Source organism: Lampris incognitus, chromosome 14, assembly GCF_029633865.1.
Source record: "Lampris incognitus isolate fLamInc1 chromosome 14, fLamInc1.hap2, whole genome shotgun sequence".
In the NCBI taxonomy this organism is placed as follows: domain Eukaryota; kingdom Metazoa; phylum Chordata; class Actinopteri; order Lampriformes; family Lampridae; genus Lampris; species Lampris incognitus.
In genome coordinates this window covers 47,522,071-47,594,159 of record NC_079224.1, presented here as the reverse complement: position 1 = coordinate 47,594,159, position 72,089 = coordinate 47,522,071, and the positions used below count along the sequence as shown (strand labels likewise).

Sequence of the window (72,089 nt, the reverse complement as noted above, 5' to 3'; positions counted from 1 at the left end):
ATGGTGTAGACTGTGGTGTCCTGGCCTGTAGATGGTGTAGTCTGTGGTGTCCTGGTCTGTAGATGGTGTAGACTGTGGAGTCCTGGTCTGTAGATGGTGTAGACTGTGGAGTCCTGGCCTGTAGATGGTGTAGACTGTGGAGTCCTGGTCTGTAGATGGTGTAGACTGTGGTGTCCTGGCCTGATGTGTTGGCTCTTCTGTGTTGTGCCACCCTCTTGGCCTAGAGAATGGCACAAGAGTATATGCAGAAAGCATCGGCTTTGTGTCGATGCAGTTGCCCACTGGGGACCAGGGGTTCGCGCCCCGGTTTCGTCAGATCCGACTATGGCCGGACTCGATGAAGCAGCAATAATTGGCAACGCTGTCTTCAGGAGGGGGGCGGAGTCGGCTTGTGTTCGTCACATGAATGCATCTCGATGTGTGTCGGAAAAAGCAGTGGTTTGGCCTGGATTCACCTTGTTACGAAAGTGGCGAGGCGTCTCCTTCGAGACTGCCGGCTGGAGAGAAGCAGTTGGCGAACGCATGTATGAGGTTGGGTCTTTGAATTAAAATAGGGGGATCGATTGGCCACTAAATTGGGAGAAAAGGAGAAAAATCAGAATAAAAAAAAAAAGAGTATGTGCAAGAGTATATGCAATTTGGGAATGTCCTCTGTGAATAGCACACAAGGCCAGTGTAACTCCAGTTAATGGTCACACCCATATTTACATATGAAACTGGTCGTTGGTTTCAGTCGTTACACCACTGTATTGTTTATACGGGTGGGGGTACCTGCAGTCAGTTGAGACCGAAGAGGTCACGTAGATGAGTGATGAACCGTTTCTCTCAATAAACGTTGTGTCCAGATGAACTGATTCACCTTTCTGTGATTTTCTTACCTGGCTTATTGAGCATCAAGATACACTGATGGAGAAGTATAGAGGAGGCCAGAAGGACTTACACTGTGTGTTTGTGGATTTAGAGAAAGCATACAACAGGGTGCCGAGAGAGGAGGTGTGGTATTGTATGAGGAAGTCGGAGTTACAGAGAAGTATGTAGGAGTGGTGCAGGATATGTATGAGGGCAGTGTGACAGTGGTGAGGGGTGCGGTTGGAATGACAGATGGGTTCAAGGTGGAGGTGGGATTACATCAAGGATCGGCTCTGAGCCCTTTCTTGTTTGCAATGGTGATGGACAGGTTGACGGACGAGATCAGGCAGGAGTCTCCATGGACTATGATGTTTGTGGATGACATTGTGATCTGTAGTGAGAGTAGGGTGGAGGTTGAGGAGAGCCTGGAGAGGTGGAGGTATGCACTGGAGAGAAGAGGAATGAAAGTCAGGAGGAGCAGATGGAATACCTAAGCGTGAATGAGAGGGAGGACAGTGGAATGGTGAGGATGCAAGGAGTGGAGGTGACGAAGGAGTATGAGTTTAAATACTTGGGGTCAACTGTCCAAAGTAACGGGGAGTGCAGAAGAGAGGTGAAGAAGAGAGTGCAGGCAGGGTGGAGTGGGTGGAGAAGAGTGTCAGGAGTGATGTGTGACAGAAGGGTACCAGCAAGAGTTAAAGGGGAGATTTACAAGATGGTTGTGAGACCAGCTATGTTGTATGGTCTGGAGACAGTGGCACTGATGAAAAGACAGGAGGTGGAGCTGGAGGTGGCAGAGATGAAGATGATAAGATTTTCATTGGGAGTGACGAAGAAGGACAGGATTAGGAACGATTATATTAGAGGGACCGCTCAGGTTGGACGGTTTGGAGACAAAGCAAGAGTGGCAAGATTGAGATGGTTTGGACATGTGTGGAGGAGAGATGCTGGGTATACTGGGAGAAGGATGCTGAATATGGAGCTGCCAGGGAAGAGGAGAAGAGGAAGGCCAAAGAGGAGGTTTATGGATGTTACAATGTTACAGTTTCATTTAGCAGACGCTTTTATCCAAAGTGATGCACATCTGAGAGTTAAGACAACACAAACAAGGATCTCGTCAGGAGGCGACAACGTATAAGTAAGTGTCAAAAAACAAGGTTAACACAGATAGGACATAGGTGTCAACAGTCAGTGCACAAAGGCAATGCATAGGGTGCATAGAAGTGTTTTTTTGCTATTTTTATTAACACCATCAGGTGTGGAGGTGTTGGAGAAATGGTTGGGTCTTTAGCGTCTTCTTAAAGATGGAGAGGGACTCAGCGGATCGAATGGAGTTTGGTAACTCGTTCCACCACCGGGGAACTACAGAAGAGAAGAGTCTGGCTAGTGACTTAGGGTCCTGTTGTGGAGGAAGTACCAGGCGCCTTTCATTGGCAGAGCGTAGTGAGCGGGACTGAGTTCAGGTAGGTGGGAGTCGTTTTAGTTGTTTTGTAAGCGAGTACTAAGGTTTTGAATTTGATTTGGATGTGGTGAGGGAGGACATGCGGGTGGCTAGTGTGACAGAGGAAGGTGCAGAGGACAGGAAGAGATGCAAACGGATGATCCGCTGTGGCGAGCCCTAACGGGAGCAGCCGAAAGTAGTAGTAGCATGTATGTATATGTATGTATATGTACTAATAAAATCTCCCTCTCACCCTTTTTCGGGTGGTGTGTGTCTTCCTCTACCAGAGGCCTGGGAGTTTGAGGGTTCTGTGCAGTATCTTAGCTGTTCCTAGGACCTCACTCTTCTTGACAGAGACCTCAGATGTTGTTCCTGGAATCCACTCTCCCAGTTTGGGGGTCACACCGCTAATGCTCCTATTACCACAGGGAATACTGTGGATTTCACCTTCCACATGTGATCTAGTTCTTCCCTAAGCCCTTGAGTGAGTGCAAGTGAAGTAGAGGAGGTATCATGGAAGATTGAGCCCCTCCATGGGATGTACCATTGACAGATAGAAGACGTAGCTGGCATTGAGAAATCCTACCAGTGGCTAGAAAAGGCTGGATTGAAGGACAGCACAGATGCTCTGATCATAGCAGCACAAGAACAGGCACTTGGGACCAGATCGGTTGAGGCAGGGGTCTACCACAGCATACAAGACCCAAGATGCAGGCTGTGCAAAGACGCCCCTGAGACAGTCCAGCACTTAGTAGCAGGGTGTAAGATGCTAGCTAGGAAAGTGTACACTGAAAGGCACAACCAAGTGGCTGGGATAGTGCACAGCAACATCTTTACTGAATACAGACTGGAAGTCCCCAAGTCCAAATGGGAGACACCACCAAATGTGGTTGAAAATGGCAGAACTAAGATCCTGTGGGACTTCAAGTCCCACACTGACAAGCAGGCGCTGGCTAACCAACCAGACATTGTGGTGGTCGACAAGGAACTGAAGACATCAGTAGTGACTGATGAAGCAATGCTGAGTGATGGCAACATCAGGAAGAAAGAGCATGAGAAGCTAGAGAGATACCAAGGGTTGAAGGATATATATATATTTTTTCTTTTTCTTCTTCATTCAATATTTCATTTAAAATGTTACCTTGATAAAAGATTCTATTTAGTTTATACTTCACAAAAGAGAAAACGTATCTCAGTATTTCCTGTTTGGCTCAATTCTCTACTGGCATATTAGGAGTAGCTTGATATGACACCAGAACATAATTGTATTGACCTCCTTTTAAAAGTACAACAAACAATATGCATAATAACTCAATACACCAATGGAAAATCTAAAGGTTCTGGTCATGTACTGCCACCATAGTAGATCAGCAATGCTGCCATGGTGTTTGCTTGGTGGAAAACCTGAAGACGGCTCACCTTCATCAGGTCACGATGGTGCTCAAGGACGCTGCAAGTGGTCTGCCACGTGTCCTGGTAACACTCCCATGGATCCACTCTGAGGACACCAACCACAAAAACTCATCAGGCCTCCCATATCGCAACAAAATTTCCTCCGTTATACAAAAATAAATAATATATAATTATAAAAAATAATAACATATGGCAACCCCTTATATACTTTACATAAAATATGTTATGTATATTTTATATATTATATATAATATATATTAAAAAAAATTTTTACATTTTTTTTATGCGAAGAAAACGACACGGCATGTAATTAAAGTTATTGTCTATGGGTGATAGCTGCTAGAATATCTCCAACTTCCCCACTCACTCTATTTTAACAACCGAGCAGAAATCTAATGTGAAAAGAATCTCTTACTAATTACTTTGCAGCGAAAGGATTCAAGTCTACCAGTGTAACAAATGTATACAAACCCCAACCTGTCTTAAAATAACAGAGACCCTAGGTAGAATATATAATGAGGAGATAAAGTTTAGTACATTTATGGTCTTTTTAATATATTTTACCTGATCCAGTCGGAGCACTGGACGGCCAGCTGACACATGTTGAGGCGGTGTCTGCTGGACACCAGGCCCTGCAGCCAACACAGGAACCAGTCTTTCAGGCAAACATTAACAGTCATACATTTCATATACCGACACCTACATGATGCCCAGTACAGCCAGTCTGCTATTGTTTTCCAGTAAGCAGCTTCACTCGGGCTCCTGTGGGCTGACTCCTATCATGGTTTTTTATTTCAAACTCATTCAAATCATTCATTCAAAATCAAAACCCAACCTGCTTTCCTTAAAGGTTTGTAGATTCAAACTACCATCTGATGTAAACCTGCTACTTCTCTTTTGATTACTACAGACGTGTTAATAGAGAGCCCAATGGCAAAGCTGCTCTTTTCCAGCCGTCCACTTCACTGGACGGCACGGTGGCCCAGTGGTCAGCACTGTGGCCTCACAGCAAGAAGGTCCTGGGATCGAACCCCAGGCCATCCCAGGTCCTTTCTGTGTGGAGTTTGCATGTTCGCCCCGTGTCTGCCTGGCTTTCCTCTTAGGTGCTCCGGTTTCCTCCCACCATCAAAAAGACATGCATGTTAGGGTTAATACTCCTGCCCGTGCCCCTGAGCAAGGCAATGGAAAGAAGAACTGGAGTTGGTCCCCGGGTGCTGCAGCTGCCCACTGCTCCTATACAATAGGATGGTTACATGCAGAGGAGGAATCTCCCCACGGGGATTAATGAAGTACATCTTCTTCTTCGGCAGCACGGTGGTGCAGTGGTTAGCGTGGTTGCCTCACAGCAAGAAGGTCCTGGGTTCGAGCCCCGGGGTAGTCCAACCTTGGGGATCGTCCCGGGTCGTCCTCTGTGTGGAGTTTTCGTGTTCTGCATGGGTTTCCTCCCTGTGCTCTGGTTTCCTCCCACAGTCCAAAAACATGTAGGTCAGGTGAGTCGGCCATACTAAATTGTCCCTCGGTGTGAATGTGTGTGTGTGGGTCAGCTCTGTGATGGACTGGGGGCCTGTCCAGGGTGTCTCCCCGCCTGCCGCCCAATGACTGCTGGGATAGGCTCCAGCATCCCGCGACCCCCGGCTGGGATAAGTGGCTTGGATAATGGAAGGAATGGATGGATGGATCTTCTTCTTCAAGCCAGTAGCAAGTTCTTACTGGGTGGACTGTGTGCTCAGTATGGCGGGCTGCTGAACAGGGAGCACAGCTGATATGAAGGGAAGAATTAATCTTTACATCCTGCAAATGAAACGATCCATCATCTGGGCTGTTCTGCTGGATGCAGCCAATGCATTTTCTCAGGCAAATTTAACAGCCTAACACTAGGAACAAACCCTGCTGGTTCAGGATCTGTCTAAAATAGCATTTCCCCGGCATCTATTATTTATGCTTGCTGTGTTCCCTATAGAGGCACAGAAAAACTAGGACAGGAGCTTCATTAATTCCAGGAGGCAGCAGTGAGGAATACGGCAGCAGAAAATGGTTTACAGAATATTAAAGGAGAACAGAAGCACAGGAGAGCAGATATGGTTATTAATAATGAACTGTGCCTGTATACAGTAGGTTTATGTTTGTATGTGCATATCCGGATGTATATTTGTGTGAATTCAGGGATGTTCAGGTGCGCCACACATGACAAAATCATTTCTTAAATACCATATTTTCATTTGGAACAGAAATTTTTTTCATTCAGAATCACGCCCAAATGTTTCTACCAAGTCATTTTGACTACAGGCAGGAAAACCCTTTTGTGTCACACACCAAGGGATCCTCACAGCTCTTCACATCTCTAGCATCGCTGCAGAGCAAAAGCGAGTTCAAACTCCAACAGTGTCTTTGGTGATGAAAAAGCAACGTCGTCTCGACTCATCTAGAAATACGACATCCACCTGTTCGAAAAACCTCAAGTCAGACCACAACAGAGGCTCCACATCTACTTACAGGTTTCCCATAGGAGTCGTGTACAGGTGAGATGATTCCTCCAATCACGATGAAGCGGCCCGTCTTGTGCAGGTGTTCTCTGGCTTTCTCTACAAACAAACAAAAAGACAACAGAGAAAAGAAAAAGGGACGGTCGGTTGAGGGATTGGGTTCACGGTTTTATCATATCTTATATTTTTCACATACAATTCTGCTAAAATAACCGAGGAACTGCCCAACAGAACAATCACTTCCTACTCCTGGTCACTGGGAGCTGACCAGTACCACTTAATTCTTAGTGTGATTTATGGACATTTGCGGAAGTGAACTCGTTTCATTTTGGAGTCAAGAATCAGGAACAATTTATTGTCATTTCTTACATGCACTTGCACACACAAAGAAATGAAACTTCGTTTCCCCCCAGCCCACAGCACTGCAACACAAAAAACACATATCCAAAATTTCCCAAAAACGACACCACCGAAAACATACAAAAACAGAGAGAACACAGCAAAAAAAAAAAAACAAACACAAACCACAAACAGTTAACAACACAGTCCGCCCAACGCCGTCCAAAACATTCCTCTGTGCAGAGAACGAAGGCCCGGCAGGATGACTGTCGGAACCGCCGGCCTGCATGGGCTAGCAGTTAGCTTAGCCTGCCCCGCTTCCGCGTCCTGCCAGACCGCCCTTGGTGTCTTCTCCCCAGGTGCAGCTCCAGGCAGGGGCCTTGGTCCCTGGGCCCATCGGATGAAGCAGACCAGGCTCTCTCAGCCAATCCAACGCCAGCTCTCCCAGCCACACCTCCCCCGCACGACAACGCAGACGCAAACAAGAACACTGCACGCTCAACGCTAGGCGAGGCCGCCTCCACACCACCTCAGTGTTTCCCCGGGCGAATCCTGATTCCTGATTACTGATTTATGGATGTTAACCCGTTTTATTTTGGAGTCTAGCACCCTTTTTGCATGTTATCGTACTGAGGTCAAACTGAAACCGCTGCACACCATGTCATGCTTATCGCTGGTGTTTCCATTAGCATTGGTGCTGAAATCAGCACCGGGAAGTCCAGCAGAAAAACTACAATGACAACAACAACAAATGATGCCACGATACAACGGCATCCGTCTGTGTATTGCACATGTGACGTGTCTCCTCCGGTGACCACGACATGGATTCAGACATCTTAGTGAAGTTTAGTGGTCCGATGGAAAAAGACAAGCAGCTGCTGGTTGTGATTTCAGTTTGCGCTGTAGGATCAGTACACGATGAAATAATGACGGCGTAGTTTATCAACGCCATATCCGTTGTGATGTCACCGGATGGGACGTCAGGGTAAAACCAGTCATTGAGCACTTATGTCATTAAGCCCCACCCACTGCCACCAAAAACACAGAAATGAGCAAGGTTTAGCTCTGTTGTTCACAAAACTGTTTGCTAATGCAAATGCCATTGTAATGGTTTCTTTCCATGGTCAGAACTGTTCAGCCCTGCTGTGGAGAAACACCTCCCGTTTTTTTGCAGCCCAACAGAGAAACAGCTGAAACTGAATAGGTTGTGAGCGTCAGAGCCACTATCCAGGATGAAACAAGGAACATGCATGAGTACATCAGAGAGAGGGTCCCCCAGGATGAACTGCTGAGTGAGTACCTCAGGCAGCAGAAGACAGAGAGTACATAGGAAGAAGTAGAGGAGGTATCATGGAAGACCAAGCCCCTCCATGGATGTACCATTGATAGATAGAAGACGTAGCTGATATTGAGAAATCCTACCAGTGGCTAGAAAAGGCTGGACTGAAGGACAGCACAGAGGCTCTGATCATAGCAGCACAAGAATAGGAACTCACCACCAGATCAGTTGAGGCAGCGGTCTACCACACCAGACAAGACCCAAGATGCAGGCTTTGCAAAGACGCCCCTGAGACAGTCCAGCACTTAGTAGCAGGGTGTAAAATGCTAGCTAGGAAAGCGTACACTGACGGGCAAAACCAAGTGGCTGGCATAGTGCACAGCAACATCTGTACTGAATACAGACTGGAAGTCCCCAAGTCCATATGGGAGACACCACCAAAGGTGGTTGAGATTGGCAGAGCTAAGATCCTGTGGGACTTCAAGTCCCACACTGACAAGCAGGTGCTGGCTAACCAACCAGACATTGTGGTGGTCGACAAGGAACAGAAGACATCAGCAGTGACCGATGTAGCAACCCTGAGCGACGGCAACATCAGGAAGAAAGAGCACGAGAAGCTAGAGAGATACTAAGGGCTGAGGGAAAAACTAGATCCAATGTGGAAGGTGAAATCCACACTATTCCCAGTGGTAATAGGAGCAGTAGTGGGTTCGACCCCCTAACTGGGAGACTGGCTCCAGCAGATTCCAGGAACATCAACTGAGGTCTCTGTCCAGAAGAGTGTGGTTCTAGGAACAGCTGAGATACTGCACAGAACCCTCAAACTCCCGGGTTTCCGGTAGAGGACCGGAGCTTGAAGAAGACACACACCACCCGAAAAAGGGTGAGAGGGAGTTTTTTTTATATATGGAATGAAATTGGACATTGACATAACAATACTGTTTTTGGACTGTCTCGCTGGATGAGATTAAATGTCAGCCACAGAGATCAGAATAAGCTGCGTTTGGCTGGCGGTCATTTCCTTCATAAATTCTCCTCATGAACTATGCAGGGTTTCACCTCTGAACCCAGGAATCCATTAACCAGTTTGTGATGGGGAAACAGAGGCCACAGTGTCTCTTACATGGGCTTTCAACTGGGAATTTGATTGATGAGGAGCTCTTGTTTTGACCTGTGTTCCGTTTTGTTGTTGCTTGTAAAAATGTTTGAAACAGACAAACTGTTGATGCAGTCATGGACATTTGAAAGGGGCAAGGAGCTACCGGCTGCTGAGACTGAGCAGAAGCGGCAGAGTCACAAAAAAATACTGTAACGCCCACAGAGGAGTAGACTCGCTAGCCCTGGGCGAACGGGTAGGACCTTTTAGTAGACTAGTTAGCGCAGTCCCCCGTGGTGCGGACGACCCGGGTTCGCGTCCCGGCTGCGGCGTGTTCCCGTCTGCCGCCGAATTTGCTACACTGCTGTCAGAAGTGGGATGGTGAGACCACGAGGCCACCGGAAGCACGTGAGAGAGCTGGTATGCGGGACCACGGGGACGCGCTTCCCGAAGCAGGGTGGTAGTGTAGCGACCACGGATGAGTAGTCCCGCTGGACCTTGGCCAATGGGTCGGACCCTTTAGTCCAGTGTTTCTCAACCGGGGGTCCGCGGACCCCTAGTGGTCCGTGGTGTAATTGCAAGGGGTCCGTGAAAATAAAATATCTTAAAAAAAAGATCCTACGACATTTATAGAAATAGGATTATTTTACTCAAATGTGACTGAGACCTTTATCTACCTAAACTATAAAGGGTAACATGACTTTTTTCTCTAATTACATCTGTTTCACAAGTGTAATTTATTGTTTTTAATAAGAGATCTCGCTCCCGTTTGCATTGTTAAAAGTTACTGCATAGAAATTCTGTGTTGTTACATATATCTGAAAGTTACTGAATACATATTCTGTTTTGTTAATATATCTGAAAGTTACTGAATACATATTCTGTTTTGTTACATACATCTGAAAGTTACTGAATACATATTCTGTTTTGTTACATATATCTGAAAGTTACTGCATACATATTCTGTTTTGTTACATATATCTGAAAGTTACTGAATACATATTCTGTTTTGTTACATATATCTGAAAGTTACTGCATACATATTCTGTTTTGTTACATATATCTGAAAGTTACTGCATAAGAATTCTGTTTTGTTAACTATATCTAAGTTACAACTGAAAGCTCTTATTTTTGCCCCAAAGAGTGAATAAATGCTATAATGCAATTTAAAATGCAGTTTCTACTGTTTCTATCAAATTGCAACCCCCCTCCCCCAAGATCAGGTGGAGGGGTCCTCAGGGTAGATCAAAAATACGTAGGGGGTCCAGGACCCCAAAAAGGTTGAGAACCACTGCTTTAGTCGACTGGTTAGCGCAGTCGCCCGTGGTGCGGGCAACCCCGGTTCGCATCCCGGCCCCGGCGGTTCCTGGCTACCCCCCCTGAATTGGCTACTATATGTTGAAATACGGGGAGTGCAGATCTATCTATCTCCTTTAATCCTCGCCTTGTGGAAAATCCTCCAAAGAATTATTTAACAAATAACTAGATCATCTCATCAAACACATGCCCCCGGTGCATTATGGGGATTATGGGTTTGGTCGCGCGCGCGCCTGTCCGCGTCTAATCTCGTAAACTACTGGACCTGGATCAACCTAACGTTTTTCTGCATATTTTTTGGCTCGACGACGGTGCACTTCTCGTGGACGCGGTGATGAAAAACCTTTTAAAAATCGTTGTTGTCGCTACGACCGCTCCCTCTCTCCGTCCTCTCTCCAGCTCGCTCGACCAGCGCGTCTCCGCTGCTGCCTGATTAGCCTCAACCGCGCGCATGCGCAAAACCGTATTAACGCAAGGGCTTACCGGGGCTCGAGCCCCGGGGTCCGACGACGTGAGGGGCCCACGAGGCTCGGGGTCCTCTGTGTCTGTACTCCCGACTGACGTAAAATGCAACTTGATTGATTGATTGATTGATTGATTGATTGATTGATTGATTGATGTGTGTGTGTGTGTGTGTGTGTCTGTGTGTGTGTGTGTGTGTGTGTGTGTGTGTGTGAGAACCGCTATGAGAGGGAGAATAGGTGGAATTAGTAGAGGGAGAAGACGGCTGCTTCTCTCTCTCTCATACCAGCAGTTGGCAGTGGGTTAACATGTGTATCAGATATTGTGATATATTGCCTCAGATGTTGTGATATATTGCCTCAGATATTGTGATATGTTGCCTCAGATGTTGTGATATGTTGCCTCAGATGTTGTGTTATGTTGCCTCAGATGTTGTGATGTATTGCATCAGATGTTGTGATATGTTGCCTCAGATGTTGTGATATGTTGCCTCAGATGTTGTGATATGTTGCCTCAGATGTTGTGATATGAGACTAGATATATTGCCTCAGATATTGTGATATATTGCCTCAGATGTTGTGATATATTGCCTCAGATATTGTGATATGTTGCCTCAGATGTTGTGTTATGTTGCCTCAGATGTTGTGATGTATTGCATCAGATGTTGTGATATGTTGCCTCAGATGTTGTGATATGAGACTAGATATATTGCCTCAGATATTGTGATATATTGCCTCAGATGTTGTGATATATTGCCTCAGATATTGTGATATGTTGCCTCAGATGTTGTGATATGAGACTAGATATGTTGCCTCAGATATTGTGATATGAGACTTGATGTGTTGCCTCAGATGTTGTGATATATTGCCTCAGATATTGTGATATGTTGCCTCAGATGTTGTGATATGAGACTAGATATGTTGCCTCAGATATTGTGATATGAGACTAGATGTGTTGCCTCAGATATTGTGATATATTGCCTCAGATGTTGTGATATGTTGCCTCAGATGTTGTGATATGAGACTAGATATGTTGCCTCAGATATTGTGATATGAGACTAGATGTGTTGCCTCAGATGTTGTGATATATTGCCTCAGATATTGTGATATATTGCCTCAGATGTTGTGATATGAGACTAGATATGTTGCCTCAGATATTGTGATATGAGACTAGATGTGTTGCCTCAGATGTTGTGATATATTGCCTCAGATATTGTGATATGTTGCCTCAGATGTTGTGATATGAGACTAGATATGTTGCCTCAGATATTGTGATATGAGACTAGATGTGTTGCCTCAGATATTGTGATATATTGCCTCAGATGTTGTGATATGTTGCCTCAGATGTTGTGATATGAGACTAGATATGTTGCCTCAGATATTGTGATATGAGACTAGATGTGTTGCCTCAGATGTTGTGATATATTGCCTCAGATATTGTGATATATTGCCTCAGATGTTGTGATATGAGACTAGATATGTTGCCTCAGATATTGTGATATGAGACTAGATGTGTTGCCTCAGATGTTGTGATATATTGCCTCAGATGTTGTGATATGTTGCCTCAGATGTTGTGATATGAGACTAGATGTGTTGCCTCAGATGTTGTGATATGAGACTAGATGTGTTGCCTCAGATGTTGTGATATGTTGCCTCAGATGTTGTGATATGAGACTAGATATATTGCCTCAGATATTGTGATATATTGCCTCAGATGTTGTGATATATTGCCTCAGATGTTGTGATATGAGACTAGATGTGTTGCCTCAGATGTTGTGATGCGGCATAAGTGTTATCTTTTCCTGCTTTTAAACGCTGCATTACAGGAAAGTGGAGTAATCTTCTGAATTCACCAGACTGTTCTATTATTTGCCTTTACTCACTTAGGCATCATATCCATCATCATTGTGTCATAAAATAAAACCACAATCTTAAGTGATGGTTGATGGGGGGGGGAAGGGGGGGGCCTTGAAAAACTCATAGCCCCGGGGCCCGTGTTACTCTGATCCGGCCTTGCGCATGCGTGACTCGCCGCCACACGTTAGAAAATTGAGAACAATTTATTTAATCTTTACGTTATTATATTTAATATGTTTGTGATGGTTTCACATGACCGGAAGACTCGACCTAGCTGATGAATACACAGACACTTGACTTTGACTGACCACAAGCCGAATCACCCACGGAGTTACTCCGCCTCCACCTTGTCAGCTTCCGTATTAGTATCAGTGCGCGGCACTATACACCACACTGTTGGTATGTGAAGCGCCATCGTCTCCAGTGCTAAAACTCCGCTATAACAATACAACGTCTAGAGTAGGACTGAGTAGTCCGAGCTGGAAAGAATCTCAGTAGCTAAATAAAACAGCCGCCATGGCCGAGCCGTTTCCCTCCCGGTCCTCTGAGTAAAGGTCCATCAGCAGAGCAGACGTTCACCTTCCCTCGCTCTACACGACGAACTGAGCGCCGGTGGAATACACGAGGAGTCTTTTCATAAGGGTTGGCCATCATGACAGTCGCCTGGTCTGCATCATCTCACCATCACCACCACCATCATCACCACCACCATCATCACCACCATCACCACCATCATCACCACCATCATCACCATCATCATCATCATCATCATCATTACCTTTATATCGCATGTCAGACCTGGTTGCTTTCGTGCGAGGGTCCACGCTGGGAGGCTGCACATCCACAGTCTGACAGGCAAAACATCTGTTTAGCTTGACTGCTGCATATTAACCCCCCCCCCCCGCATACTTCCCGTTCAACTGACTTAGATAGATAGATAGATAGACAGACAGACAGACAGACAGACAGACAGACAGACAGACAGACAGACAGACAGACAGACAGACAGACAGACAGACAGACAGCTAGATAGATAGATAGATAGATAGATAGATAGATAGATAGATAGATAGATAGACAGACAGACAGACAGACAGACAGACAGACAGACAGACAGACAGACAGACAGACAGAGACAGATAGATAGAGAGAGAGAGACAGCTAGAGATAGACAGAGGTGTTGGTTGGTAAAATAGGTCACACAGACAAGGCCTGTTAGTGGTGTTGCATCACTGCTGTTTGCTTCTCACAAGTGTGAAAGGCCTGGTGGAGACCCGCTTCCACATGCAGGACAGAACCTGGTGGAGACCCGCTTCCACATGCAGGACAGAACCTGGTGGAGACCCGCTTCCACATGCAGGACAGAACCAGGTGGAGACCCGCTTCCACATGCAGGACAGAACCTGGTGGAGACCCGCTTCCACATGCAGGACACCGCCTGGTGGAGACCCGCTTCCACATGCAGGACAGAACCTGGTGGAGACCCGCTTCCACATGCAGGACACAACCTGGTGGAGACCCGCTTCCACATGCAGGACACAACCTGGTGGAGACCCGCTTCCACATGCAGGACACAACCTGGTGGAGACCCGCTTCCACATGCAGGACACCGCCTGGTGGAGACCCGCTTCCACATGCAGGACACCGCCTGGTAGAGACCCGCTTCCACATGCAGGACACAACCTGGTGGAGACCCGCTTCCACATGCAGGACAGAACCTGGTGGAGACCCGCTTCCACAGGCAGGACACAACCTGGTGGAGACCCGCTTCCACATGCAGGACACCGCCTGGTGGAGACCCGCTTCCACATGCAGGACACTGCCTGGTGGAGACCCGCTTCCACATGCAGGACACCGCCTGGTGGAGACCCGCTTCCACATGCAGGACACAACCTGGTGGAGACCCGCTTCCCCATGCAGGACACAGCCTGGTGGAGACCCGCTTCCACATGCAGGACACCGCCTGGTGGAGACCCGCTTCCACATGCAGGACACAACCTGGTGGAGACCCGCTTCCCCATGCAGGACACAGCCTGGTGGAGACCCGCTTCCCCATGCAGGACACAACCTGGTGGAGACCCGCTTCCACATGCAGGACAGAACCTGGTGAAGACCCGCTTCCACATGCAGGACACAACCTGGTGAAGACCCGCTTCCACATGCAGGACACAACCTGGTGGAGACCCGCTTCCACATGCAGGACACCGCCTGGTGGAGACCCGCTTCCACATGCAGGACACAACCTGGTGGAGACCCGCTTCCACATGCAGGACAGCGCCTGGTGGAGACCCGCTTCCACATGCAGGACACCGCCTGGTGGAGACCCGCTTCCACATGCAGGACAGCGCCTGGTGGAGACCCGCTTCCACCTGCAGGACACCGCCTGGTGGAGACCTGCTTCCACCTGCAGGACACCGCCTGGTGGAGACCCGCTTCCACATGCAGGACACAGCCTGGCAGAGGGAGCGTGAGCATTTAACGCTGTTCCCATGACAACGCCTCGCATTAAGGTTGTAATGAATACCACAAAGTCCGTCAGTGGACGGGCCTGCTGCTCGATAGGTGTCGGTGTCGGTACCAGCCTCCCATATGTTGTACTATATTATGTCCAGTTGTGCTGCAGATTTACTGAATGGACAGTGTTGTTGACTCTGTGTGTGTGTGTGTGGTTGGCTTTGTCCTCTGGTTGTGTGTTTCTGGGGTGGTGTCGTTTGTGTTGCTCCGCTGTGGGCTGAGAGAAACGTCTCTTTGTGCACGCCACTACATGGATGAGAGGACAATAGATGGTCGGCGATTCCTGATATACCCTTCTCCCCCCCTTCTTGCCCCCTCCCCGTCAATCCACGTGCGTCGTTGTCGGTGTTTACCCCCCCCACCCCCACCCCCCATAACGAGTGACGCAGGAGCCGTGGTGAGAACAGACGCGTGTCCTCCACGCAGGGGGTCTGTCTGTGCTGCAACCCAGTCTCCTTCTGTTGCAGCACAGACAGACCCCCCGCACCGCCCTCCATCCATCCATCCATCCCTCCATCCATCCCTCCATCCATCCATCCATCCCTCCATCGTCGTTTCTCCGACGATCGTCCGGCCTACGCACGCGCACAGGCCCGCGGACAGCCTGTCCGATTCCCATCAGCCCAACCGACCGGCGCACGCTGCCGCTCGTGTCCAACTACGGACAGGCGCGTCATACAACAGACCCGTGCCGAGCCCCGCGGGGACGATCGAAGCGGCCCCCCGTCAATCTGGACACGGCCACGCCTCCGTCCACCGAGCCGCCGCCGCCGCCGTGTCCCCCCCCCCCTCTGGCCGGACACGTCTGCGTGTAACCGGACGAGGGCCCGAACCCCCGGAACGCGTACGGTACGCTATGGAGGACGCGTCCTCCCTGCTCCGCACAACCCCCCGCGGGGGAGCGCCTCAGAGACCGGGACCGGGACGAGCTCACCGAACATGTGGATGTGGCCCTTGGTGACGGGGTTGAAGCTCCCGCAGGACAGCAGAATAACGTGGGTTTTGGTGGCTTCCGTCATCCCGGCGTCCGGATCCGTGTCGCGTCCTCTCGTCCCGCTTGGGTTTTGCCGGAGCCGCAGAGAGGCGAGGTTCATGCGCAGCGCCCGGTCCTGACGGCGGAGCCCGAGCGGCACAGCGCCCCTGCAGGCCGCCGACGGAATTTCGGCTTCATACCGCGATAACATAGGCGCCAATGTGAACCCTCTTTTACTTGACGTGCAAGTAATTTGACAATACGAAAACACGTCCTTCACCAGCTGATGTCACGTGTTAGCCATCCAGTAGCCTCAGTATGGGTCTGGCCTTAACCCCCCCCCCCCGCATTGAAACGACGGGCTCTGCTAATTTCCCCACATCATAGTAGATTTGAAGTGGCCAATCAGGGTGTCCTGGGAGGGGGGTGGCTGCGAATTCAGGGGCGCATGGGGGTGGTTTCTGTCAGTCAAAGCGACCATTGACTGACTGAGTGAACAGCCAATTTAATTTGATAATATTATAATTTCATGCGTGTGTGTGTGGGGGGGGGGGGGCCCTGTGACGGCCTGGCAGCCTGTCCAGGGTGTCTCCCCGCCTCCCGCCCAATGACTGCCGGGATAGGCTCCAGCATCCCTGACAGCAGGATAAGTGGTTTGGATAATGATGGATGGATGGATGGATCCACTTTGTACCTCGACTCTCCTCTTCACCGCCTCTTGATGATGAAGACCCTGAGTTTATTTATTTATTTACTTTATTACTTTATTGATCCCCGTGGGGAAATTCTTCCTCTGCATTTAACCCATCCTAGCTGTGTGGCTAGGAGCAGTGGGCAGCCGCCCTGCAGCACCCGGGGACCACCTCCGGTGGGTCTTGCCAGGCCTCGGTCAGGGGCACAGACAGGAGTATCAAGCCTACCATGCATGACTTTATGATGGTGGGGGAAACACAGGGAGAACATGCAAACTCCACACAGAAAAGACCTGGAATGACCCCCCCCCCCTCAAAGGCTGGACAACCCCGGGGTTCGAACCCAGGACCTTCTTGCTGTGAGGCGACAGCGTTAACCACTACGCCACCATGTCACCCAACCCACGAGAATGTACTCAACATCACATCTACTCTAGGCTATAGATTACTATGTAGCAAATACTACTACTACTCCTACTTCATATAGTACTACAACAGTAGCACTATTATACACTTTTGTATACAATAACAATATTGTTTAATATTAATAATGATAATGGTATTGCATATGTAGCCCTTGGTTCTGCAGGCCGGCTCCCTAGCCCTGTATGTGTGCCTCCTCCTATCCTCCCTGGCTCCCTCTGCGTTGGGCTATTTGGTTGGTGTGGTTGGAGTCAGGAGAAAAGGGGCAGGAGTCGGCGTTCTTTGGTCCGAGCAGTGCAGAAGTTACTTTCTCTCTTGGCTGTCTTTCGTTACCTTTAACGTCTCAAAAACGTTGTGACCTAAAATGGCCACCACGACCAACGACGGCAGCCCAAACAGCTGTTCAACAGGCATATCAGCAAACTGAGCGCCCCCAGTGGCTACTCCCAGATTAGCTTGTAAATTGAACCAGGAATGACACATCCCAAAAATAAACATTACAGCACAAATGACGCGTCACCTTCACCATCTTACACATACTACTGTATACTTCTACTACTTCGTATCGTACTACTTTGATGATTACTATGTAGCAAATATACTACTACTTAATATGGTACTACTATTAGGATTACAACTTCATATCGTACTATGATGATTATTACGCAGCAAATGTACTATTACTATGACTATTATATGTTTACTGTTAAGCAAATTTGCTACTACTATACTTTATGTACAACTATGATATGTTGCTGATTACCATGTAGCAAATGTGCTACTGTTACTGATATTACTACTAACAATACGAGTAATATTTCATACAATACTATGATATGAGTACTACAAAGCAAATGTACTACTAGCTCTACTTCCATGACTAATGCTTCTACTAATACTTTTTATAGCACTTCTATGATGTGATTACTATGTAGCCAGTTGGTAACACTTGAATGTATCTGTTATTTTCTGACTTTCTTGAAAGTCACTTTAGATAGAGGTGTCTGCTAAGTGTGTAAATGTTAACATTCATTCATTCATTCATTCATTCATCATCAGCTGCTTCTCCGGGGTCGGGTCACGGAGGCAGCAAGCTAAGTAGGACACTCCAGACGTCCCTCTCCCCAGCAACGCCCTCCAGCTCCCCCTGGGGGATCCCAAGGCGTTCCCAGGCCAGATTGGACATGTAGTCCCTCCAGCGAGTTCTGTGTCTACCCCGGGGTCTCCTCCCAGTTGGCCTCCAAAGGAAGGCGCCCAGGAGGCATCCTATCAGATGCCTGAACCACCTCAACTGGCTCCTTTCAACGTGAAGGAGCAGCGGCTCTACTCCGAGCTCCCTCCGGATGTCTGAGCTCCTCACCCTATCTCTAAGGCGGAGCCCAGAGACCCTACAGAGGAAACTCATCTCAGCCACTTGTATCCACGATCTCACCCTTTCGGTCACCACCCAAAGCTCATGACCGTAGGTGAGGGTTGGAAGGAAGACTGACTGGTAAATTGAGAGCTTTGTCTTCCGGCTCAGCTCCCTCTTCACCACAACGGTCCGGTACAACATCTGCATTACTGCTGATGCTGCACCAATCCACCTGTCAATCACCCGCTCCATCCTACCCTCACTCCTGAACAAGACCCCGAGATACTTGAACTCCTTCACTTGAGACCACAACTCATCCCCAACCCTTGGGGAGCAATCCACCATTTTCTGGTAGAGGACCATGGCCTCAGACCTGGAGGTGCTGACTCTCATCCCGACCATTTCACTCCCAGCTGCAAACCGCCCCAGTGCAGAGCTGGAGGTCACGTTCTGATGAAGCCAACAAAACCACTTCATCTGAGAAGAGCAGAGATGCAGTCCTGTCCACAAGTTTCGTCCACAATTACTCGCCCTCTTAATTGTGGACGTAACTTGATATGCACTGTGGTGACACGAGTTGATACTGTAAACTACTAATAAGACACGTTAGCCCCTAGCTAGCTAACGGGTCTGACCCTTTAGCCGAGTGGTTAGTGACGTCGCCTTGTGGTGCAGTACACCCCGTATCGAATCCCGCACCGGGCAAGAAAATAACCGGTTACAATACTAATACTTGGATACTAAGTGGATACTAACACTAATACGGATACTAATACCAATACTTACCACCTGAGGGCAGTAGCCACAAACTTAATAGTCTGTGGAATTCCGGCAGAAGAAGAAACCATACGATACTTGATGCACATGTTAGCTGAGTTGGGACAGTACTTTAATAAATAGTTGTTGAACCCAACTTTCTTCATTTATAATAAAAAAAAACATTACGTGTATAAACTACTAATAAGACACGTTAGCCCCTAGCTAACGGGTCTGATGTCGCCGTGTGGTGCAGTACACTTCGTGTCGAATCCCGCACCGGGCAAGAACATAACCGGTTACACATGGTACCATGAGTGGTCCAGAGACAGCCATCATGGAAAGTTTGAAGTCGCCCGACGCTGTGAATTGGACTGGAAATGTGGACTACGAGTGGCGGACGTTCAAACAGCGATTCATGCTGCACCTGCAAGCCCTCGGAAGGCTGGATGACAAACCGGACGCACGGAAGACTGCGCTGCTGCTTACCGTCGCGGGACCTCAAGCATTGGAGGTACACAACACGTGTGTTTATGTGACACTCACAATTGTGTTGTCACCATTTAAGTTATTGTATTTGATATATTGTTAGTAGGAGCCAGATTTATTTCATTGTTATGTAGACTAAGTATTTCTAATGTATTGCAGATGCAATACGTCTCCACGCCACAAGGGGACGCGCTGGTCTGGCAGAGTATTGGGTTTCTATAAGTGTGTTGCAGTGGGCTCGTGCCTTCAGACGTCACCAGCCTGCTCAACAAGTCAACCACGTCTCCTGTTTTATGCTTTCTTTCTGTTTAAAACAGGTATGTACTGTCACCAAGCATGATTGAAAGATATAGGAACCAAACGTATACATGTTTGACTTACAAACTACGAAGTTCTGGGTCTTTATGTCCAGTAAAAAGTTTATTTTGTCGAACTAGAAACGTTCGCTAGCTACTTAGCTAGCCAGTTAGCTGCGTGCCGGCTTGTGTTGAGGAATAAGATTGGGATTCTTGCCATTATTGAGTGTTGTTTTGTTTAGTTTTTGGCTCCTGGGCTCATTTGGTTTCTTTTGTGGTTTAACTGAATGTAGAAACATGTACAAACGTCTTGATATTGTCTTTAATGAACGGTTTTATGAGCCACGGTGAGAACAAGAGTAGCCAAGGTTACCATGGTAACATGTGGTCAGTTCATGAGCCAGTTAAGGTGGCTTCTGTGTAACGTTAGTTGTACACAGGTTATTCTAAGTCTTATTTGTGTTTTTTATATAAAGATGTAATTTGTTTGTTGACATATAGGCTGATCTATCTTTTTGGAATATATGTAGAATACAGATAATCTGTAAAGCAGCAATAAAACTATTGAACTGTATCAGAAACAGTATTATTGTAACATCTAGTGTTACCAGGGGACCTATAGCATACTGTAGCTATTGTAGCTTCTGTTGGTCAATTCAGTTAGTTGATTTATTGCATTAGTGCAAGTGGAATGTTTGTGTCACAATGTGTGTATATGTCAGATAATTGAGATATTGATGTAAGAGATTATTGTTGATATAAAAAAGAAAAGAAATAAGAAGATGACATGAATAAAGAAAAGATTAGTTTATCATTTTTTGAGTAAATCGAGACGTCACCAGCCTGCTCAACAAGTCAACCACGTCTCCTGTTTTATACTTTCTTTCTGTTTAAAACAGACCCACTTTCCTGTTACTGGCCCCGCCCCTTACCTGGGACCTGTAACATTTACACCGACGCAGCTGATGAGGACACGTTCGTCCAAGTTGTCAAGAGGTTTGATGAACACTGTTCACCAAAGAAAAACGAGACATTCGAGCGCTACGTGTTGCGCATGGGCACGCAGCAACATGGTGACAGCGTTGACATTTTTCTGACGGACTTGAAATTGAAAGCTAACACGTGCAATTTTGGAGAGCCGCATGATTCAATGATCCAGGATCAATTAGTGTTTGGCATTAATGACAAGAAAGTGAGAGAGAGAGATTATTACGAGAAACGGACCTTACCTTATCTGGAGCTGTGAGGATAGGCCCTGCTAGTGAGGTAGCCCTGCAACATGCTTGAACGGTCGATGGTGGCGCGAAGGAAAGTGAAAAAGGCATCGCAGCGATGGCCTCTGTGCCTGCCTGCACGGGCACAGAAACAGAGAACACCATGGCAGCCGAAACAGCAAGAGGGCTTAGAGACTTTTAATTGTAAAAAGATGTGGCACTCGACTCGATATGCACCAAAACAATGCCCAGCTTATGGCAAAGTCTGCAATAAATGTAAAGGACAGAATCACTATGCGAAACGATGCTTTTCCAAGGGGCGACAAAGCCGAGGTGGACGTGTGCATGCAGTGGAAGAAACTGATCTCTGTCTCTGTGATTCATTCTTCGTGGGAATGGGAGCGCAGGAAGATGTCACGCCTAAAGGGGCTGAACAGTCAAGTGTGAACAGAGTTGAGCAGGACAAGTGGACTGTTCCATTGCATATAAACGGAGCTGTCATTCCTCTCAAGCTGGACACAGGAGCAAAGGCTAAATTGATGAATGAGCTCGACGTCAAAGCCATGAAGGTAAAGCCACGCATTCGTCCAAATTCTATTCCACCCAAAGCCTACAATGGACAGCTCATCAACACCAAAGGCACATGCAGACTCAAGTTGAGAGTTAAAGGAAAAAAAACCAAACAACCTCATGTTTGTAGTAGTTCCAGAGGGACACGACTCACTGCTAGGTGACCAGGCATGTAGAAATCTAGACTTAGTCAAGAGGGTATACCGCGTCAATGTCAGTGCACAGAACACCATAGAGTCAATAGTGGATCAGTATCCAGACAGCTTCGAAGGGTTTGGTGTCTTACCATTCACCTATAAGATACAGCTAAAAGACGATGCACAGTCAGTCGTCAATGCTCCTAGGCAGGTTCCAGCGCCTCTACGAGACAAGCTGAAACAAGAACTCAACCGAATGACGTCACTGGGAGTCATAAAAAAGGCAGAGGAGCCCACAGAGTGGGTGAATTCGATGGTGTGTGTCAAGAAACAGAACGGTGACCTATGTGTGTGCATGGATCCGAAAGACCTGAATGCCAACATAAAGAGGGAACATTACCAAATTCCAGCCAGAGAGGAAATAACAAGTGAGATGGCTGGTGCAAAGTTCTTCAGCAAGCTGGATGCACCCCAGGGCTTTTGGCAGATAAAACTACACGAGGATAGCACAAAGTACTGTACATTCAATACACCATTTGGCCGCTACTCTTTCCAAAGGCTGCCTTTTGGAATCTCCTCTGCTCCCGAAGTGTTCCACAGGACCATGGAGCACATCATAGAAGGTATTGACGGGGTACGTGTGTATGTGGATGACATCGTGCTATGGGGATCCATACTGGAGCAGCACAATGAGAGGCTCATCAAAGTGCTACAAAGCATCTAGAAGTATGGACTAAAGCTGAACAGAGCAAAATGTCAGTTTGGTGTGAACGAAATCACCTTTCTGGGAGGCAAGCTGTCAGAAACAGGTGTGGAGCCAGACAACAGCAAGGTGACAGCGATACTGGAGATGTCCAGGCCCGAGGATAAAAAAGGTGTGTTGAGAGTGCTGGGAATGTTCAATTTCATCTGCAAATTCATACAAAACCTGTCCTCAAAAACTGTGCACCTGAGGGAGCTGTTGCACGACAGAACTGAAAGCCACTCTCACAACAGAACCAGTGCTGATGTTCTTCGACCCATCCAAAAAGATAAAGATATCCACTGATGCATCGAAAAATGGGATTGGAGTGGTGTTACTACAGGCTGATGGGAGAACAATGGAGGCCAGTCACCTACGTGTCAAGAACAATGTCCAAGGCTGAATGTCGCTATGCACAAATTGAAAAGGAGTGTTTGGGACTGGTATATGGGTTTGAAAAATTCCACAGTTATGTCTATGGCTTACCAACGTCCATGGCAGAGACAGACCACAAGCTGTTAATAGCCATCATCAAGAAAAACCTCAGTGAGATGTCACCACGAATTCAAAGACTGATGATAAAACTACAACACTATGATTTCGAGCTGATCTACACACCGGGTAAGCAAATTGTGCTCGCTGATGCTCTGTCCAGGGTGACAACGCAGAGTGAAGCACGCAGTGGGCGCTCCACAGAGACGGATGTGACTCTCCACGTGAATCTGATTACTGTATCACTACCCGTGTCTGACATGAAATCCAAGCAGATTGCAGCTGAAACAGAAAAGGACACAGGCCTACAGAAAGTCATCAAGAATCTGAATGAGGGTTGGCCTAGAGGTGAATGTCAACAGTACTACAACATCAGAGCTGGGCTGAGCGTCGTCAATGCGCTTCTACTCAGAAAAAACAGAATTGTCATTCCTCAGTCACTGAGACCAGAGATGCTGAAAGGGCTGCATGAGGGGCACCTCGGTATGGAAAAATGCAAGAGAAGGGCCAGAACAGCCGTTTATTGGCCAGAAACCAATGCAGACATCGATAGGCTGGTCTCAAGCTGTGAGACCTGTCTGATGTATCACGCAAAACAGCCAAAAGAGCCAATGGCAATCACAGACCTACCAGATGAGCCATGGCAGAACGTTGGGACTGACCTGTTCCACCTGGATGGGAAGAATTACCTGCTGGTGATCGAATACCTGTCAAATTATCCAGGGATGGCGCTGCTTCCCAGCATATCTGCTACTTGTGTGGTTAGACACATGAAGTCAATATTTGCAAGACATGGAATCCCACAGATCGTCTACAGTGACAATGACCCATGCTACAGCAGCAAAGAATTCCAGGACTTCGCCAAAGAGTATGACTTTCGACATGTGACCCCAAGCCCCCTGTATGCCCAGTCAAATGGTAAAGCAGAAAAAGGAGTTCACATAGTCAAACAGCTGCTCAAGAAAGCACAAGACAGCTGCTCAGATCCATACCTAGCTCTGTTGAGTTACCGAGCTTCGCCGCTTGAACATGGCAAGGCTCCTGCTGAGATTCTGATGGGACGTAGGCTATGCACCACGCTTCCCTGCACTGAAGAGCAAAAGAAGCACAAAGAAGTGAAACAGAAACAAAAGTATCTGCAAAAGAGACAAAAAGCAAACTATGACAAGTCATCGAGAAGCATAGTGCCACTGGCAAGACATGACACAGTGAGACTCGAAGATTCCAACAGCTGAAATAAGAAAGCCACTGTTCTGGAGGAAGTAAGTCCAAGATCCTACACAGTCAGAACAGAGGATGGTCAAATCCTGAGGAGGAATCAAAGGAGCTGAAAACACAAGAGACACTGCAAGAACAAACAAATGAAGAAGATCCAATCTGCACCACATCTGCTGAGCCGCCAGCTGAGCAGAGACACACATCACCTGCACACTCACCTGAACACTCACCTGAACACTCTCCTGTGCTGAGAAGATTCCCACACAAGGTCAAAGCACTTGACGGTTAAATCTGTAGTTGTTGTAAAGGAAAAAAAAACTGAGTTGTATCCTTGTGAGTTGTCTTGAAAGAAAGACTGAAATCAAACATCAACACTTAGTAAAAAGGACCCGTTATGCTGTTGAAAATAGATATATATGTTTGTTATGCTGTTGGAAAAAATGTTGGCCATGCTTGTGGGTGACAAGAATGTTTTTATTACAGTTTAAGTTGCTACGAAGGCTAGATGAATAGTTTGTGTATAGCTACATCTAAAGGAAAGGGGATGTGGTGATAGGAGTTAATACTAATATGTATACCAATACTTACCACCTGAGGGCAGTAGCCACAAACTTAGTAGTCTGTAGGATTCCAGCAGAAGAAGACGCCACAAGATACTTGATGCACATGTTAGGTGAGTTGTCGCAGTACTTTAATAAATAGTTGTAATTGTTGAACCCAAGTTTCTTCATTTATAATAAGAAACATTACATGCACAACTTGAAACTCTTCCCCCGTGTGCTGGTAGGTGCAGGTGAAAGGTTGTCGACAGTTGTGTGCATGTGGTTGACATTATCCATGGTAAATCTCGCAGGCATCGCGAAAAATATGCCATTGTCAATAGTACGCGCAAACAAACAGGAAACTGATATGACCGCTGCAGTAGAAACCGGAAGTCAGTGGACTACATTTATGCACAGAGTCCATTACAATAAAGAATCAAACTTACTTTATAAAACCAATTTGCTCATTGAAATGCAATGCAATGCGCTTAACGTAAAGAGCAAGTGCACAGAGGGCAAAAGAAGGAAAGATAAACTAAAAAAAGATAAATGTTAACCAAACTTATTTAAAAGAACAATAAATAAGAAAGACACAAATAAAAATAAATCAAAGTTAAAACAGAAAACAGTAATATTGTATTTTTGAGGGGCGGCATCACTTAGGAGGTGGAGCGGGTCATCTAGTAATCAGAAGGTCATTGATTCGATCCCCGGCTCCTGCAGAGTGCGTGTCGAAGTGTCCTTGAGCAAGACACGGAACCCCTAACTGCTCCTGATGAGCAGGTTTGCACCTTGCATGGCAGCCTCCTCCATCAGTGTGTGAATGTGTGTGAATGGGTGAATGTGAGGTGTACACTGTAGAGCACTTTGAGTGGTAGACTAGAAAGGCCTGTATAAGTGCTGTCCATTTAGCATTTGACAGAAGTTGCTGCAGACATCTAGTATGTATCTATAGATAGATAGATACCAAAACAAAACCCATCCATCCATTATCCGAACCACTTACCCTGCCACCCTGAGAGCACTCAGGGTCGCTGGAGCCTATCCCTGCAGTCATTGGCCGGCAGGCGGGCGGGGAGACACCCTGGACAGGCCGCCAGGTCATCACACACACACACACACACACACACACACACACACACACACACACACACACACACACACCTAGGGACAATTTAGTACGGCCGAGTCACCTGACCTACATGTCTTTGGACTGTGGGAGGAAACCGGAGCCCCCGGAGGAAACCCACGCAGACACGGGGAGAACATGCAAACTCCACACAGAGGACCACCCGGGACGACCCACCAAGGTTGGACGACCCCGGGGCTCAAACCCAGAACCTTCTTGCTGTGAGGCAACCGCGCTAACCACTGCGCCACCGTGCCGCCCCAAAACAAAATTTAAAAAAAATCAAAAAGATAAAGGAAAGGATTGTAGATTGTCTATGATGTTAAGAAGAATAATGAAAAGATTAGATTAGATTAGATTAGATTGTTTTATTAGCCACACAACCAAGGCCAGTGGAATTTGTATTTGGTACACATTAAACTCTGCAGCGCAACACATACATAGATAACAACACATATTATCACAGAGAACACAGTTACACAATAACAGAAATAAACATATCTTAGGTGAATTGTGGTGTTTATGCCAGTGGTGTGTGAGGAGGGACTATAGGAAGGAATTCAGAGTCCTGGTATCTAGGGGAAAAAACAGTTTGTGAAGCATTTAGTCTTAGTGGACAGTGACCTGTAGCGCCTCCCTGAGGGAAGGAGCAGGAAGAGGTGATGAGCAGGATGTGAGGGGTCGGAGATGATCTGCTTTGCTCGCTTTACAGTCCGGTTAGTATGTAGAGATTCAACTGAGGGGAGTGGGTTGCCTATGAGTCTGGATGCCTTGTTGACAATCCGGAGCAGTTTTATCCATGTTTGACTGTTCTTGCTGCCCTACCATACTGTAATAGAAGATGTTGTGATGGACTGGATAATGGCTGAGTAGAACATACTGTAATAGAAGATGTTATGATGGACTGGATGATGGCTGAGTAGAACATACTGTAATAGAAGATGTTATGATGGACTGGATAATGGCTGAGTAGAACACACTGTAATAGAAGATGTTATGATGGTCTGGATAATGGCTGAGTAGAACATACTGTAATAGAAGATGTTATGATGGACTGGATAATGGCTGAGTAGAACATACTGTAATAGAAGATGTTATGATGGACTCCATAATGGCTCAGTAGAACATACTGTAATAGAAGATGTTATGATGGACTCCATAATGGCTCAGTAGAACATACTGTAATAGAAGATGTTATGATGGACTGGATAATGGCTGAGTAGAACACACTGTAATAGAAGATGTTATGATGGTCTGGATAATGGCTGAGTAGAACATACTGTAATAGAAGATGTTATGATGGACTGGATAATGGCTGAGTAGAACATACTGTAATAGAAGATGTTATGATGGTCTGGATAATGGCTGAGTAGACAATACTGTAATAGAAGATGTTATGATGGACTCCATAATGGCTCAGTAGAACATACTGTAATAGAAGATGTTATGATGGTCTGGATAATGGCTGAGTAGAACATACTGTAATAGAAGATGATATGATGGACTGGATAATGGCTGAGTAGAACATACTGTAATAGAAGATGTTATGATGGACTGGATAATGGCTGAGTAGAACATACTGTAATAGAAGATGTTATGATGGACTGGATAATGGCTGAGTAGAACATACTGTAATAGAAGATGTTATGATGGACTGAATAATGGCTGAGTAGAACATACTGTAATAGAAGATGTTATGATGGACTGGATAATGGCTGAGTAGAACATACTGTAATAGAAGATGTTATGATGGTCTGGATAATGGCTGAGTAGAACATACTGTGATAGAAGATGTTATGATGGACTGGATAATGACTGAGTAGAACATACTGTAATAGAAGATGTTATGATGGACTGGATAATGGCTGAGTAGAACATACTGTAATAGAAGATGTTATGATGGACTGGATAATGGCTGAGTAGAACATACTGTAATAGAAGATGTTATGATGGACTGGATAATGGCTGAGTAGAACATACTGTAATAGAAGATGTTATGATGGACTGGATAATGGCTGAGTAGAACATACTGTAATAGAAGATGTTATGATGGACTCCATAATGGCTCAGTAGAACATACTGTAATAGAAGATGTTATGATGGACTCCATGATGGCTGAGTAGAACATACTGTAATAGAAGATGTTATGATGGACTGGATAATGGCTGAGTAGAACAACCTGTAATAGAAGATGTTATGATGGACTGGATAATGGCTGAGTAGAACATACTGTAATAGAAGATGTTATGATGGACTGGATAATGGCTGAGTAGAACATACTGTAATAGAAGATGTTATGATGGACTGGATAATGGCTGAGTAGAACATACTGTAATAGAAGATATTATGATGGACTGGATAATGGCTGAGTAGAACATACTGTAACAGAAGATGTTATGATGGACTGGATAATGGCTGAGTATAACATACTGTAATAGAAGATGTTATGATGGACTGAATAATGGCTGAGTAGAACATACTGTAATAGAAGATGTTATGATGGTCTGGATAATGGCTGAGTAGAACATACTGTAATAGAAGATGATATGATGGACTGGATAATGGCTGAATAGAACATACTGTAATAGAAGATGTTATGATGGACTGGATAATGGCTGAGTAGAACATACTGTAATAGAAGTTGTTATGATGGACTGGATAATGGCTGAGTAGAACATACTGTAATAGAAGATGTTATGATGGATTGGATAATGGCTGAGTAGAACATACTGTAATAGAAGATGTTATGATGGACTGGATAATGGCTGAGTAGAACATACTGTAATAGAAGATGTTATGATGGACTGGATAATGGCTGAGTAGAACATACTGTAATAGAAGATGTTATGATGGACTGGATAATGGCTGAGTAGAACATACTGTAATAGAAGATGTTATGATGGACTCCATAATGGCTCAGTAGAACATACTGTAATAGAAGATGTTATGATGGACTCCATAATGGCTGAGTAGAACATACTGTAATAGAAGATGTTATGATGGACTGGATAATGGCTCAGTAGAACATACTGTAACAGAAGATGTTATGATGGACTGGACAATGGCTGAGTAGAACATACTGTAACAGAAGATGTTATGATGGACTCCATCATAACATGAGTAAAGCTGAGTAAAACAGAACGAGATGCTGGTGCTTGATGCGGTGGTTTCACTGTGAAAGACGTGGTTACATGAAGAATTGTTTTATTGTGACGCCAACAAAGCAGGACGGGGGTCAGCGTCTCTGCCTGGGGGTTAATCGACCCCGAGGCTTCAAAACTAAACTCGGACTGGAATGCTGCCCGTCCTCTCTGTCGTTTGGGGTTACGTGGTGTTTTGAAGCCTCAGTTGTTCCACCCCGGGCTGACAGGGATGCTGCTGGGCAGGAGCTGGAATCTGACCCCTCACGGCGCTGCTGACCTTCCTGACCTCTCTGAGAAAGACCCTGTTGAGGAGCAGGGCGGGACAAGCGGGACAGACCGGGTGAAGCCCCGCCAGCCTCCTGGAAGAAGACTGTCAACATGACGCTAAGCCCCCCCTCCCCCGTTTGACTCCAGGACACACGCCAGACAGTCAGACAACCAGACAGACAACCAGACAGACAACCAGACAGACAACCAGTCAGACAACCAGACAGACAACCAGTCAGACAACCAGACAGACAACCAGACAGGCAGCCAGTCAGACAGCCAGACAGACAACCAGTCAGACAACCAGACAGACAACCAGTCAGACAGACAACCAGACAGACAGCCAGTCAGACAACCAGACAGACAACCAGACAGACAGCCAGTCAGACAGACAACCAGACAGACAGCCAGTCAGACAACCAGACAGACAGACAGTCAGACAACCAGACAGACAGACAGTCAGACAACCAGACAGACAGCCAGTCAGACAACCAGACAGACAACCAGTCAGACAGCTACTGCAAACTGGGAGTGAGACACGGTCAGGCGGTAAGACAGACCACCGGCCAGTCAAACAGAGTCAAACGACAGTGTTACCGGCAGTCCCGCAGACGAGCCGACAGAGCGAAAGACAGACAATCAGAGAGACAGCCGGGCAGCCGCTCAGACCGGAACAACATGGCGCCGGGAGTAGCGTTAGCTGCTGGACCAGTCGTTGTCTGAGAGACCGGCGATCCGGCAGGATGAACCTCTGCGCCCAGTACTTACGGTAAAATCCGGCGGAAGGCGTGTGTGCCGCATTTTACCTGCCGAGCGTGACAGCAGACCAGCGGTTTGCTTGTTTGGCGGCTAACTAGCCGCGGACCAGCCCCCTTGTGTCTTGACGCTAGCTGTTAGCATCGCAGCATAACAACAGAACCACGGACGCCGTGGCGCGGCGTAGAGCGTTTTGGTAAAGTGCTACGTGATATTCGTTGCGATCTGCTTTGGTCGCTGTTGGGTTTTGGATATGTAGGATGACGGGAGTCGTCAGAATGGGTCCGACTGTGTGGTAACCCGAACGTGCTGGGACGCGCTAGCTAGCTAGCTAGCGCGGTGTTGCTAAGCTAGCGTTAGCATCTCCGCTTATGTCAGCGGGTTGAGTTTGTTGACTAATGTGTTGAATGCGGTCTCTTCACCCGCAGTTTACTGTCCCAATTCACCGCCGCGTATGTCCGAAAGCGGACTTAAAAAAAAAAAAAAAAGAAGCCCGTCACAAGGTCAGTATTCCGGTTTTCCCGTCACTGGCCTAGTAACGAGTAACGTAAGGAAGTAACGCTAAGGAACGTAAGGAAGCCGACGGGCTCTGGGAGTACTCCGTTCCATGTTGACACCTGCAGTCTGCCCTCTGACATTATAATCACGGACGAGCCACGTCTGATGGACACACTAATACACACGCAGTGTGGCTGTGTGTGTGGGTTGCACAGAGCTGGCTTCAAGTCCCAGACGAGACACATCTGGCCTTTAGAACATCTGTATGTCCAGATGTTTTCATTGTGTCTGTTTTCTCCTTTTTATCTGTGGACTTTCACTCCCATTCCATCCAAACTTAATGACCTAAACATGCCTTTAGAAATAGTTTGATTGGTAACAGCAACAGGGGCAGGGCAATTATTCCATATGATCGTTTGTCCTTCTGTGGTATTGTATTGGGATGGAAGTTGATTATCGTCATATTGGGGCACACGACTTTGTTGCCTGAAATAACGACAGCGAGAATCTGTTGCGTATAATTTCTCACGAAATTAGGTCTGAAATATTTGAGGGGGTATCATCGAAAGCCTAGTTTTAGTTCAGTATACTTTACATTACCAAACAGTTCAATGTGGTGGACCTCAGTTGGATTCTTATAGCAGATGTTGTGATCTATATCGATATCTTGTGACATTCCCTATGATTGTTGTGGTAATGATAATCTCCATATTGCCCAGCATGTGTAGCAACAACTGTGTAGCTGCTTTAGGAAGAGCTTAACAAGGTGGTCCTTGTGAATAAAGCTAGCACACCAGATAGCTATGGATTCTTAATAATGAAGACATTTTGATTCCACATATAGTGACCATGGTGGCGCAGTGGTTAGCGCAGTCACTTCTCAGCAAGAAGGTCCTGGGTTCAAGCCCCAGGGTAATCCAACCTTGGGGGTCGTCCCGGGTCGTCCTTTGTGTGGAGTTTGCATGTTCTCCCCGTGTCTGTGTGGGTTTCCTCTGGGTGCTCCGGTTTCCTCCCACAGTCCAAAGACATGTAGGTCAGGTGACTCGGCCGTATTGAATTGCCCGTAGGTATGAATGTGTGTGTGTGTGTGTGTGTGTGTGTGTGTGTGTGTGTGTGTGTGTGTGTGTGTGTGTGTGTGTGTGTGTGTATGTGATGGCCTGGCGGCCTGTCCAGGGTGTCTTCCCTGCCTGCCGCCCAATGGCTGCTGGGATGGCTCCAGCATCCCTGCGACCCTGAGAGCAGGATAAGCGGTTCGGATGGTGGATGGATGGATATAGAGACCACTCTTAATCAATTTTTTGAATGTGTTGTTTTTTGCTGTATTTTGTGGATCGTTCTTAGTGGGTTGATCTAATCCTGAATTCTCCTCTGTTTACCTCTGAGCAGACAGGCAGAGGCCCTGAAGGCTGACATGACAGGTATGTTTTCTATATCGGCCTGACGGCCTCTATGGTTTTCTTGCTTCAGTACAAACCTCATCATTGGTGCATCCAACATACTTGGATGTGAGTTATGTGTGCATACAGGTCAATTTTGTCCTTTTAATGGTCTTTGTAATCTATTGGTGATGCTGGTAATGCCAGTGGTAAATGTCATATGTAAAATGACTTATAAGAAAATGTTCCTCCAGCCACTGTTACACAGAGATGAGGAGTAAGTTTAGTTTGTGATGAGAATGGTCTGAGTATTGATCAGTGTTAATAGCTGTATGATAAGAAATGATATAGTCTGGTGTTACCTGTCCTAGCATCTTATGTCATACACTTAAGAACAACTTCCAAGTTTTGATACCAAGGTAGGGAACCATCTCATTTTGTTCACAGGCTTCTGTGAGCTATACGTCAACCAATTCACTGCCTCTTTTACCTGCTTTACCATCCTGCATAGACCAGAACAGTGTTTCTTACTGATGTTACTGATGATGTTGGTTATCTGCCAAAGTGTCCACTGATACAATTATCAGCATGTGGCCAGTGGATATCACCCATCCTGCTTTGCAACTCGCATACAAAGGCTGTGGTATTTTTGACTGGGAGGAATGTCCATGCTAATCCACCAGGTCTATTTATTTATTTATTATATCCACCAGATTCCAAGCTGGGGACCGCAGAGGTGTGGACATCACGACAGGCTCTCCAGGACCTGTACCAGAAGATGCTGGTGACGGACCTTGAGTATGCCCTGGACAAAAAAGTGGAACAAGATCTGTAAGCCGCATTCCCTATGCTCAATCCCAGTGGATTTTAAAGGATCAATGTCTCTCTCATTAAAGTCAATATAAAACCAGTATCAATGTGTTGGTGTAGAAAACATGAATACATCATTCATGTACATGTAGCTTGGCGCTTACTAAGCAGAGGGCAACAGGACCTCTAACAGACTAACATAGTACCACAGTACATACTGATACACATGGTACACACACAACAGTACCTCTAACAGACTAATATGGTACCACATACTGATACACATGGTACAGAAAGGCCAGGGCTTTGCATTCAGTAAAATGTCATTGTACAAAACTGATAGGAAAGCAAAAGGTGGAGTCATGGGATGTTAGAAAAGAGCATTTTTGCAGATTTTCATCAGGGAGTGTCATTAACTTCAGCCCACCGTATATATATCTGAAATCCAAAGGCTTTGAAACATTAATAAATAACTGTGTTGTGTTGTTATTCTATGTTAAGTACACTGAGAGAGCCACGAAACCAGAGTCAAATTCCATGTATGTGCAAACCTACATGGCCAATAAACATGATTCTGATTAAAACTTGGGGACATAAATGTTAGGAATCAGCCTCTTACACCACTGGCCTACGCTTCCTGGCCCTACCTCTCCTGTTGGTGCTATCATTTGACTCTCTGTCCTGATCCTGTTTCACGTGTCTGTTTCCAGGTGGAACCATGCCTTTAAGAACCAGATCACCACACTCCAGAGCCAGGCCAAGAACCGTGCCAACCCCAACCGCAGTGAAGTCCAGGCTAACCTGTCCCTGTTTCTCGAGGCAGCTAGTGGATTCTACACACAGGTAAACTCCAGCCAGCTGGTGCCATCTCTGAATGTTCTGATGCTCGCTGAAAACGGTAGGACCGATCAGTGCTCGAGATGTGTTTTTAAGTGAGCCGTCTCACTGAAAGCTGTTCTCGGAGAGCCAGGTAAAAACATGCTGTTGATTTCCTGTTTCCTCCTCTCAGCTTTCTCTCTGTCTAATCCAAAACCCTGCCAACGGTTAGAGGAGTACCTTTCACGCTTCCATTCTTTCTGTGTTTTTGCTTGTCTCTCTGAACTTTAATTTTCTGTTGACTCATGCTTTTCCTTTCACCTCTAGTTACTGCAGGAGCTGTGCACGGTGTTTAACGTGGATCTGCCATGCCGGGTCAGGTCTTCTCAGCTTGGAATCATCAGCAATAAACAGAGCAACACCAGCGCCATCGTCAAGCCCCAGCCAAGCTCCTGCTCATACATCTGCCAGCACTGCCTGGTTCACCTGGGAGACATAGGTGAGTGTTCCCATGACAACCATTATCCCAACAACCACCATTGTCCTGCTGAAGCACCCTTGAGCCAGACATCAATACTCCTGCTGACTGTTAGAAATGTGTTATTTTTGGGAAAAAAAATGCAATAATAATAAAAATACATATGTTAATACATTTCATTCTGTGGGGCTAATCTTGACCGTATTTGTTTTCTTCCAGCTCGCTACCGCAACCAAACCAGCCAGGCGGAGTCCTACTATCGACATGCAGCTCAGCTGGTGCCCTCAAATGGTGAGGCTTTGGACACGGTGCCAATGCTAACATTAATGTACTTGTTTATGGGAACTTTAATTTAAAATGGAACAGCCAGCGTTTGCCTGGTGGAGACTTCCCTTTCAGATTTTAGGGTACAGAAATGTGAAATGGCAAGTCTGTAGAATTTGATATTTTCTGAATTTCTCATCATATAAGAAAACAACCAGATTAAGTTGGGAAGCCTCTTTTTTCGTTTCTTCACCAGCCACAGTTGATGGTCTATCCTGATACTCCTTTCTCACTTGGATCTGTCAGCCAACTAGGTTTTAGAAAAGAACAGGACCTCCAAGTGACGGCTAGTCTCACTTGGCTGCCAGACTTTTGACTATGGGCATAAAGTCTGGTCCCCACTGGTCTTTTAACCAGTTCAAGAGCTGCCCACTGGGATCAGAAAAACTCTTTTGACTGACATTCAAAACAACCGACCACAGGCTGCTGCTTTGGTATGACGTTTAAGGAGTGGTCAGCTCTGAAACGGTGCTGCCAGAAAAACGGACCCATCTGAAACTAGTCTTCATATACGATGGCTCAAAAGGAGGTGGTAGCATAAACTTCACAAACTTTCTCAAATCAGCAATTATCTGGTGACCAGAAATGGCCATTGTTTTTACTGCTGCAAGAAGTTCTTGGTTTTTTTTGCTGCTCTGGTTTTGTCACACGAAGTTTGTTTCCTGATGGGTTGATCAAAACCAATGCATCCGTGTCATCCAGAAATGTATAGACTCTCTTGTGGTTGACATTGTGGATAGCCAATGAGAGCGGAGCCTCTGGAATCCGGAGACTCTGAACAGTTTAACGGACTGTGTGGACCAGACCTCAGGGTACAGACTTGGCACCAGGAGACTAGGTGACGGCTGGTTACTTGTTAAAGTGGCTGGTAGAGAGAGTTGACTCATCAGCCACTGTCAGCATTTTCCAACATGTGGCTGTGGTCTTTATCTCAAGCGTCCGAGATCTATAAAGTCTTGAAGTGTCGTAAATTGTGGAATCTCAACTCAAGGCAATTGAATGGCTGATTATTCTCCATCCATCCGTCATTATCCTGCTGACAGGGACGCGGGGATGCTGGAGCCTATTCCAGTAGTCATTGGGCGGCAGGCGGGGAGACACCCTGGACAGGCCGCCAGGCCATCACAGGGTCTACACATACATACACACACCCATTCATACCTAGGGACAATTTAGTATGGCCAAATCACCTGACCTACATGTCTTTGGACTGTGGGAGGAAACCAGAGCCCCAGGAGGAAACCCACACAGACACGGGGCGAACATGCAAACTCCACACAGAGGACGACCCGGGATGACCCATCAACCGGGGTTCGAACCCAGGACCTACTTGCTGTGAGGCGACCGCGCTGACCACTGCGCCACCGTGCCGCCACTGATTGTTCTCCAGTTGTAAATACAGTTTCATAGTGCAGTGTTTGCAGCGAGAAGTCAGTTTAGCAACAGGAAATGTATTGTGAAGGTGTAGGTGTCTGTAAAAAACCCCTTTGGAAGAGTAACCACACACATTTAAATGTCTAAAAATCTAATTAGGCAAGTAAAGAATTAAGAATGGAAGATATCTTTCTGTATAGCATTTTAAAAAGCAAGAAGTGGGCGTCCGGGTAGCGTAGCAGTCTGTTCCGTTTCCTACCAACACGGGGATCGCTGGTTCGAATTCCCATGTTATCTCTGTCTTGGTCGGGCGTCCCTACAGACACAATTGGCTATGTCTGCGGGTGGGAAGCTGGACGTGGGTTATGTGTCCTGGTCGCCGCACTAGCGCCTCCTCTGGTCAGTCAGGGTGCCTGTTCAGGGGGGAGGGGGAACTGGGGGGAATAGTGTGATCCTCCCACACGCTACGTCCTCCTGGTAAAACTCCTCACTGTCAGGTGAAAAGAAGCGGCTGGCGACTCCACATGTCTTGGAGGAGGCATGTGGTAGTGTGCAGCCCTCCCTGGATCAGTAGAGGGGGTGGAGCAGAGACCGGGATGGCTCAGGAGAGTGGGGTAATTGGCTGGGTACAATTGGGGAGAAAATGGGGGGGGGGGAAATCCCCCCCAAAAAAAAGCAAGAACTAACATCCATCCATCCATTATCCAAGCCGCTTATCCCAATTGGGGTTGCGGGATGCTGGAGACTATCCCAGCAGTCACAATCCCAGCCAAATGAAGTCTGCAGCTGGCACAACTCTTCAATGACATATTCATATAAATATTAAAGGTACAATAAGAAGGATTTGTCATTTGCGGTTTGTAAACACAGCATTCAAAGTTGGCCCCTCCTCCCTGGCTCAACGACACCAGAAGCACACGCCCCCTTAGTTCAGTTGCCAGAGTACATCCCAGTGTACTGGCCAACTTCACGTTGATCTTCATCCCCATCCTCTTCTTCAGTGCTCACCAGCAGGTGAAAGCCAACCCCAGATTCACTCTCATTTTGGAACAAGCTTTACCCACTTTGTGTTTCACCTCGCTATATTCGCGGGTTTTTTTTTTCACCGTTGTGTCCACCACTGTCGTAGCTTCCTCTTGGATGCATGCTTACAAGTCCCGCTGCCCAAAGGTTAATGGCCAGAAACGTCCTGTACACAGCAAAATAAGAAAATACAGACAGAGGATAGGGTCTCTGCAGATACAGACACATCGCCACACACGTCTAGTGGCTCATACGTGGTGACTGAGAGGGATTATTTTGGTATAAGTTTACACACTGATTTTTAGGGAAATCCTACCTGTTCTACCTTTAACATCTTGTATTGTAACAAAAATACATTGCACTGGGGCGTCCGGGTAGCGTAGTGGTCTATTCCATTGCCTACCAACACGGGGATCGCCGGTTCGAATCCCCATGATATCTCCGGCTTGGTTGGGCGTCCCTACAGACACAATTGGCCATGTCTGCAAGTGGGAAGCTGGATGTGGGTATGTATCCTGGTCACTGCACTGGCGCCTCCTGTGGTCGGTCGGGGCGATTGTTCGGGGGAGAGGGGGAACTGCGGGGAATAGTGTGATTCTCCCACGTGCTACGTCCCCCTGGTGAAACTCCTCACTGTCAGGTGAAACTCCTCACTGTCAGGTGAAAAGAAGCGGCTGGTGACTCCACATGTCTTGGAGGAGACACGTGGTAGTCTGTAGCCCTCCCCGGATTGGCAGAGGGGGTGGAGCAGAGACCGAGGGGGGTAACTGTCCGGGTACAATTGGGGAGAAAAAGGGGAAAATCCAAAAAAAAAATACATTGCACTGATGAGCAAATATATGAAAATGAATATTTACAAAAGAGATATTTTCCTTTTCACATTTATCCCACATATGAAGTCCATTTTCTGTTTCATTCTAGCTGGCATTATAAAAGTTTTAAAAGTTCAAAGTTGTTGACACCTGGAGAAACTCTGAAATCCGGTCCTTTGTCTCATCTCTCTGCAGGTCAGCCGTACAACCAGCTGGCCATCCTGGCCTCCTCTAAAGGAGACCACCTCACCACCATCTTCTACTACTGCCGCAGTATTGCTGTCAAATTCCCCTTCCCTGCTGCTTCCACCAACCTGCAGAAAGCCTTGTCCAAAGCACTGGAGAGGTACCGCTGCTCCTCCAGCACGGCTCTGAGACACTCACAGCGTTTCCTGTTCACCATGTCACAAGCTGCTGCATGATGTGAACTGGACAGAAATATAATGAAATGTTCTTTTTGTCTGCATTTCATGATATTTAGTGTATTTATAGGTACATGTAGGGTAAGCTTGAAGCAGTGGGCCGATTTATAGAGTCTAAAAATAAAAGTGCGTATTATTTCCCAACGTTTTGTAACCAGGTTACTGAATAAACGTGTGGATGAATTCTCCTAATATGATCACGAATTGACCACAGTGTAAAAATCTGATGTCGGTGTTGTCATGTGATTATACATTACAGCCTAACCTCAGGTCAGTTAGTGTCTCATTTCTGCAGAGAAGTTTCCAAACTTAAAGTCATTATGAAACACCAACAATTCAATTCCCCTTTAGCAGAAACAGTGGCATAAAAATAGAATCACTTTCACAAAGTTAATGCAGACAGAACCATATTTCCTTTTTTCCTTTTAGGATATAATAATGTTCACTGACTGAGGGGGTTGAGTTGATGCGTAGAACCTGAGTTTGAGTGAAATACCAGATTTTGTCTTGACATTTGCTATGGTTTGGAGTCCATAGATTACAACTGTGATATTCTTTACATGAAATGTGATGTCTCAGTAAGGTGACAGATTAGCTTTTTCTAGAGTCTCATTATCCCCCCTCCCTCCCCCCCAGCCGCGATGAGGTGAAGACCAAGTGGAGCGTGTCCGATTTCATCAAGGCCTTCATCAAGTTCCATGGTCACGTCTACTTGAGCCAAAGCCTGGACAAACTCAACCACCTGAGGGAGAAACTGGAAGAACAGTTCCAGGTGAGACAGAAAGCTGTGAAGCAGCCCAAGCCATTGCTCCAGTGACAGGTTGCCATAGGGACGGGTTGCCATTGCTGTGGATCTAGGAATACTGGGGACCATCAGAGAACGAGGCTCCTCTGAGGGAGGCATCTCTGTTTAGTCCACAGGCCACACTTGGATGTCCTTAGTTTCTCTCTGCTTTTAAAAGTCATTATCCTTGTTCCATGTTGAGCCTCCTACCAAGATAAAGTCCATGATTGTGTAAACCTTCTGGCCTGTCAATTTCATTTGACTTTGAACAGTGATCCAAAACTTAACCAGCCCTCGTCACTCTGGCGCTGTTTACACCTGGCATTAACACGCGTCTCGGGTGATCTGATCACAAGTGCACAGCTCTAAGTACAGGTGTCAATGCAACCAAGACGCATTGAGGACACACTGAGATCCGATTGCTCAGACCACATTCGGAGGTGGTCTGGGCCGCATATGGCCACATTCTTTTAGCGGTGTGGACACTGAAGGACCGCCTACTCAAATGACGTTCTCTGTGTAAGCAGAAGTACGTACTCATCCATGCGCCTACGGCATCATATTAAAGTGCGAAACAACTTTGTCCAAGACGTCTGAAAATTTAGACAAGCCCATAGAGATATATTACGAGTGCATCAAACATCTTGGGCGATTTGATTTGCCTGGAACAGGCCAAGGAATAGACCCAGTCTGTATTGTTTTGATTTTGCCCGCATGCCACGCTACTTCTTCTTTGTCTTAATCTTTTTCTTCGTCTTTTTCGTCTTCGTCTTTTAATTTCTGGCAGACTATGCACAGGAAGTGCATTGCTTCCTCCCGCCGGTTAAAAACAACAATGCAGTATGGGCGTCTGGGTAGCGTGGCGGTCTGTTCTTTTGCCTGCCAACACGGGGATCCCCGGTTTGAATCCCTGTGTTACCTCCGGCTTGGTGGGCATCCCTACAGACACAATTGGCCGTGTCTGCAGGTGGGAAGCCGGATATGGGTATGTGTCCTGGTCGCCGCACTAGTGTCTCCTCTGGTTGGTTGGGGCGCCTGTTCGGGGGGAACTGGGAGGAACAATGTGATCCTCCCACGCACTACATCCCCCTGGTGAAACTCCTCACTGTCAGGTGAAAAGAAGCGGCTGGCGACTCCACATGTATAGGAGGAGGCATGTGGTTGTCCGCGGCCCTCCCTGGATCGGCAGAGGGGGTGGAGGGGTGTGTGGAGGGGGTGTTTAAACTGTTAGTTCTTAAATAACTTTTAAATCAGCTATCGTAGATTGGACTCTGATTTGATTTCTTGTTTCTGTGTTGTATCTTCATTTCCTGGAGATGACCTTTCACATCTGATGCTATTCTCCTGCAGAGGCTGATCCTGCAGAAGGCCTTCAGCTCCCAGCAGCTTGTCCACATCACCGTCATCAACCTGTTTGAGCTGCACCATCTCAGAGACCTCACTGCTGACGGTGGCCATCAGAGCTACAGCAGCGAGGAGCAGATCAGCTGGTTTCAGCTCCTGGGCCTGTTTAGTACGAAGTGCACACACCCCTCGCTCCTTAACATGACATCAGTCATTTGGTCCTAGCTTCAAAACATTACAAAATGAGTCATGTAGTGTTATGACTAGACTGTATTATTGATGCCAATACTAGTATTGGACAGTGGGCCAGGCTAAAGTGTACTATAAGTATCGGAGATTTTATTCAAGACTAAAATGCCAAAAGCCATGAGTAACGTCATAAATAAAAGATAAATTGCTTGATTAATTTCATTTTGCACATATGGAAGCCTGTATTTCTTTAATGGTGGGGGTATAAAACTGATTCTTTTTCAATTGTTTTGCCCTGTGACCCCAAGCGCATGGTCTAAGGGTTAGGGTTAGGATAATGGATCGGCTCTGTACTCAGTATCGGCTGATACCAATTCTGAGTCATACTCAGAATTGGTATCAGCAGTGAAAAGGCGATGTCAGTGCATCCCTTATTATTAACTACATAGTCCTTCATGATCAGTTGTATAGTCATTCCTAACAGCATGCTCTCATTATTGCTATGTTGTCAGCCATGTCTGACTAGGTTCATAACACTACGTAGTGTTCGTCTGTCTCTGGTTATTCAGTAGAGTGTATGATCATAGGCTCTTGCTCTGGTTTGCATGTGATGATGTGTTAGATGTGGTGCAGACATTTTCAGCTGTGGAATAGTCAGGTTACATTCGTGAACGGGACGCCAAACTGCTAAGATAAAGAGTGGAGACCAATAGGTTATGATGATAATGATAGAAAGACATACGGGATGTTGGTCCTTTAGTTCTGACTGAGAATCAGACTGGCAGATGTTGGTATGTATATTATTCAGTCATGTAACTGCATCTTAGATTCCATCATTAGGCCTTCAGCTGAACCTGCTGTCCAGATAGACTTGCACTGAGACCAACAGCTGAGCAAGTGGCCATTCTGAGACTATTTTACATACAGATTAATGCAGATTAAGTCAGTAGGTTAAAGATGTGAGCCACAGCACTGAAACAATACCAGTTAAGAGTTTGATTTCATGACACCATGTATCCATTCTGGGGAAAACTGAAACTTACCATGAGTATTGAAATGCAAATGCAGCCAGTTATATTACTACCTGAAATGTTTTTTATGAGTTCTCGACATAACTGTGAACCTCCATGAGGCAATGTCTGACTATCATTTTATCAAAGTACTATTCACAGCTCACCAGATGGTTATGAATATGGCTGTAGACTGTGGAGGTTTTGGTGGTGTTCTTGTTGTACGGCAGTAGTTAAAATTTGTCCTGTTGATCTCCTGTAGTGTCTTTTTTGGGGGTGATGTGCAGCAGAGCTCTGCTCAACCAGAAGCGAGGGGAGGAGATCATGGGAGAATGTCCCCTGCCGGCCATCAAGGTGTCCCTGGACTGGCTCCGCCTGAGGCCCAGCGTTTTCCATGAGGCCGCTGTAGACAACCGGCAGTAGTAAGTAAACTTTAACTGACAGTGTTGTTTTTCCAAACGGCTGTGTTTTTGGAGTGCAGGAAGGGACACTTTAGCATCAGTGTCTTTATGCATGCTCAGTAATCCAGGTAAGAAAACACAGAAAGTTGAATCAGTTCATCTGGACATGACATTTATTGAGAGAGAAATGTTTCATCACTCATCTAAGTGACCTCTTCAGTCTCAACTGACTGCAAGTATCCCCACTCTTGATTGTTGGTGTTTACCATAAACCAACACATACCGATCAGTACTTAAGGTTTGACTCTCATCATCCACTGGCGCACAAACTAGGGAGTCATCAGGACGCTGTACCACCGAGCTGACAACGTCCCCACCGACACAGCGGCCGGGGAAGGGGAGAAATCCCACATTAAACAGGCCCTGGTTAAATGTGGTTACCCTAACTGGGCGTTTGTCAAAGCCAGGAAGATGCCCAAACAGTGCACCAACCGATTGAAGAGAGGAGAAGAACAACAGCTGCCTAAGTGTAAACTAGTGGTGATTCTGTATGTGGCAGGAGTGTCAGAACAGTTGAGATGCGTATTTTCCAAACACTGCGTCTCAGTTACTTTCAAACCCCAAAACACACTTTGCCAGAAGTTGGTCCACCCCAAGGATTGGGTCTCCCAGCACAAACAGATCAAAATAGTGTACTAGGGCTGTCAATGAATATTCCAAGTTCAAATATATAACTGAATTGTAAAAAAAAAACAAAACAAAAAACATTCGAGTGTGAAAATTAATATTTTTTGTGAAAAAAAGCGCACTACTGTGGCTGTCTGCCTCGCGAACTCTTGCGAGGGCCTTGGCTGCTGCACTGAATACGCTCCTAGATCGCCACCTTGCCGTGGTGGGGACGCTTGCGTGTACCAATAATCCCAAGAGCTATGCAATCCTGTTGGTTCCTGGTAGGGTCGCCCAAGGAGGATAGGTCAAAGTGGAGTTTCCAGATGAATCGTGATGCAACAAAGACCTCAATGGGTGGTCCTCAATTGTCTTGGTTCTCCATGCCATTGGACTCTGGCCACCCCCTGCCAAGGACCATGTTGCTGTTGCAGGCGCATCAGCCACTACACGTGAAAAGGTGTAATGCACAAGTGTCCTCCCATTATGCGGCTCCAGGATTGGCCTCTACACCCACCTGAGGAACCCAGAGGGAGGACAGTCATACTCGATCCCTAGTGACCGCTGATGATGATGATACGCTGCATGATGGACAGGAGTCACAGAATGTCACTTTCATTGGTTGAAAATGAAGTTTAGGTTAAGCTGAAATGAGCGAATAATTCAACAACAACCGAGTGGTAAAGATGGCAGAGCATTCACAACCCCAACTTGGCCGCAGAGAGAGTAATTTTCATTCCGAACAATCTAAAAAGCCCCATTTGGAAATACTTCGGATTTTGGTCAGAAAACGGAAAAATTGTGGAACCTCGAGATAAAGTCGTGTGTAAGCTACTGTTAGCTTACCATTCCACCTCTAGTTAGCCTGAGGGCACATCTCGAAAATATGCACCCAAATTAGCATGGCCTGATGTCCAGAGCTCCACCCAAACAACCGCGTCTCGACTCATATTTTACGCTGCCCACCACAAGCTCGCTATCTGCAGCACTGCAAGAGGCTTGCATGAAGAAGCTTACTTTGTTCATATGCAAGGACATGAGGCTGACCAGTATAGTGGATGGGCTGGGCTTTAGAGAAATCTCTCGACAATTGGAACCAAGGTACCAAGGTATCCCTAGCCATGGAAAAATCACCAATAGAATCGTAGAAATCTACAGCAGCACCTCAGACAAAATAAAGGAATTACTCAAAGACAAAGATGTAGCTCTTACCATGGATGGGTGGACCTCCCTAGCAACAGCATCATAGCATCCGTCATAGCAACGGCCCACTGGTTTTCAGACAGTTGGGAAATGCACGACTACCTCCTCAAAACAATAGAGCTTAGGGAAAGCCACAATGCAGAGATTGTTGGCGAATTCATTCAAGACATCTTGAACGTCTGTGGCATAAATAGGGAAACTGTGACTGCCATTACAACAGACAATGCTGTCGTACAGACAGTTTACATCAATGCAGTGGAGCAACATCTTGAAATGGTGAATATACCATGTGTGGCACACACCATCAACCTGGCTGTGTGTAAAGGGCTTGGGGTCGGAGCCATTGAAACCGAAAGAGGCGGCATCCCATTTCAACAAATCTACCGCCCACAGATACCTCCTTCAGGAGAAACACCAACTTTTGGGATTGAAAGCAAGAGAAACTGATTAACACCTGTCAGACGCGATGGAACAGTACATGTGATATGATTTGCCGGACGTTGGAGCAGCAAGCAGCTGTCTGCTGTCCTTCGAGAAAAAAACTGTCTAGAACGGAGCTGACTGCAAGCAAATGCCTTGCCTATGGGCACTTAATGCTGATCTAAAATGAGCCTTTAAAAATAGGCAGGATGGTAGCCCTGGTTTTAGCTTAAGGTAATATTGTTAACTTTTGTGAATGTTAATAGGCTGGACAAATGCAAACCTTTCCTAAAATTAATGCATATTTATTTACTATGGGTACAAGAGGTTCTTAAACCTTTCAAAGTGGCAACAGAAGCAATGTCGACTGACAAATATCCAACTGCATCGGCTATACTGCCTTTAAAACATTTTCTGCTCTCTCAGCTGGGCAAGTAAACGCCAGGCGAACCAGAATCAGCTGCTTTGACAGAAATACAGACAAAGATCATCACCGATCTGGAGAAGTGGTATCGCCAGGAAAAGGGTGCATTTATGTTGCTGAACAAAGCTAGTTACCTGGATCCACACTTCCATTGCCTTGTTCATTTTAACGAGGAACAAAAACAGGAGGTGCAAGTGGCTATACTGGACAAACTTGGGATTAGCAAACTGCTGAGAAAACTGCTCTAACAGCTATGGGGTGGGATCTCTTCGGAGACACGTATTGTACTGACCAGAACAACACTGCTGCTTGAAAAAGTATGAACTAGAGTCTCCAATACCTGCCTGACAAAATCCTCTCATGTGGTGGAAAACCACGGGCTGCTGGAGATACCCTCGCATCGCCCACATAGCAAGGAAATAGCTTGTCGTCCCTGGATCCTCAGTGCATTCTGAACCTGTCTTTTCCTCCGCTGGGAATATAGTGAATAAAAAGAGATCGGCACCGTCCTCTTCAAATGTGGACTGTCTTGTGTTGTTGGCAAATAACCTGTAGGCCTTCAGGCCTGACAGTGACAGTGAAATAAAAAGGCCTGACAGTCAGTGAAAATGCTGAACTAGTTAAGGCAGTTTTACCTTTTTTCTTGTTTGAGGCTAGCATTTTGGGAGATCTAGTGTCAAGAATGTAAGTCGCCTGCTTCTCTGTTTTTAATAGCACTTTATCGTAAATGATCCCTCATGGTAAAACTTCTTTGTCACGTTTCTCGGAATTGCGTGCCTTAATTTTCCATCCATTATTCCAACCACTTATCCTGCTCTCAGGGATGCTGGAGCCTATCCCGGCAGTCATTGGGCGGCAGGTGGGGAGACACCCTGGACAGGCTGCCACACACACACACACACACACACACACACACACACACACACACACACACACACTCATACTAGGGGCAGTTTAGTACGGCCGATTCACCTGACCTGCATGTCCTTGGACTGTGGGAGGAAACCGGAGCACCCGGAGGAAACCCACACAGACACGGGGAGAACATGCAAACTCCACACAGAGTACGACCCGAGATGACCCCCAAGGTTGGACTACCCCGGGGCTCGAACCCAGGACCTTATTGCTGTGAGACGACTGCGCTAACCACTGCGCCACCGTGCCGCCCTACTGTGCCACCCTTAATTTTAATAGTTTATTTAAGTAATTTTAAGTTGCCTGCCTAAAGTTTATTTAAACAAAAACATTACAAAAGTGTAGGCTACTGTACTGACTGAGTAGATATTGAATAATAAGCACAGACGCTTCATGCGCTGCAGGTGCCCAATGTTTATTATTTCTAGTTTCATATAAAGGAAAAGACAATTGTTGTTCCGTTTTTCACAGCACAGCTTGCTCAGTGCGTTGAATGTCCGTTCTATATACCGTAAAACTTGAATTAGTAGCCCGTACTTTTATTTACTTCAATCATTTGAATACAACCGGCCTATATTTGGGACAGGAGTTGGGACATTTAATTCCCTCGCACAAAATTCTTGCGCAGCAAAGAGGAAAAAAATACTATCAAATTGTGTATTTAAACCAGTATGAATATTACCTAATTAGGACATCGAATAACACATCAATTATGAGTTGTTCATCTCGTTGTGAGAGACAGTGCATTCTCATTTCTCACTCTAGCACCAACCACAGCACACAGAGGGGGGGGGGGGGTCTGTGGTCTTTAAATGAAGGTTTACGGTGTAGGACATTGTTTTATTTGTTTTGTAATGTGTAGGTATGTGGATCTTCTAAAAGACATGTTTACATTGAAATCTCTTGTATTGGTTTGCCCTCTTATGGACATAATATGCAAAAATATATTCCAATTAGTTCGAACCTGTGTGTTTTTTTAGAAGGAATAATCGACCGTCATTTTTGGCCAATTTTGATAGCCTTATAATGTAAAGTGCTGGGAGGACTGCTGTGAATTGTACATCGGGGAAACCAAACACACTGACCAAGAGGATGGCACAACACAGGAGAGCTAACACTACAGGTCAGGACTCCACAGTCTACACCATCTACAGGCCAGTGGCCACTCTTTCAAGGATGAGGATGTGCACATCTTTGATAGGGAGGAACGCTGGTTTGAACAGGGAGTCAAAGAGGCAATCTATGTGAAGAGGGAACAACCATCCCTGAACTGGGGGGGGGGGGGGGGGGGCTAAGAGTACATCTGTCACCATCTTATAATGCTGTGATTGCAACTATTCTCCAATCCTCTGTGACTAGTACACTTGGCCATGGTAACTCTAGTTAATGGTCACACCAATTTGCATATGATATGGTTATGCCACTGTATTGTTTATAAGGGTGGGGATACCTGCAGTCAGGTGAGACTGAAGAAGTCACTTAGATGATGATGAAATGAAACCTTTCTCTCTCAATAAATGTTGTGTCCAGATGACCTGATTCATCTTTCTGTGCTTTGGCATAAGTGTTGGTTTCATTGATGAAAACTACTGAAAATGTCAAAAACAACCTTGTCTAAATAAACATTCACCCTAACAGGGATTTGGATTTGGGAAAAAAGGACAATCAGGCGGGCATGATTGAACTTGTTCTTAACACCGTAAGCCAGTGTGATAATCTCATGAAGCAGACTACAGTGAAAAATTTCATCCAGGACCTGACAAAAAGGAGACAGTAACTATAATAGCAACTATAATATAAATTGAATTGAATTGAATAATGTTAATATAATGCTACTAGAAATTCCCCAGTACAACTGCAGTCTTCTGCTTTGACAGTAGTAATCAAGTCCAAATAAAGCCAGCATAGACTGATACTGATTTGCTCTTTATTGCTTGAAAATAAAAACCATTTCAAATTGTGTTAGATCGGATCAAAAAAATACATCAATTATTTCCAAAGATATCAGTTATATCCAGGATGTATTTTTATTTTGTTATTAAACCTTTGTTTAACCAGGAAGTCCCTTGAGATTGAAAATTTCTTTCCCGAGGGACAATTTGTCAAGACAGCACCCTAGTTACAGTTTAAATAGATCCCCACACATATACACACATGCATCTCTGTCTCCTCTCCAGCATCTGGCCCTGGCTGGCAGCCATTCTGAACCGCTTCCAGCCTAAAGAAGAAGATGTTTCCTGCCCCTCAGGTAGGATATGCAGCTTCTCAGATGCTGTTTGTATCTCATAATGTATAAAAGTGTGTGTGGGTAGCTGGTTGATGTTTGGCCATGTTGTTTGTCCGTGTATTTACAGGTCTCATTTTGCAATATGTAATTATTTGGTACTACTACTACTTTCGGCTGCTCCCGTTAGGGGTCGCCACAGCGGATCATCCGTTTCCATTTCTTCCTGTCTTCTGCATCTTCCTCTGTCCTACCAGCCACCTGCATGTCTTCCCTCACCACATCCATAAACCTCCTCTTTGGCCTTCCTCTTTTCCTCTTCCCTGGCAGCGTCCTTCTCCCAATATACACAGCATCTCTCCTTCACACACGCCAAGCCATCTCAGTCTTGCCTCTCTTGCTTTGTCTCCAAACCGTCCAACTTGAGCGGTCCCTGTAATCGTTCCTAATCCCGTCCTTCTTCGTCACTCCCAGTGAAAATCTGAACATCTTCAACTCTGCCACCTCCAGCGCCACCTCCTGTCTTTTCGTCAGTGCCACTGTCTCCAAACCATACAACATAGCTGATCTCACAACCATCTTCCCTTTAACTCTTGCTGGTACCCTTCTGTCACAAATCACTCCTGACGCTCTTCTCCACCCTGCCTGCACTCTGTTCTTCACCTCTCTCCTGCACTCCCCGTTACTTTGGACAGTTGACCCCAAGTATTTAAAAAATATGTAATTATTTGGTAAAGCCAGTAAAAAGTGGTTTGTTGGATTTGACTGTAGGACTGATTGTGTGATGTGTTATTGATAGGAAAAACATTTGTAGCTTTTGAAAAAATTGTAGTTTTTGCAAGCTGCTTGAGAATCAGGTTTTCCTGGTATTGAAGTTTTCCATCTGTCTGTGTCTTTGAATTTCTTTCTTTTTTTTCTACGTCTTGTCTTTTCTGCACGTGTCCCAGTGACACCTCTGCCAGAGGAGTTTGAGCTACAGGGATTCTTGGCCCTGAGACCAGCTCTGAGGTAAACACACAACCTTTATGCTCAAGTTATATATTCTGAATATATGATATATAGCACTTTTCCTAACAATGTTACAAAGTGCTTAAAAAAGAAAAAAAATCAGACAAGGCAAAAAGAGAATAAGACCAAAGGACTTGAGCAAAGAGGAGCTAACAACAATAAATGAATAAGACCAAATTAGTAGGAATCTAATTAGGATGCCTCCTGGGCGCCTTCCTTTGGAGGTTTACCAGGCACGGCCACCTGGGAGGAGACCCGGGGGTAGACCCAGAACTTGCTGGAGGGACTACATGTCCAATCTGGCCTGGAAACACCTTAGGATCCCCCAGGAGGAGCTGGAGGGCATTGTTGGGGAGAGGGACGCCTGGAGTGCCCTACTTAGCTTGCTCCACCGCGACCCAACCCTAGAAAAGTGGCTGAAGATGAGATGAGAAGTAGTAGTAAAAATAAACCATTATTAATAAATGAAAACAAATATCAAGCATTTCCAAAAGTTATCACAAAGAGAAAGTTTTAAAAAGAGATTCAAAAGAAGCTAGAGACTTAGTTTGTCTGAGTTCAGTAGGAAGAGAGTTCCATATTGTGGGGGCTCTAACAGCAAAAGACCAATCACCCTTTGTGACAAACCATGACCTGGGAATAACCAGCAGGGCTCCATCTGCGGATCGTAAAGTTCGAGAGGGCGTATACCAGGTCAGTAAATCAGAGATGTATTTAGGAGCAAGATTATTTAAGGCCTTCAAAATCTGAAAGGGAGCCAGTGCAAGGAGGCAAGTACAGGTGTGATGTGGTCATGCCTCTTTGTCTCATTAATGAGTTGAGCAGCGGCGTTTTGTACCAACTGCAGTCAGTGGAGGGAGCCCTGGCTAATACCCGAATAAAGTGCGTTGCAATAATCAAGCTGAGAATAGATAAAAACATGTACAACTTTTTGTAGATCAGCAAATGTTGAAAATGATCTGATTTTAGAGATTATCTTGAGCTGGATAAAACATGACTGAACAACATTTTTGACTTGATTATCAAAACAGAGGTTGGCATCGAATATTACCCCTAGATTCCTAGCAGCCTGCGTCAGACTATTTGACAGATCACCAAGATTAGTTCCAAAAGGGCTGATGGAATTTGGGGGACCAAATACAATGAACTCAAGATTTATCATTAAATTTAAGAAAATTTTGGGACATTCAGGATTTAATATCAGAGAGGCAAGTTGTGAGATTTGCTAGGCTGCTAGGATCTGTGAGTTTTAGTGGCATGTATAACTGAGTGTCTGCTAGCATGAAAATGGTAAAATGCACTATGATTTTGAATAACCTGGCCAAGAGCCAGCATGCATGTAGAAAACAGAAGGGGGCCAAGAACTGAGCCTTGAGGGACGCCACAACTCAACCGATTCATCGAGGAAGTACAATGTTACAATTTCATTTAGCAGACACTTTTATCCAAAGTGGCTTACATCTGAGTTAATACAAAACAAGCAAGGATCTAGTCAGGGGACAACAGTGCAAGTAAGTGTAAAAAAAAAACTAGATTCAAGTCTGATAGGCCATGGGTGTCAACAGCCAGTGCACAAAGCCAATGCACAGGGTAACAGTAGTTACCCAGAACAATAGAAAATGTTCTGTTGGAGCGGTATGAGCGTAATAAAGTAAGAGCTGAGCCCTTGATGACTACACAAGTAGGCCAAGTAGTATTACTCACAATTCCTGTAGAAGAGAAAAGTACTGTTAATAATTTATTTTTCCCCAGGTTTCAAATTACATTTTAACATTAAATCATGTTCTTCAGTTCCAGTACAGATTAAATACCACTGTAATTTCAGAAAATTTCAGTTAGTGTGATATGGTCTAGTTGACAGTCACATTAGAGAATAATTGTGTTAAGTTGTTAATGTATTTTCTTATGTATTTCAGATCTCTAGACTTCACTAAGGGTCACCAGGGGATCCTGGTGGACAGGGAGGGTCTCCCGGTCCACGCCCGCCACCAGAGGCTCATAAGCCTGGGGAAGTGGGTGGCAGACAGTCAGCCTGGGTGGGTGATCCTCCATCGCTGACCTGGCTTTAAAGATTGTGTTTGTTTTTTTTCCTCTCTTTTCTGTTTCACATGACCAGTTTTATTATAATTTATGGACATCACATGTACAAACTGGACATTTCAAGTTGATACTCATATTTTGATTCAATATATAAAAAGTTTTATAGGGTCCATGGTGATGTAGCGGTCTAGGTATCGTCTTTGTGTTGATGCACTTCCCCACTGGGGACCGGGGTTCGTGCCCCAGTCTCATCGGATCCGACTATGGCCGGACTTGGTGAAGCATCAATAATTGGCTGCGCTGTCTTCGGCAGGGGGGTGGAGTCGGCTTGTGTTCGTCACATGAATGTGTCTCTGTGTGTGTCGGAAAAAGCAGTGGTTCGGCCTGGATTCAACTTGTCACGAGAGTGGCGAGGCGTCTCCTTCGAGACTGCCGGCTGCAGAGATGCAGTTGGCGAACACATGCAGTACAAGGGTGGGAGTTTGAACTGAAATAGGGATCGATTGGCCACTAAATTGGGAGAAAAAGGGAAAAATCAGAAATAAATGTATGAAAAGTTTTATTATTGATACAGCTCAGAACTATTGACATCGCAACATTGACAACAGGTCAGTCTCTTTCTTTGCCTGACCAATTCCAATAAAGTAGATTCCAATAAATTCCAATTCCAATAAATCAAGAGTGGCAAAAAGGTGCGACTCTGAAACGTTGAAAAACAGGTTTTCTGCCAGTGACCCATCATCAGTCTGGAGGGGTCTGAAAGACATTACCAACTACAAGAGACCACTACACCCCCCCCCCACACACACACACACACACACTCACACTGCAGGGACCATCAACTGACTGACAACCTAAATGGGTTTTATTGTAGGCTTGAAAGGCAAGCTTTCACACCCCTCACCCTCTCAAGCCACAATACACAATCACCTGCACTCCCTGCCGGCCACTCTCCTGTCACCCTCCTGTCTTAAAGTCAGTGCTGACCAGCTGGCCCCCATTTCCACACTGATCTTCAACAGATCACTGGAGCTGCGTGAAGTTTCCTCCTGCTTCAAGAGCTCCACTGTCATCCTGGTCCCCAAGAATCCCTTTATCACAGGATTAAATGACTACAGGCCCATTGCCCTAACGTCTGTGGTCATGAAATCCTTCGGGAGACTGGTGTTGGCCCACCTGAAGGAAATCACAGGCCCCCTGCTCGACCCCCTGCAGTTTGCCTACTGAGCAAACAGGTCAGTGGATGATGCAGTCAACATTGGCTTGCACTACATCTTTCAACACCTCGACTCCCCAGGGACATATGCAAGGGTCCTGTTTGTGGACATCACTGGTGTTGAATTGTGTTGAACGGTGTTGATGGTCCATTGTCCCAGATATCCTCCATTCCAAACTCACCCGGCTCACTGTACCATGACCCCACCTGCCAGTTGATTGAAAACTTTCTGACAGACAGGAGGCAGCTGGTGAGGCTGAGGAAAATCACATCCAGCACCCGGACCATCAGCAATGTGCCCCCCCCCCCAGGGATGTGTGCTCTCCCCTCTACTCTTCTCCCACTACACAAATGACTGCACCTCAGGTAACCTGTCTGTTAAAACTCCTGAAGTTTGCGGACAACACAACCATCATTGGCCTTATCCGGGATGGTGACGAATCTGCATACAGATGGGAGGTTGATCAGCTGGCCCTCTGGTGCGGTCATAACAACTTGGAGCTGAACACACTCAAAACAGTGGAGATGACAGTGGACTTCATGAGGAGTCCCCCAATACTGTTTCCCCTCACCATACTCAACAGCATGGTGTCTACGGTGAAAACCTACAGATTTCTTGGTTCCACAATCTCCCAGGACCTAAGGTGGGCATCCAACATAGACACAATCATCAAAAAGGCCCAGCAGAGGATGTACTTTCTCCACCAGCTCAAGAAATTCAACCTGCCTCAGGAACTGCTGGTTCAATTCTACACTGCAGTAATCCAGTCTGTCCTCTGCACATCCATCACTGTCTGGTTTGGATCGGCCACCAAACAGGACAGGGACAGACTACAACGGAAAGTTAAGTCTGCAAAGAAAATTATTGGTGCTAACCTGCCCTCCCTATACACCTCCAGACTCAGGAAACGGGCAGGCAACATCACTGCAGACCCATCACACCCTGGTCACAACCTGTTCAAACTCTTCCCCAAAACAACCAGATATAAAAACAGTTTCTTTCCATGGGCTGTCATTCAAATGAACGCTTAACACTGTCAATAAATCCAACCATGTTGTATATACTCTACTGTACATATACTTTACTGTACGTGTTGTATATACTGTACTGTCCATTGTACGTATACTGGTACACTGTGTTATGTACATCTACCTCAGACATGTATGTAAGTAACCTACTAACATCTATTTCAGCATCTCTGATATTTTCTCTGAACCATTGCACTTAATCACCTCTTATTTCGCCTGTATAAGTCAATGCTTGTGTCTATATCTGAAGATTGTTGTGTTGTTATTCTATGTTAAGTACACTGAGAGAGCCACGAAACCAGTCACATTCCATGTATGGGCAAACCTACATGGTCAACAAACGTGATTCTGATTCTAAAGTTCATTTGTCTCTTACTTTCGCTTTGTTTCTGTCTTTCTCTGTCCAGGCTGATCCAGTGTAGGCTGAGTGAGGAAGGTCTGCTCCTCTTCATCACTGACATCCCTGAGCAGGCCATAGAGGAGCCACAGGAAAAGGAGGCGCCAGTCCTTCAGGAGTCCTCCAATGGCGAGCAGATGCCCAACGACAGCCACAACACGGGCCTCAAGTCAGTGCTGTCGGCTGGGAAGAGCCAGAACTCTGGGCTGGATTACACCGAGCGGCCTGTGGTCACCTTCAAGGTGGGGAAGACAGTTTATAAGACTTTCACAGATGCTTCCAAGCACTCCTCAATTTACCATTTGTTGATATTAGCGATTAAGATATGAAGTGAGAAAAACACAAGAGTCTGTAGTTTGAGTTTCTGTCCTAGTGCAGATACCCCATTTCTTTGTTAAACTTAACATTAAATAATGAGAGCGAGCTAAGTGTACGAGATGGTCGAAATGAATAAGTCCAAAAAGTAAGCTAGAAATCAATGAAGACAGTAAGTCTGTGTGATTTTATTCAGATGTCACCGGGCCCAGTTGGTAAGATTGGAGCAGTCTGAGATGGATGGCTGAGATCCAGCCATCCATCCATTATCCAAACCGCTTATCCTGCTCGGGGTCGTGGCATGCTGGAGCCCACCCCAGAAGTCATTGGGCGGCAGTCTGAGATGACCTGATTAATTAAACTTTATCGGTGTGGTCACATGATCACATGCTGTTTTTCGGGTGTTCTTGCCTCCAGGAGAACATCAAACCCCGGGAGCAGAGCCGTGAGCCTACACGCAACCACCACCAGAAGGACACAGGCAAGGAGCGCCGCGACTTCTTAAAAGGCAACGGTGCTGCTGGGAAAGGAGAGCCAAAGAGAGACGGCAAGAGGAAGAGTGAGGTGAAGAAGAGCAGCCACGAGAAAACTGCTGATGCTGGGAAACAGGTAGAGGATGGGATTCTACTGGATTTGAAGATTCTGACTAATAGAAGAGAGACATTGATGATATAAAGTGTTTTTTTTTCACAGTAATTAATTTGAAAATATATTCAAATGTACCGTTCAATAGCTGTTTGAATGCTGCTCTCTACTGTTCAATTTTCAATGTACAATGTGAATAACAACTAAAAATTAAAACAGAAATGCAGCTCACTGACTGATCTGTCATTATACAGCTGAAAGCCCAGGCAGAGCTGAGGAAGACTCCGGTCTCTGAGGCAAGGAAGACTCCAGTCACTCAAACCCAGACCACCTGCTCCTCCCAGTTCATTCCAATACATCATCCAGGAGCCTTCCCACCCCTGCCAAGCCGACCTGGTACACACACACACACACACACACACATATACACACACACACACACACACACACACACACACTCTCTCTCTGTCTCTCTCCCCTCTCTCTTTTTTCAGAAATACAAACACACTTTTGTACATATATCACTATTCAGACACGTATACACATATGAACACACACAAACATCCCATTATATGTTATCACTCCAGATAGAAAGGCATTATTGGCAGCAGCTGGTGGAGGTTTGGTTTGTATCTGTTTCTGTAACACCGGGTCGGGGCTTGACTCATTGTTGGACTCAAACAGATGGAGAGAACAGTCAGACCTGTTCTTCTGTAAGCTGTAGCATACTCATACAATTTAACATAACCATGAACATAATACTGCTACTGGAATGAATGAGGGGCTAAACTAATTGTTATCCAAACAGAACTATGGAGGATCAATTAAAACTAATCCCTTTATCTGGGCAATGTTGGCCTGCTTTGCCCCAGCCAGGTTCAGTCTGGTTTAGCTTGGTTCAGAAACAGACAGATCCTGACCAGTGGAGACAAACTGAAGGTCAACACCACACATACAGAGATGTGCAGGGATCAAAAGACCAGTTTTGATATTTGTTCTGACTGGTTCCTGGACAGGTTTCCCTCCCCCGGCCTATGTCCTTCCTCCTCCTGTGGCATTCCCAGGGCTGCAGGTGAACCCTGGCTTCACCTTCTCCACGGGCGTCTCAGTCCCCGGGCCCTTCCTCCAGCCTGGAACCCACACCCAGACCGGCTCAAAGCAGTCTCACATCCCCTACAGCCAGCAGAGGCCCTCTGGACCAGGGCCAGGGCAGGGTCCCTCCGGACCAGGGCCAATGAGCCAGAGCCAGCAGCCCCAGAGCCAGCCTCCCTCCCAGCAGGCCCTGCAGCAGTCGGTCCAGCTGCAGGTCCAGGCACTGTCCCAGCAGCAGCAACAGTCTCCCACCAAGCCTGTCCAGCAGGTCCCCATGGGGAAGAGCCCTCCCCACCTCCCAGGCCTACAGCAGGTGGGTTTGATCACTTGACCGCTAGGAGGTTAAAAAAAGGTCCATATGTTGAGATTGCATCCTTTAGCGCATGCATACGTATATATAATATCTCATGGTAGTCTGTGGTTTAATACAACAGTGCATCTGCCTTTGTCTGTCGGAAGGATGATGATGTTATTGTCCTTACTGAGGGTCGTGAGAGCTTTCCTCTCATCTCTACTGATGTTGGGTTGGCGGCGCCTTTGCATTGCTGAGGCAGGCTGAAACTTTTGTCCGCAGTTACTCCGCTTCTGGGTTCGCGATGTTGTTTTTAGGGATCGCCTGGGTGAGTTGTCTGTCAGACAGATTCTTCACCCACTTGTCCACATCGCCGGTGTGTGTTCGGCATCCGTCTCTCTGTCTGCCGTCGAGGGCGTCCGTTGTCTGCCGATGTCTGTGGCATGCAGTAAGTAGGTCGAACTTCTTTTGCTGCCTGGCTTTCGACTTTTCGTGTTGGGCAAGACAAGCGTTCTCTGTGAACTCAATCACACGTTGGAAAGTGGTCTCCTCTAGATGTGACGTGAGTCTCTGTTGGATCTGCTCCTCTTTGGCTTTCAAAGCATTGATGGTAAAATTAGTTTGTCTAACCTGGTTGTTCAACAGCTGGCTCTGTGCCTTCTGTTAACTCGGTGGCCCTTGACCAAAGATTGAATTTGCAGGCTCTTAGGTGTAATCCTGCTCTGTCTGCCCCTGAGGCTGAATCTCAGGTGGTTCCTGTAGTCTGCCATCTTATGCGCGGTTTGCTCGTACTCACGTACAAGATTAAGAGTTTAAGGCAGTCCTCGCTGAAACGAGTCAAAATGTCTTTATGCATTTGGGGATTGCCAGTTCAAATCTCCGTGTTGCCTCCGGCTTGGTCGGGCGTCCCTACAGACACAATTGGTCGTGTCTGCGAGTGGGAAGCCGGATGTGGGTTTGTGTCCTGGTCGCTGCACAAACGCCTCCTCTGGTCAGTCAGGGTGCCTGTTCGGGGGGGAGGGGGAACTGGGGGGAATAGTGTGGTCCTCCCACGCGCTACGTCCCCCTGGTGAAACTCCTCACTGTCAGGTGAAAAGAAGCGGCGGGAGACTCTACATGTGTCGGAGGAGGCATGTGGTAGTCTGCAGCCCTCCCTGGATCGGCAGAGGGGGTGGAGCAGAGACCCGGACGGCTCAGAAGAGTGGGGTAATTGGCCGGAAACAATTGGGAAGAAAAAGGGGGGGGACCCCCCTCCCCCTAAAAGAAAAAAAGAAAAGTATTTCAGGGATGGGGTTAGGATGGGTGTCAACACTCCCACGCCTCAGCGACATGTTTGTCTGCAGCCCTCCCCGGATCAGCAGAGGGGGTGGAGCAGTGACCGGGACGGCTCAGAAGAGTGGGGTAATTGGCCGGATACAAAAAAGTCTATGCATTTTTTTCCTCTAGGTTGCAGTTAAAACACGGTGTTGCATATTCTTCTCGCTGCCCAATGTAAGTCACATGTACGCGGCTGTAATCAGGTTCTCCAGCATGTTAATGTGTTAAGAAAATAAATACAGGGTTAGACCAAAATGGTCACATAGCAGACCTTTTCTTTTTGGAAATTGCAAGTTCATATTGGTGGCATTCGTGCTAGGGTCTGCTAAGGAGGCTGCACATCTGCGGAATGACAGGCAAAACGTTTTTGTTAGGTAGATATTTTAGCTTGAGCTCTGCATATTAACAACTTTTTCTTCCATATTTCCCATTCAGTCGACCTGGGCACTGCGCAGAAGTCTTATGAGGGCAGGAAAAACACTGGTTTTTCTGTCCATGTGTGCGTGTGGCTGTCTGTTGCTTATCTCAGACACTACTGGGCCTGTCAGCCTAATCATTTTTGTGCACGGTTATGACTGTATGGTCAAGGACCTCTCATGGTTGCAGTGATTCAGAATCTTTGAAAAACCTGTTTTAAATAGTTGTAATCGAGTGCTAACTCCTCAGGTGGCAGTGCCTCTGTATTTTCCCTTCTTCCAGTGGGCGGAAAAAGGAGGGGTTTGTTGCCAAGTCCGAGCACCGGAGAAGGGGAGATGCACTCTTGTAGTTTCAGCAGCGTTTTAGGGACACAGAAAAATTCTCACGATTATCGCTGCTAATGAAAAATGATCCCTACCACACATACAATATAGAAAATCCTGAGTGGAAGAATATTTTTCACCCTCACCAATATAGTTCTCTCACCACCCACAGGACACACCATTACACCCTTGACTTCATTTGAAACAAATCTCTAATTATCTTCACTGGGACAAAACTTAATTAAACTGTTGGCTATTAGCTTATACAGTGTTTAAGGTCTCCAGCATCAGAAATGTCTAGTATTGCACTTTTGGGAACATTGTTGTAAAGACAGACTTCGATGCCCTTCTGTTGCACTTTGACCTTGAGGAGAGGTCAAGGTCATGTGATCAGTCTGCTTCTCCTCTGCGGCCCAGCAGTACATGCAGGTTCAGGAGGGCTCGGGTCCGCTGTGGAGCCAGGCCCAGGCCTCTCTGCAGAAGATGCCCCCTATGCAGATGACTGTCAAACAGCCCCAGCAGCAGCCATACTACCTGCCCACCCAGGACCCCCTCAAACTCTACGAGCACCAGCTCCAAACAGTCTCCATGCAGGGTCCCCCTCCTCCCACCGCCCAACCCCAGCCTCCGCTCTCCAGCATGGACAAGAAGATGAAGTACCCAGATGTGAAGATGCAGGACTTCTACTGGGAGCCCTCCTACCGGATGGGAAAGCGAATACCACCGGGTGGCTTCTGTCCAGACCAGGAGTCCTCCGGGTCTAGAGGGCCTCCATTTGAGGTGAGGTCTTTATTCTGGACCACTGCTCTTTTATTCTGTTCTGTTTCTGTCTGATTTGGTCTTTTTCCATCTCTCTGCCTCCTCGGTCCCTTCTGAACACAAAGGGCTGGTCTAGCTCCATGGGGTTAGAGGTCAGGGGTCAGGGCACCTTGGGCTTGGGTCCATGAGGCCCCACAGCTCGCGCGCACACACACACACACGCACACACACATGCATGCATGCTCACAGACAGACACACACACACACACAGACATACAGGCAGACGGACAGGGAGTCTCTAGCTGCAGTGGTGGTTAGTCATGGAGACGTCGCCTGTGGTTCTGAACAATTAATTTCAAAATGGCAGTGTTTTAATCGTGTGGGTGGGGGGTGCAGTTGCATCCTATACTACCCGTAGAGCTGTTGATTTCTCACACAGCTGGTAGATAAATCTGGGGCTCGTAGACCAGGGAGATCTCAATTAATAGTATTTGCTTGGCTGGGCATGTTTTGAATACAGGGTTCTGGTGAAATCCTTGTCTGGTTCACAGTTCTGACTGCTACAGTGTGGCATCGAACTCCTGCTGGGTTCCCCTTGCTAAACACTGATCTTGCTCTGCACTCACAGCAGTGTAGGGCGCTGGGGGTAAAGCTGTAGGCTAACTGAGTAATGGATGGGGTGGGGATTGGTCAACACTATTAGAGCCCAACCAAACTGTGACATGTTATTTTTCAGCTCGCCAGCCTCTGTTTTCTGCCTAATTTCTCCTCTTTCCACCTGTCTTACTGCCCTGTCTTTTCTTTCTTTCTTTCCTGTTTTCCCCCTACTCTTCCTCTCTTCCTGCTTCATCTCTCACCAGGACAACAAGAGCTCGCCTCTCCTGCCTCCAGACCTGTTAAAAACTCTAGCACATTTGGAGGAGGAGGAGGAGCTGCTCTTTACTAAGCCTCCTGATCTGTACCAGGCCTTGGCTGGCTCTCTTAGCTCTGCTCCTGGACCAAACAGATTTGTATGTAGTCTAAACCCTACCCCCCACCCCCACCCCACCATACCCCTACCTAAACACCGTCCGAGTCTGTTCCTGTCCTCTCGGTCTCCAACCTGCTCTTGAAAATACTCTGTCTCCAGCCTTAAGTTTGGGAATTCCAAAAGAAGTCTGGACAATTGGGCAAAATATTCTCCTTCACCCCCTCCTCATATGATTTGTTGTGAACAACTGGAGACCCTTTAGAATAATCTTTATTTGTAGAGCATTTTTTAAAACAACTTTTACAAAGTGCTTTACAAAACAGAAGTGCATTAAATGTAAATTCAGAATAAACTCATGATGAGAGGAATTAGGCGTTGAGTTGGTGTACTTTAAAGAGGACAGCAAGAGTGCAACAAAACAAAAACAAAATAAACAGATGGGCTATCTTAATGCCGTTCTATCAAACGATTTTGAGTAACATGGAACATTCTCTCACACCAGTTTGAGGGGCACAGAGTCCAGTACAGCACTGTGACGTTTTGTGGAAGTGCTGAGAATTAAAGTGGAGAGACACTTGTGGAATATAACTACCAGCACAACAGCCAGCATCACTACCCTGCACACCTCCATTTTACAATAGCTTCGGTTTAGATGACGTCACTCTGCCTGGAGGACGGTGTGAAGAGATCGTCCTCCAGTGCAGTCAGTCCAGGAACATCTTCAAACCCTCATAAAATAAGAGCCCTTGGGCGTCCGGGTAGCGTAGCGGTCTATTCCATTGCCTACCAACATGGGGATCGCCGGTTCGAATCCCCCTGTTACCTCTGGCTTGGTCGGGCGTCACTACAGACACAATTGGCCGTGTCTGCGGGTGGGAAGCCGGATGTGGGTATGTGTCCTGGTCGCTGCACTAGCGCCTCCTCTGGTCGGTCGGGGTGCCTGTTCAGTGGAGAGGGGGGCTGGGGGGAATAGCTTGATCCTCCCAGTGCTACGTCCCCCTGGTGAAACTCCTCACTGTCAGGTGAAAAGAAGCAGCTGGCGACTCCACATGTATGGGAGGAGGCATGTGGTAGTCTGCAGCCTTCCCCCGATCAGCAGAGGAGGTGGAGCAGAGACCGGGACGGCTCGGGAAGAGTGAGCTAATTGGCCAAGTACGATTGGGGAGAAAGGGGGGGGTAAATAAGTAAATAAACAAGAGGCCTTAAGAGTACAAACGGAAGTCAGTGGTAATATCGTTTCTGAAATGTATGGGTGAGATGCTGCCATCTTAATTATTCACCATGACATCAGCCAGCCAGGTTGCTGTCACTGGATTATTCCAGGTCTTCAGACACTGAGGAGGTCAGAGTCAGAGACTAATCATTCAATTTACAGTCCATGGTGGCTGCTACGCTTCATTTTGTTTATGGGATAACTTACCCATCTTACCTTGTAACCTGCTGGTAGAGGAGAGCAATTTCTCTGGAGGACCAATGCCTTGCACATGCCTTAATGAAATAAATTAAAAGGAACAAAACAAACCCGAATTTAATTTGATGACATTTTCTCTCCTTGTCCTGCAGCTGCCCAATCAGTCCAGGATGGAGAGCTCCGAGGTAATCAGCCAGTCATCTTCTCTCCTGCCTTTATCTGGCTTCTCCTTACAGGTCAGTGTACTGCCAAGACCTGCCCACACACTTGACGCACATTTACACTGAAACCCCTGAATCTACAGAAGGTACAGTGGTCAGGTGTGGTAGCTGCAATTCCATCAAACTACTTACCTGCACAGTTTGAAGTTGTGAGTAAAAAACTTTATGGAATCACCAAAACGTCAAATCAAAACATGACACTTTTTCATTTTTATTTTTTTAAATTTTCTAAATTTTCTAAATTAAATTAAAATTTTTATTTATTTTATTTTATTAATGTGTCTGCAGTTTCTGTAAAGTCTGGTAATTTTTATCAGCTTTTCTAGTTTCCTGTGGAATGTGTTAATTGAAACACACTGTTGTTTTGGCCTTACTTTCCAGAAGTTTGCTTTAAATTCGTTTAACATTGTGTTGGAAACATGGCTTTTGACACACGGGGGCAGCAGTTTACAGAGTCAAAGATGGACACGGATCGTCTACAGCAGAGTGTAGACAGACGGTCTGATCAGTGTTCACATTCACCCCAAAACCAGCGTTCTGAATATCGGTGTGTACCTGGTCTGTAATGTGTGTGTGTGTCCATGTGTGTAGGAGAACTACCAGAATAACAGCATCTTCAGCCAAGCCTACGGGAAAAACATACCACCCAGCACCAAGCCTGATGTTCCCATGATGCACCAGGAGCCCTCCCTCTACTCTCTGTTTGAAGGGACTCCCTGGTCCCCTTCCCTGCCTGCCAGCTCAGGTGTGTCTGGCCCCTCCCCTTCGCTGCAGTCCACGCTTTAAAAGCTCCGCCTTTGTTAATCTGTGATCGCAAATCCAAGCCACGCCCACTAACAAATCCCTGTCTCCGGTGTAACGTTGACATTCATGATCTGTGGCGCAGTGGTTAGCGTGGTCGCCTCACAGCAAGAAGGTCCTGGGTTCGAGCCCCTTGGGGGTCGTCCCGGGTCGTCCTCTGTGTGGAGTTTGCATGTTCTCCCCGTGTCTGCGTGGGTTTCCTCCGGGGGCAACGGTTTCCTCCCACAGTCCAAACACATGTAGGTCAGGTGAATCGGCCGTACTACATTGTCCCTAGGTGTGTGTGTGTTTGTGTGTGTGTGTGTGTGTGTGTGTGTGTGTGTGTGTGTGTGTGTGTGTGTGTGTGTGTGTGTGTGATGGCCTGGCGGCCTGTCCAGGGTGTCTCCCCGCCCGCCTGCCGGCCAATGACTGCAGGGATAGGCTCCAGCATCCCCGCGACCCTGAAAGCAGGATAAGCGGGTTGAATAATGGATGGATGGAAGAATGTGGTGTGGTGGTAACTGAAGATAAAAATAACATTTTATTTATTTATTTTTTTAAATTCAAATGATTTCAGAAATGCATTTCCTTCAGAAAGTAGAACTCTGATTGTCTGTGCAGATTTTGTGGCGTTACAACGTGAAGACAAAAAATATTAAACTGGATTTTCATTCTTTACACTAATCTTCACTCATTAAGTTCAAGTGTCGTGATTTTTTCAAATTTACAAATTAATTAAATCAAGAAAAAAGATGAGACAAAGTGTGTCCACAGTGCAAACACTGCCAGACCAACACGTCTCCAACAATAAAAACAAACAAACAAACAAATGGCATTTGTACCAAACCCGTCCCAGAGTTCTCAGTCTAACCCGTGTTGTGTTTCCATGGCAGACCACTCTACACCAGCGAGCCAGTCCCCCCACTCCTCCAACCCCAGCAGCCTGCCCTCCTCTCCCCCCACACACAATCACGGCTCCGTGCCCTTCTCCAACTTCGGGCCTATAGGCACTCCGGACAGCAGGGACCGCAGGCTGGTCGACCGCTGGAAGGCCGACAAGACAGGTTAGTTGATACTAAACAGCTAGTTAGCTGCCAGTGACCACCAGTAGTAGACTGGGGTTGTACTGGTCAGCTCCCAGTAACCAGTGGTAGTAGACCGTGGTTGTAGTGGTCATCTCCTAATGACGGTCAGTAGAGAACTGTGGTTATACTGGGCAGTGCCTGGTGTTTTGAAAAATCCTGTCTGGATTAAAAAGTCTAAAAAGCGATTCACGTTAGAGTTTTATTGAAGAAATATGTTTAGAGTGTTGCTAAACCATCTGACGTGGTTGTGTTAGGAGGAGTGAGCGGGTTCGGGTTGGATTACCTGCCAGCAGCAGCATCATCGGCAGCCTCTGACACCAGCTGGCACCAGAGCGGACCGGCCAGCAACTCCTGGACTGCCCAGGACACGCCCATGGAGGAGTCCAGTTCCACGGTTCTGCTAGACAGTCTGAAGGTAACGCCAGGACCCAGGGTGTTCTCAGAACCTGCAGGGTGTGGGAGGTTAACTGGATGAAAGAAACAATCTTGAGACTTAAAATGAGAACAACAGTATAGTTCAACTCTCACTAAATCTCATCTAACTCTCATGAAAGAAACCATCATGAGGAAGGGAGCAGGACCACAGCACCCTGGTGGTACATGAAATAAATGTCACTGTGTGCAAAGGACGATCATGAGTGATAGAGAAGTAACAGAGAGGGCAGGATGATGGATGATAGAGAGGTAACAGAGAGGGCAGGATGATGGATGATAGAGAGGTAACAGAGGGTAGGATGATGGATGATAGAGAAGTAACAGAGAGGGCAGGATGATGGATGATAGAGAGGTAACAGAGAGGGCAGGATGATGGATGATAGAGAGGTAACAGAGGGTAGGATGATGGATGATAGAGAAGTAACAGAGAGGGCAGGATGATGGATGATAGAGAGGTAACAGAGAGGGAAGGATGATGGATGATAGAGAGGTAACAGAGAGGGAAGGATGATGGATGATAGAGAGGGAACAGAGGGTAGGATGATGGATGATAGAGAAGTAACAGAGAGGGCAGGATGATGGATGATAGAGAAGTAACAGAGAGGGAAGGATGATGGATGATACAGAGGTAACAGAGGGTAGGATGATGGATGATAGAGAAGTAACAGAGAGGGCAGGATGATGGATGATAGAGAGGTAACAGAGAGGGAAGGATGATGGATGATAGAGAGGTAACAGAGGGTAGGATGATGGATGATAGAGAGGGAACAGAGAGGGAAGGATGATGGATGATAGAGAGGTAACAGAGAGGGTAGGATGATAGAGAAGTAACAGAGAGGGCAGGATGATGGATGATAGAGAGGTAACAGAGAGGGAAGGATGATGGATGATAGAGAGGTAACAGAGAGGGAAGGATGATGGATGATAGAGAGGTAACAGAGAGGGAAGGATGATGGATGATAGAGAGGGAACAGAGAGGGAAGGATGATGGATGATAGAGAGGTAACAGAGAGGGAAGGATGATGGACGATAGAGAGGTAACAGAGAGGGAAGGATGATGGATGATAGAGAGGTAACAGGGAGGGAAAGATGATGGATGATAGAGAAGTAACAGAGGGGGAAGGATGATGGATGATAGAGAGGTAACAGAGAGGGAAGGATGATGGATGATAGAGAGGTAACAGAGAGGGAAGGATGATGGATGATAGAGAAGTAACAGAGAGGGCAGGATGATGGATGATAGAGAGGTAACAGAGGGTAGGCTGATGGATGATAGAGAGGTAACAGAGAGGGCAGGATGATGGATGATAGAGAAGTAACAGAGAGGGCAGGATGATGGATGATAGAGAGGTAACAGAGGGTAGGATGATGGATGATAGAGAGGTAACAGAGAGGGAAGGATGATGGATGATAGAGAGGTAACAGAGAGGGAAGGATGATGGATGATAGAGAAGTAACAGAGGGCAGGATGCTCATGGTGTTCTTTTCCTTGATTGGGTAGTTTGGTTTCATATGTTACCATAGATACTATCCTAATGTCTTACACCTAATAGATGCTGTTATTGTCTTCTCACCTTCATGAAGTTTGCACTGAGTTTATGTTCCCTTAGATCTGACACGTCAACCTTTCTTAATTGTTTGCCTGTTCTAGAAAGTGTTGGTTCATCTAGCTAATGTGTGTTATGATGTCAGTGGACGAGCGCTCCTGAACAGTGGTGTGTCTTGACTGGATTCACGATCACGTCATCGCAAACACAAGAACGTTTCCATTTGGCTTGTTGTTCTTTTATGCAGTGATTTGGGCAATAAAGATATTTTTTTGTCTGAAGTACCAGATACACATACACTTTCACAACCAGGACTACATGATGGTAGTACAATGTTGTGGTAATTACTAGTAACTTACAAATTACAGTGTGCAATTGAAACTGATGTTTTTTTGAAATATGTTGTGAACATCAGCAAAATCTCTTTATCTGGTTTACTGTAGGAACTGTAAAGTCTTTTTCCTAAGCGCTAAATGATTTCACACAGCAAAATGCCAACAAGGAGAGTATCTGCACGTATTTTACCTTGCTCTATGTCGGTGGAAATGTTTGTCAGAGCAGCAGACTTGTATGTGGCCTTTCCATCATTGTAGAAGCAACCTGTTGATGACCCATAACCTGTCCTGGTTTCTGCTCCCCATCTCTCCTCAGTCCATCTGGTCCAGCTCCATGATGCAGCCGGGCCCCTCGGCCCTGGAGCAGCTCCTCATGCAGCAGAAGCAGAAGCAGCAGAGGGGCCACGGTACCATGAACCCGCCTCACTGAACGGCACCGGTGCTGGCTGGGAAAGCACTTGTAATCCGAGACGTCCAAACCACCAGGAAATGGAGGAAAGAAGTTGATGAGGAAGGCGAGCTCCAACATAAACGGGAATTGAGCGGTGAACGGTGGAGACCGCCCCCGGCTGAACAAGGAGGGGTGCTGCACCCCCCAACACACAGACACACACACACACACTTCCTCTTCAATCTATGGCGCCGCCCGGTGATAGGGAGGGTGCGTGATCTTCACACCCCCCTCCCCTCTTTATGGACAGACCCCACACCTCCAGAGCTCCTCTCCTCTCTGGGAGAACTTTCATTTTGGAAAAACGTCGCCACACGACTTCCTGGAATCGTCTGTTTGCTTTCGATAGGGAGCTTCCTTTAGCAACCGTGTGGATGTGAGGGAAGCATTTTGGCGTTGCTGATGTGCTGGTGGGAGAGAGATAAGAGAGAGGGAAGGTGGCATGGTGGTTCTACTACAGGGGACGACAAGGCGGACCTTTCTTAAGGTCAGCTCTGGCAAAAATAAGACTGATCTTTATGATCTTCAATCATTGTCATTATCTTGGCGGAGGAGGAGGAGGAGGAGGAGGGCTCTTAGTAGCTGATTGGTTGAATGAAGGAATGTGTGGCAAACAGTTACACGTTGCCACAGTTCGTGACGTTTTCCTCTGACTTGGCTCTGCACAGATCCGTCTTTTGGGGCGAGAAATGGCGGAAGCAAACGGCGGCCCTGGAAGGTTTGAGAGCATCTGCAGATGTCTCTTCATCTGTGTCCAGGCCCAAACATGAGGGAACTGCCTGCTCACGTCATGGTGCAGGAACACACGTGGAAATGGAATTAAAAAAAGAACCTTAATGATGGCATCATCAGCTAAACTATAAAATCAATTCTGTATTTTGTGGTTTGTTAGTAGCAGTTTTAGCGTCACTGAACTATGGGGTAAATATATCCGATAGTTTCCTGCTTAAGGGAGGAAATCCTTCATTTTTTAGCCTCCCATCCTGCCTTGTCCCCTTCTGCCCCCCTTCTTTGAATTAAGAGGAGAAAATTCAGCAGTACCTTGCTAGCTTAACCTGCATTAACTGTTCTGTTCATGTTCTGCCTTTTTTAACAGTTTTACTGTGCCTGCTTACTGTCGCTTACTGACTGCTACCTATTCCTCTCACGGTTGGTGCAGAACATCAGGGCTTAGTGGAGCGGAGCTGACGGCAGCTCAGAGAATGTGATCCGACAGCCTGCTGTTCAACAACCACGGTGACATTCACTCACAGCTGGCCATTAAATACGAAGCTTGATTCTGGTTCCGTTAAATCTTTACTGTCGTTCGTTCCCTGGCCAGTTGAGTTGCCCGGTGGTAGTCCTGTAGCGGGTACTAACTAACCTACAACTACTAACCTGCTTACCGGTGTCTCTGTTAATGACTAGCCCTGACTGTCATTCCACCCTTTGAGAAAACCAGTTGTTTCTTCAGTGTCAGCACCTGCTGAGATAGGGCCCGTTAGAGAAACACGGGGCAACAACCAGCCAGACAACCAGTCCGGAGGCTCTGTTCTAGAAGGTTCCGGGTTCACCCTTCGGTTCCCTCTTTGAAACCCTTTAGTATGAGACATGACAAGCCTCTTTTTATTTCTCTATCCAGGACATTTTATTAAAGCTGACTTCTGATGACGTGTCTACCTTCCCTGTTACTGTGCTTTCCTTGTTGCATTTACTAATGTATTTGAAAAACAAACACGAGATGTACATTGACGTGAATGAGAAGAGAGGTCCTGCAAGGACTGTTCTGTTGGCTTTCCTGTCTGTTCAGCACGGGCTTCTGACTGGGACTGTTAAAAACTGGTTCTGAATGTGGAACAGGCCACCGCTGGAGCGAAGGAGCCCTTCTTAACCACTGTGAACTAGTGAATGGGATGCGTTTGGGGTGCTGACGGTCAGGGACGTTTTGGGCTGAGCTCGAGCGCTTGTCCCGTTGGCACACACTGTATTCTGACGGACAGATGGGCTTTACAGAGCGGTTCGTTCGGGGGTTTCCTGGTGGCTCTGGTCAGGTGGTTCTGGGGTAGGGAGTGTTGGGTTCTTGTGTTCTGGGCTTTTGTATTTGACTCCATCAGAGCCAGAGGAATCAGTCTTTAATAAACGTAAACCGTGTTCTCCCTTCAAACTGTGTCCTGAGTTTACTTTCTGTCTGGTCATTGACAACCACAGGGGGCAGCACTGAGTTTGCACAGTTCCATCCATCCATCCATTCAGTATCCAAACCGCTCATCCTGCTGTTAGGGTCGCGGGGATGCTGGAGCCTATCCCAACAGTCATTGGGCGGCAGGCGGGGAGACACCCTGGACAGGCCGCTAGGCCATCAAGTCTGGGGGTCAAACAACAACAGAACTGGTCAGCCGGTCTGGCTCGTGTTTTAAAATGTAGGAGTGTGTGTGTGTGTGTGTGTGTGGGGGGGGGGGGGTCTTTATTTCAATCAGTATCACTCACTAACCCCTGAAATGTACTAGTCATATTTGCTGATCACGAGTCATATATTTATAATCATAATATGCTATTTATCAGTCACATTTAATATTCATGAAATGTACTCCTGATTTATTTCCTAGTTATGCTTCAGAGCGGCTGAAATATTACAAATAGGAGGATTTTGCAGACGACAACCAAGCGTTCAAGATTTCTATAAGGTGTGTGGAAATAACGGCTGCTGGTTTCAGATGGACTATTTACACCAGTCAACAGTTCACACAGTTGCAGCCACACTGTCTCACCTGCACACATGCTGTGAAATATGCATCTGTAGAGCCGAAGGAACGGAGAAGACCGTAGGTTCACACTGTAGCCGTGTAGGCAACTTTCTTTAATCCACGGTAAATCAGAGAGACACCAAACCACAGCTCGACGGAGCGGAGGCGGCAAGAATAATCAGAAAACTGGCTGGACAACCATAACTTAACCCTGCGTTAACCTGCCAGGGCAACCCTGACTTAACCCTTAGTTCCTGGGTTGAATTCTGTCCCCAATACGTGTCCACCACATGAGCCCCCCCAGAATTCGCCCTAGTAATCGAAGTCAGGCAGGCGCGGGGGGACGACAGGCCGTCCGCGGCGGCTCCGGGTAACAGGGGCCGGAGTGCCTCTGGGAGGCACTGACGCGGGCCTGCAGAGGTCGGCCTGAGGAGCAGAAGAGGCAGCGCGGGCCTCCACGGGGGGAGGAGGCGGAGCCGGGGGACGACCGCGACGAGGAGGTTGGGCTAACTCCAATGGCTGCGTCAAGTCCAGGTGTGCGGGTTTAACTTGGTCCACTGAAACATGCTCGGCCGTGCCCCCAAAATCCACCACCAGGTGCTTAGTTCCCCGTTCCAGGACGCGGAAGGGGCCGTCATAAGGGGGTTGCAGAAGGGGGCGGTGTGCGTCGTGACGGATGAACATGTAGTCCGCTGACTGCAGACCTGGGGGCACCTGGGACACCGGAGCGCCGTGTTGGGCGGTAGGGACGGGTGTGAAAGCTCTGACCCCGTCCAGCAAGGAGGCTCGTTGGTCCACAGCTGACCAGGGACGCGTTGCGTTGGGCATGAAATCGCCTGGGACTCGCAGCGGCGTGCCGTACACCAGCTCCGCAGAGGAGGCTTGTAGGTCTTCCTTCGGGGCGGTCCGCAGGCCCAGCATGACCCATGGGAGCTTGTCGACCCAGTTGCAGTCCTTGAGAGTAGCCCGAAGCGCAGCCTTCATGGACCGGTGGAAGCGCTCACATAGGCCGTTCGCCTGAGGGTGGTAGGCGGTAGTGCGATGAAGCTTGATGCCCAGAGCCTCACTCACAGCATTCCATAGCTCTGAGGTAAACTGTGGCCCGCGGTCAGATGAAAGGTCGGAAGGCGTACCGAAACGTGAGACCCACGACCCAATAAAAGCCCGGGCCACATCAGCAGACGTCGTGGATGCCAGGGGAACAGCTTCAGGCCAGCGCGTAGTCCTGTCCACCACAGTGAAGAGGTAGGTGAACCCATGGGAGGGGGGTAGGGGACCAACCAGGTCGACGTGGACATGGTCAAATCGTCTCTCCGGCACTGCGAAGCGTTCCAGGGGCGCCTTAATGTGGCGGTGTATCTTAGCCCGCTGACAGGCAACACATGAGTCGGCCCACGCTTTCACGTCTCTCTTAAGTCCCTCCCACACAAACTTAGCAGAGGTCAGGCGCACGGATGGCTTACCGCCTGGATGAGAGAGGCCGTGCACAGCTTCAAATACGGGGTGTCTCCAGCTGTCCGGGACGATGGGCCTGGGCTGTCCTGTGGAGATGTCACACAGGAGGGTGACACCTGTGTCGCTGAAAGGAACGTCCTGCAGGCGGAGCCCCGTGTCGGAGGTCCGGAGACGGAGGATGCTCGGGTCCGTGGCCTGGTCAGCGGCCATCTGTGCATAGTCCAGGCCTAGGTGGACCGCTCCAATCACTGCCCTAGAGAGGCAGTCAGCTACCTGGTTAGACTTACCAGCGACGTGCTGGATGTCGGTAGTGAATTCCGAAATGTAGGAGAGTTGTCGCTGCTGGCGAGCGGACCATGGCTCGGCCGTCTTGGACATGGCAAACGTGAGGGGCTTGTGGTCCACGTACGCAGTAAACTCGCGGCCCTCTAGCAGGAAACGGAAATGCCGGACGGCGAGCCAGAGACCGAGGAGTTCCCTGTCAAAAGTACTATACTTGCGCTCTCGGGGTGTAAGCTGGCGCCATAAAAAGGCCAAAGACTGCCAAGCCCCCCCCCCCACCCACTGCTCGTGAACCGCACCAACAGCATAGTCCGATGCATCCGTGGTTATGGAAATAGGCGCTGTAGGTGAAGGATGCGCTAGCAGGGTAGCCTGGGAGAGCGCAGCTTTAGTCTCGGTGAACGCACGGTCCCGCTCTGCTGTCCAGTCGACCGCCTGGTTGGGGGACATGCCTTTCAGCGCCTCGTACAGTGGCCGGATGATAAAGGCGGCTCGAGGAATGAAGCGGTGGTAGAATGTCACCATCCCGATGAACTCCCTGAGCGCACGAGCTGTTTGGGGGCGCGGAAAGGCCGCCACCGCTTCCACCTTTGAGGGCAGGGGGACTGCCCCGTCCCCGGTGATGCGGTGCCCGAGGAAATCCATGGCCGTCAGCCCGAACCGGCACTTCGCCGGGTTGATGATCAGCCCATGCTGGCTGAGGCGGGTGAAGAGGGTGTGAAGATGGGACAGGTGTTCTTCCTCGGAGGCGCTGGCGATGAGTATGTCGTCCAAATAGACGAAGATGAAAGGAAGGCCACGGAGCACTGAATCCATCAGCCGCTGAAAGGACTGGGCCGCGTTTTTGAGTCCAAATGGCATTCGTAGGAATTCAAATAGGCCGAATGGGGTAGTCACCGCTGTCTTGGGGTTGTCCGAGGGGTGCACGGGAACTTGATGATAACCACGAACCAGGTCGACTTTTGAGAAGACGCGTTTGCCAGACAGGTTTGCAGAAAAGTCCTGGATATGCGGGACAGGATGGGCGCCAACCTCCATCAGGCTTAGCGACAATGTGGAGTGGGGACGCCCACGGGCTGTCAGAGCGGCGGATGATCCCCATGCGTTCCAGGTGCTCGAACTCAGACTTGGCAATGGCGAGTTTGGCGGGGTCGAGACGCCTGGCTCTGGTGTAGACCGGGGGCCCCTTCGTAGCAATGTGATGCTCCACCCCATGCTTAGCGGTGGGTGCAGAGAAGGTAGGCTGGGTGAGGTCAGGGAACTCAGCGAGGAGGCGGTTGAACTTGTCTGCCTCTGAGAGAGAGTTGGCTAGACCTGCATAGGCCGCTCCCTCCGCGTACATGCGAAGGAGGAGAAGGTTAAGGCGTCGACCAGACGGCTGTTCTGAATGTCCACCAGCAAACCGTAAGCGCACAAAAAAATCAGCTCCGAGGAGGGGAAGCGTTACATTGGCCATGACGAACTCCCACGTGAAACGTTGTCCACCAAAACACAGTTCTACAGACCGCACGCCGTAGGTGTGGATAGGGCTGCCGTCAGCCGTCGCCAACCGGGGGCCCCTCTCCCCGCCCATGATGTCGACGTCAGTAGCAGGGAGCACGCTTCTCTGTGCGCCCGTGTCACAGAGAAATCGCCGACCGGAGATGGTGTCGAGGATGAAGAGTAGCCTGCTCGTATCGCCAACACTCATGGCCACTACTGAGTGTTGGCCCTCTCGTTTCCCGTCGGCCTGTAGTTGCAGGGGGAACGGCACCGTTTAGCTTTCGCACCAAATCGAGCGTGGTACATGCAGAGTCCAGAGAGCTTGTAGCGGTCTGACGCTGTGGCGCCACCGTCGGGCCACGCCCGC

General features: G+C 47.1%; 2 protein-coding genes across 4 annotated transcripts in view; one reads left to right on the top strand and one right to left on the bottom strand.

Annotated features, from left to right (window-relative positions):
• The window catches only part of nmnat2 (nicotinamide nucleotide adenylyltransferase 2), a 31,421-nt gene extending 15,284 nt beyond the window's left edge, over positions 1-16,137 (bottom strand). The window contains exons 1-4 of the mRNA XM_056293666.1: positions 15,984-16,137; positions 6,197-6,285; positions 4,268-4,335; positions 3,710-3,788 (exon numbers count right to left, since the gene is read on the bottom strand). Coding sequence (XP_056149641.1) covers positions 3,710-3,788; positions 4,268-4,335; positions 6,197-6,285; positions 15,984-16,068 — 321 coding nt within the window. The 5' untranslated portion in view covers positions 16,069-16,137. The remainder of the gene's footprint in view (positions 1-3,709; positions 3,789-4,267; positions 4,336-6,196; positions 6,286-15,983) is intronic.
• Positions 16,138-30,089: 13,952 nt separating this feature from the next.
• Positions 30,090-67,923, top strand: smg7 (SMG7 nonsense mediated mRNA decay factor). 3 transcript variants are annotated; one of them, XM_056292559.1, is made up of 24 exons: positions 30,090-30,255; positions 32,127-32,158; positions 32,830-32,947; positions 33,637-33,769; positions 34,070-34,241; positions 34,440-34,511; positions 37,949-38,099; positions 38,812-38,947; positions 40,310-40,472; positions 41,765-41,924; positions 47,709-47,779; positions 48,703-48,763; positions 50,680-50,799; positions 53,456-53,687; positions 54,178-54,369; positions 54,600-54,741; positions 55,362-55,750; positions 58,204-58,566; positions 59,406-59,555; positions 61,079-61,162; positions 61,739-61,892; positions 62,821-62,991; positions 63,267-63,427; positions 65,646-67,923. In XM_056292559.1, the coding sequence occupies exons 1-24, from the start codon at positions 30,230-30,232 to the stop codon at positions 65,757-65,759; spliced, it is 3,567 nt and encodes a 1,188-aa protein (XP_056148534.1). In that variant the 5' UTR covers positions 30,090-30,229; the 3' UTR covers positions 65,760-67,923. The 3 variants fall into 3 exon arrangements, with proteins under 3 accessions (XP_056148534.1, XP_056148533.1, XP_056148532.1); XM_056292558.1 differs by lacking the exon at positions 59,406-59,555 and having other exon boundaries at positions 58,207-58,566; XM_056292557.1 differs by lacking the exon at positions 59,406-59,555.
• Positions 67,924-72,089: the final 4,166 nt, after the last annotated feature.

What these genes read in the sequence shown, in the direction of transcription:
- smg7 (XM_056292559.1), top strand. Translation starts at nt 30,230, where the DNA reads ATGAACCTCTGCGCCCAGTACTTACG. An exon ending in AAAAAAGTGGAACAAGATCT is followed by an intron (nt 32,948 to 33,636) that starts GTAAGCCGCATT and finishes GTCTGTTTCCAG; the next exon opens with GTGGAACCATGCCTTTAAGA. An exon ending in AGATGTTTCCTGCCCCTCAG is followed by an intron (nt 47,780 to 48,702) that starts GTAGGATATGCA and finishes CACGTGTCCCAG; the next exon opens with TGACACCTCTGCCAGAGGAG.